This window comes from Sceloporus undulatus, chromosome 6 (assembly GCF_019175285.1).
Source record: "Sceloporus undulatus isolate JIND9_A2432 ecotype Alabama chromosome 6, SceUnd_v1.1, whole genome shotgun sequence".
Lineage (NCBI taxonomy): Eukaryota > Metazoa > Chordata > Lepidosauria > Squamata > Phrynosomatidae > Sceloporus > Sceloporus undulatus.
The window spans coordinates 12,167,498-12,239,586 of record NC_056527.1 but is presented as its reverse complement, the minus strand read 5'-3'; positions in this window follow the sequence as shown (position 1 = coordinate 12,239,586).

The following is a 72,089-nucleotide window of genomic DNA, read 5'->3' as shown; positions in this document are numbered from 1 at the left end:
TATGAGGATTTCTTTAGCTTCTTGTTCCTTATAATTGCTCTAGCTGTTTTGCTTTGTCCCCCCCCCCCCAAGTTAAAAAGAATTGGCCTCAATATTTGGAAGATGCCATTGTTAACAGCCCTTTGTCATGAGAAACATGGTTGATCAGTCAATCAGTCTATCTATCATCTATCTTCTTTTAAATTGTATTTATATTCCATTTTCCCCCTTGTATATATTCCCATTATCTGCTTCCAGTTCTTTAGCTAGTTATATATCTGTAAGGGGATCTGGTCTCTTATCTTATGGGTACTAAGCATAATCACAAGCATTTGATAGCAAAACTGTGTGACCTAGATTAGCCAGGAACAGATTTTACAGAGGGTAGTGGTAATATCTCATGACATTCTGAGAAGTCCGCATATCCAAAAAGCTTTGTCTTTCATAATGGCCATGAATATGCTTGGAAGTTTAAAATTCGACTCTGTGATGCATTTACTTAGTTACACTTCTCCTATCTTTCTGTAGTAAGGACTGCCCAATGGTATGATTTACTCAAATATAAATTGCATCTGGAGATTACCTATAAAGAGCTAGATTAAATCTCATATGAGAATGTACTCCCTACAGATTTCAACTAGTGGCATCTGTTAGCATCTATTGGAGGGAAAGTTGTCTGGGCTTCCATATAGTTCTCACTTCTGTTACCATGGGACCAATCTAATAGAGCTTTTCCCTCACTATTTATTTGCTTCTACAATTGTACCGCAAGTGCAAACATCTGCATGCAACAGACACCCAATGGGTGAGCCAAGTATAGCCCTGGGGGTAACAAATACCCCTTTCAAGTTATTTTTGCAGACAATGAGCCCCTCTTAACTTTCCAGAATGTCCTTTTCCTGGCAACTAAAATCCAACCAGTTCCCCATCCATACATCCTACCAATAGACCACACTGGTTCTCAAAAAGTTAATCATTCCTTCTCCAAGAACTGTATTGTATGAGAGACAGGGATGCTTGCTACTGTATTAACAAAGAGGCAAAAAACAGAAGATCGTGCAAATTAATATGCAGAAAGCCAACAATATAAGGGTTGTTGAAGACCAGAAATCAATTATTTTATTCTGTTAATAACATTTGCAGCAAACACTAATGAGCTCATCATGTCAATTAGCCCAGGAAGCTCCTTCAACATGTTTATTCTGTTGTCAGCACAAATGCACATGTGTATGATAGTAACAGTATTCTGTTCAACTTTTATTTTGTGATGGTCATATGGCTTGTGGTCTAATTGAAATCTCTTAAGGGTCCTGGTTTTAATCTGTGATTTTATTCGGAAGTTATATTTGGCCAAATGTCTTATCTAAGGCATATTGCTCCTATCCCATGTTTCCATTTGTTCTTCACAGTTCTCCCTAAGACAGAGGGGAGGAAATATCAGCCCAGTAACTCATAATTATGTTAGGAGTGGAACAGTCTGAAACAGAAACCTTTGAGCTGTTAGCTTGAGTGTTTAATGTCCTTGTATTCTTACGCTGCAGCTTGTACAAGCTTTTATACATTCTGTCTCATTTAACGGTAGGAATTCTATCCTACAAAATTTAATAGATCATAGAGATATAAGCCCACCATTACCTGTACAGTCCCATCCCCTTTATAATCTGAGCCTGGGTTTTGCTTCTTCTTATGTTAATGGAAAGCTGGGCAAACCCTAGGGTTCTGGGAGCTATTTTTCTGGTCCCAAGACCCTCCAGGGCACCACCAACCCCTGTGTCCCCAACCAGTAATAGCCAAAAGTTTACTTCCTTTTTGAGGCGTCGGAAATCAAAATAATCCACTCCCATTTGGAAAAAAAAGTGTCATAGGTGAAAATTAAAGAAAAAACACCTGGTATTACATATACAAACGTCATATCCGCCAAATTTCACAGATTAAAACCAGGACAAGCAACGTCAGTGTGATTAAGATGGCACATATTGTTATTGAGGAAGAACAGACAATCTGGAAGAGACTACTAGGAAGAGCAAGATTCTGCCACTTCCTCTGCTCCCTCACCTCCACTGAGTTAACTGAGTGCAAACTCGTTTTGAATTTTGAACTCAGTTTGCATGAGTGGAAGCAGGCTGAGGACCAGGGAAATGTGGGAAAAAGAGAGACAAACTGGGGCATTCTAACAGCAGTTGAAAAATGGCACAACAGAGGGTACGTTGGGAATGTCCCTGACAAACTGGCTATGAAATCAGATCAGAGAGCTGACTCACAACAATTTGAAGTAGGGATAATAGTTGCCACCGTGTTAGTAGCCAAGTGGTAACTAGTAATAAAATCCTACATATCTAATTTGAAAAGTTCGCTGGAGCTTCCTTCCAGGTAACAAGAAACAGGATACTTCTTGAACATGGCTCTCTTGCACTAACAAGTTGAAAGACAAAGAGGGTCTGGCACTGAGGATCTACTAGCTGGAGGAGTAATTCCATTTGCCACAATGAAGGGCCATCTTCATAGAAGGGGACTACCAGTTGCCTTGCCCTACCTTGGAGGAATGCTCTGTCTTACCCCATCTGTCCCTCCAATTTTGCCAAGTCGTCTTCTTCATCTTGCTCTTGTTCAAAGAACAACTCATGTTTAATCCTTCCTACACCCCCCTGCTTTAGAAATATTCAGGTCAGAAATGAACATGTTAAATTAATTTTCACTTACAATCTCCTCACTTAAATAGCCCATAATTCTCACCATACTCTGTTGATCTTAATGTTTTCCTGTCTTCTAATGGACAGTAATTGAGAGGGATCCATCATTTAAATTAGGCCCTGATGAAGAACATCACTTAGAGAAATGGCACTATAAACTGGAACCGTGAAGGTAAAAAAATCAATTGGCTAACTGGTTAGATTTCAAGAAAAAATATTCATTATGTGTGCTAATTCTAGCCTCTAAATATAATTTACCTGTGTGATCTTCAGTTTAATCAATTTATGAATGGACTCTAACCACTCATTTTCTCATATTATGTTACAGAGCCCAGGGACTTTTCTCTCTCTCTTGAGATCAACCCATTAGTGTTCTTTAGTCAAGGGCTTCTTAAACTGTCAGTTGTGGAAGACTAGGAGGATTTCCCCCCAAGGTGCCAGAGTCATGCACTGTATTTATACCTTTTGACTGCAACTGTGTTTCTTTCCTGAAAACCAAAGACCAATAGCTTCTAGACTGACACAGGTTCATTGGCCACTGTTTGCGTAACACTGTTTTAGTCTGCTCTAAAACACACTAAATGGTACTGGATGGGACCTTTTCAGGTATACCGCATGAACTGATATGCATGCCTTATGAAATGTTTTTAAAGGGTAGGACAACTAGCTAGCTAGCTGTGTGTGGGATAGTGGCGGGATACAAACCGCCGCTTTGCGGCGCTTCCCCGCCGCCGCCATTTGCTCCGTGCGGGAGCCGCAGCAGCCAAACCGCGCGACTCCCGTGCGGAGCAAAAAAGAAGCTCCATTTCGGAGCTTCTTTCTGCGGCGCATCTATGACGTCGCGAGGTGCCGCAGGCGCATTCGCGACGTCATAAGCGCCGCGACACGTCTGGACGCTATGCGTCCAGTACGTAAAGATGGCAGCGCCCATGTGGAAGGGGCGCCGCCATCTTGTACGTACTGTATACGTACTAGGGTTAGGAAGGGGCGGTGCTTCTGCACCCCCCTAACCCTAGTACGTATACAGTACATACTATATGGCGGTGTGTATCCCGCCATAGTTTGGAGAGCTGGCTCACAGCAATTTAAAATAGGGATAATAGGTGTCAACTTGCTCTGTCTTGATGTTGTTGTGTGCCTGCAGGTTATTTCCAACCCTAAGGTGAACCCTATCACAGGATTTTCTGGGGCTGAGAGTGTGTGACTCACCCAAGATCACCTAGTAGGTTTCAATGGCTGAGCCAGGAATCGAACCCTGATCTCCAGAGTCTTAGTCCAGCATTCAAACCACTATACTACACTCTTCAAGTTTTCAGTGTGCACATACATAGGATTTCTTCACACAGTTGGGAGTGCATGCATTTTGGTGAGATTCTTTACTGTAAAGTTTTGGCAATAGAACTGTAGTCCAAAAAGGAACTTTTCCATGCTCTGAGGATTAAACATCACTTGCAGAATGGTTCTCACCCTCACTTCCCATTCCTTCTATCACTCCATTGTTTTGGCTGTCCCTCCCATTTCTCTCCTTCCTCTGTGCCCCCCCAGTTTCACAGAATAGTCTGTAAGTCACCATTTGGTACCCCTTGTTTACAAAATGGGTGGTATATTTTCACTGATGTCAGTAGTCCTATGAGCACCAGTGAAGTTACACTAGCAACCTCAAAAAATATTGAATGGAATTCAGATGGTATCGTATGCATGTTTAAATTACGCTGCAGAAGTGGATGGGCATTTTTGTCTGACACAGAATCTCTATATTCCATTCAAGATTGCAGAAGTGAAATGGCATGTGGTGCCATTGCATATGCTCTCACGTTGCACATGGACATATATGGCAGATTTGGTTGTGCAGTGCCACAATTCTCTAATGAGGCAGCATGGTCCAACTGCTGTGTAACTGCACAAGGCAGAAAGCGATGTAGGAACTTCGTCAGGGGGTGCTCTTAAAACCTAGTGTTGGATTGAACAAAATGTTTTATGTAAATGGCATCTAAAAGTTACAGAACACATTGAATCAAGAAATAAGCACAATGCTGTACAAGCCCGCCTTATTTCTTTGCCATTTAAGTATGCAGCTGTACAGACTATGATATCACAATTCATTAATCAGCAGCAGGCTGGCTCTCGATGAGATCAGAATGTGGGTTTGTGCCAATGTTTCTATTATCTGATTCATCAGGTGATTTTTATCAGCTAGGTTTAAAAAAAGCAGTTGTAGTTTATAAATAGAAACCAAATTTGATTTCTTTTTTAAAATTGAGCAAATGAAATGTAACCTTCTCACTTCAGATGTGACACTCAAGCAGGTAGGCTTCAGCTGTTCTCTTCTTACTGTGTGGTTTTCCAGAATTAGTGGATTTGAGTAGCGCACCAAGGAAACCCAAGTAAGTAAACTTACATAGGTTTTAATTATTCTGCATTGTTTGTTCTGCTCTCAGGATATCCAGAGCCAAAAAAATTGGACGGTTCTTTGGCAAGATGCTGTAAAACAGACAGATTTGTAGACTGGAGATAGGTGGGCTTGGGAGTAGCTGTTGAATTTTGCCTGAAGTAGAATTCAGGGCATAATTAGAAGAATCTAATCAGATGGATTGGGTGAAAAGGTGAGATAATACTACAGATTATTGCAGTGTCAGTTGTTTCTGGGAGATTCAGTCAAGGCCTCGGTTCACTGCCATTGGTCCTAATATGTGTGTTCCATGGTACTGGCCCCTTTTGCATCATTAGAAAAGAGAAAATGTATCACCCCCAAATAATGAGGATATCAGTTTGCATAAAAATATGCATATGCCAGTTTAAGTATATGGATGCACACCTAGAAATCTTTAATATCACTAAGTAGAAATACTGCCTGTGGAGTTAAGAGGGTAGTAAGTCAAATGGATGAACAAATGCATAAATAGCCAAACCTCTCCATGCATACACTGACCGCTATTGTTTTTGAAAACAACACATATGCCAACATGTACTTAATATCATATGCGGTTTGACCCTTACAGTTATGCTACATTCATATTACTGTGGACTATAGTACCCAGATGCAGCACAAAAGTGAAGGAATGAAATGGAACAATTCAGTCATAAGGCAGGATTATGGCTAGCCCAAGACATTTCACCTCTGCCATTGTTGGAGTTATGGGTTATAATGCCAGAGTTAGACTAAATGTTCCACGTATTATCCATAGGCTTTCTCATATGTCCACTGTGGTGTGTGTGTGTGTGTGTGTGTGTGTGTGTGTGTAAATAAATCAGACTTTAATTCATGGTTTCCCGCTTCAAGCATTAGCATATAAACAACTATGCATCATGTTCTCTCTTTTTTATGCATATTTTTTTTTCCTGCGAGCTTTTTGGCCTCAGTCACAGACTGCCATATGTGCCATTGAGGGAAAAGTGCACAGCTGGAAATGCTGTGGATATCATTTGGTTTTTCATTTCAGAAGTTTAAGCAACTGAAATTTGTTCTGTTGTAGATTCTCTTTTCAACCACCTTCACCTGTTCAGCTATCCAGTGAGCCAGAGTGGTTTGTTTTTTAAAAAAACCAAACTCTTTAAACCATCTATTTCTTGAAGATTTCTCCCATCCACACATACATTCTTTTAAGGATTGTGGCAATTTGACTATTTAAGAAGGCCTCTCAGTTATCATGCACTTGCTTTTGATTTCTTTCATGTCTTCATTAGCAGAGATTTAGAACATTATTGAGGGCTGGTTCTACCATTAGGCAGAATGGGTCAGGCAGTAGATTTGGAGTGCCATGAAAAGGCTGTGAAAATGTTTAACAATTTTGCAATTATTATATTGTTATTGTCAGGGTGAAAGAGGAGAACGATGATGTGTGACTTTCAGCCTCCAATATCCACATACCTATACTGGCTCTGATCCAATCTAATTTGGATCATGGCCAACCTCTATGAAACTTTTCCAAGTTTGTGCTCATGAACAGGGGAGAGCACCCCATTGCATACTGGCCTTTTCTAAAATATCACAGTGAAATCAGTACTCCCAGATGCTTCCTGCTGTGTCTTTATTTGCATGTTAATTGAAGATTAAGACTCTGTGGCCTCCCATGAGAATAAATGTGTGTTTTTATTGATTAGTTTGCCTTCATTTAACATTTAAATGCCTATTATTAAATTGGTGTGAGATTATAACAGGGTGTACGCTCAAGGCATTTTGCTTGGCAAGTATTTTTGCCAAGTCTGCTATTTAGCCAAGGTTTTGTGAAGAACTGACAGCGTGGAGTTGTAACTGGGTGTAATTCCTTTGTAAACTAAACCAAATAAAATTCTATATTCAGTAATAAGTTATTTCATCACAGATGTCATACCAATAGGGAATTGGTAGAAGACTTGGGACAAAAAGATTTGTAATTTAGAGGTACTGTATATGTAAATATTCAAAAATATTGGGGGGGGGGATCCAAAATTCAAACCACTTCTGATCCCATGCATTTCAGATAAGGGAGACTTAATCTGTAGTTCATTTGCACATCAAAATAATTTTGCCAGTGGAAATGCATTGGAAAATTTGGAGATTTTGATAGAAATGCACATTATTTAAAGATTAGGTGCCCTTTAATGGTAAATGTAGCAACAACTAAGCACTGGGAAGTGGACTTGGCATTATAGTTGCAGTAATTATTTTCTAAAAAGGAACTTACTTTCTAAGCAAGAAGACAAGAACAACCCAATAGGAGATCTGTTTGGGGAAAAAATCCATCTACTTATACGTCTTGAGAAGAGTTTTTAAACTAAATTGGTAAATTTTAATATGTATAAAATTTCTCCCCTTTAAGTTATAATATGAATAAGATCAAAGAGGTATCTCATGTGAAGGTATTAAGTAATTATGTGAAAAGAAGGAAGCTAGCTTGAAGTTTCAGAAAAGAATGCAGAAATGTACATAGAACAATGTCATGTCACTTATATAGAGAATATGGAAAGTTTTTCCAGTTTGTGCCAACACCAAGACCAAAGATGTAGTACTAAAATAATAAAATCAAAAAGTGACATTTGATATTATTGGGGAAAAGAAAGATACTGATGGTAGGTAAGTTGTGATGGCATCAAAAGGAAGAGAGATTATTTAATAATACCTTAATAACATAATACTTTAATAAAAATCATATCAGGCTCTACTCAGAAGTGTTCAGTGGGAGTTTCTCCAGGTGCCTGAAAATAAGCCTAAAATAAAACTGGAAGTGAAGGGATGCCAGTTCCGGTCACATTGAACAAGCTAGTGCAATTTCAGGATCGTGTGTGAAAAATGGTCCCTTCCGCCACCCCAGTTGTCCATCTTGAGTTCCATCACCCTCTGATCCTGAATTCTAGATCCTGCATTCCCATCACTTCTGTTTCTACAGTTGACTGGCCTAGAACTGGTTTGACTCCCTGTCAGTCCACACCTCGCTGCTTCTGTGACAATCACAAGAACACAACTAGGGGCAGCAGGAGGTCCTTTTGCTTCAGGGAAAGTAAACCAACTTTGTTTTAATGATCTCCTCTCTCTCACATTGCTTTGGATGTATGGAAGCCACTCAAATGCTAGACTCTAACAAAGATTCAGTACCAGAAGAAATACTGGTACAACCCAGACCAACTGTGGGAGGACTGATCATGAAACCCAAAGTGATTCACTGTTTCTGCCAGATCCACCAGTCCCTCCTGCTCAGCCTGTGAATAGACAGACCACTCTGCCAGCCTCAGAGAATGGGGTAAACCTACAAGCAACCTGCTTGTCTCTAAGGCGCTTACAGACAGCCAAAATAAAGCTGCTTGAGTCACAGTGGAGGTATGGTATTTCAATGATGCATGCGCCTAAGAGTCCAGAAGTCGCACCAAAGCCAGGCTCTAGCCCTAAGGACGGGAGCTGGCTTTGGTGTGGCCTCTGGACTCTTAGGACGCATGCATCATTAAAACACCATACCTCCACTGTGACTCGAAAGCAGCTTTATTTTGGCTGTCTGTAACACCTAAGGAAATTTAGGTCTGATCTGCACTGCAGGACTAAGGTGGTTTCATAACTGCCATGGCTACCAGCTATGGAATTGGGGGATTTGTACTTTATTGTGGCACCAAAGGTCTCGGACACAGAAGGCCTAATATCTCACAAAACTACAAATTCCACAATTCCTCAGCATTGAGCTGTGGCAGTTAAAGTGGTGTCAAACTCAATTATGTGTTGCTGCAGATCAGACCCAAGTTTGTCTCTAATACAGCTAGCACGAAGCAGCCAGTAGGTCCAAGGACTGTTACTCAGAAAGCCAAGTGTCCACTGTTCTTACCATTTTGTTGCTATTAGTCCTAGGACACTAAGCTTTGAGACGGACGGGCAAATTTATAGTGTTGTTTCCACTGTGTTCTGAAATTTCAGCTAAGATACTGTTCGGGAATGGAATTGCTGACAGCTCCAGGCTTCCTTAAGATTCATCTGGTACTGAAAGTATACAGCACTGCTGTGAGAAAATAATAAAATAATAATAATAATAATAATAATAATATATTTACTATACCGCTTTTCCACAGTGATCAAAGCGGTGTACATAGTAAATTATAAACACAACATAAAATTAAAACCACATTACATTAAACAATATACAATTAAAATCCAATTCATAGGTGTATGTAAGTGAGAACATAACTTCAGTGAACATGGGTGAATGCTTGGTTAAAGAGAAAGGTTTTTAAGTCTCTTTTTAACACAGTTTCAAGGGAGGTAAGGAACGGAGCTCCTCGTTAAGATGTATTGGTTGCAAATGGATGTAGCAAGTGGGCTTCAGCAAAGGAAACATCAGATTTTAGCTGATGGGATCCAGCATTATTGTGCAGCAAGTGGTAGAACTGGGCACCTTGGCAGTGGATTCTACACAGATAAACCTTAACAGCAACAATTCTAACCCCAATGGATGGATAAGGGGTTCCCTGATCTGGGGTGCAGTCTCCACTAGTGAGAGAACTGGAAGATGGATCCACAAAATTATATGGGGATTGAGCTGCATATGTGTGACCCATCTCCCATCCTAATAGCAATAAGAACTGTACAAGCATGTTGCTAACAGGAAAGTTACTTTGTGGTCTTTACTCAGCTGTGAACTGCCAGACTCAGCTGTTTAGCAGGGCCTTTTAAACTCAAAACAACTCTTCTCTTCTTTGCTGTAAGAAAGCTGGTAACATTTAGCCAGGATACTGACAAAGACACTAGAACCTAAGGGCACTAGAACCCATCTAGCTGGTGGCAGCAACCACAGCCTATGAATACTTTGTCATACTGTTAGGATGCATCTACACTGTAGAAATAATGCAGTTTGACATCACTGTAGCTCCATCCTATGGAATCCTGGGGTTTGTGGTTTTACATGGTCTTTAGCTTTCCCTACCAGTGGGTGCTAGTACCTCACAAAGCTACAATGGATTCTGTAGGATGGAGGGATGACAGTTGAAGTGGTGTCAAACTGCACCATTTATACAGTGTAAACACACCGCTCATCATCATCATCATTATCATTTTCTTCTTTTTCTTTTTCTTCTTCATTTTGTATTATAGAAATCCACAAATTAATAGGACACAGCACTCCTTTATCCATGTAGCTTAGCTAGTTTGTTTTGTTTTTACCCAGTTGGAGATGAGGCGACTCAAGTAGTTGAGCTGGGATACATTTATTTATTTATACAAGTCAAATGACTGGGCAGTGGAGAGTTCATTTGCATGAATGACACAAAAGGCTAATCTTACTAATGAATGTGCTTTTATGATTGCATGGATAACTACGGTACTTGGCTAAAATCCCATTAGATCAGAGAGACTAATCAGCTCTGATTAGCTGATTACTCTGTAGAAGAGATACATAGAAATCGGAGGCAGCTGCTGAGATATTGGCTACATACATTTATCAACCCATCCTGCTCCACCCTCCATAGCTCTAGCCTTTAAGGGTTAGTCTTTCATTTAATGAATTTTCTCGTTGGCTTTGATGTTGTGAGTTGATTTGGGTCAGAGCAAGGAGTATTAGTTTTAAAAAGCGATAAAGTTGCCCTACACTTGGGTGGGGGGGGATGACGACAATGTGTTACTCTGGCGTCTGGTAAAATGCTACTAAAGTGTTAACTTTGTCATTTTAAAAAACAATAATGTATTTTACCAACATAATCCCCAAATGGCCTAAGCTTTTTACCATTTACAAAAGTTATAATCAGTGGTTGGGTCCTAGAGTAGATCAACTCAAACTCTCCCTGGAAGCAAAGATGAGTAAACTGAAGTTGTCGTATTTTGGCCTTATCATGAGAAGAAAAGACTCACTTGAAAATACTATAATGTTTGGTAAAGATGATGCCAGTAGGGAAAGAGAGAGACCACATGCACATGCATGCCAGCAGTTTAGCCATTCCTAGTCAACTGCCATCTTAAACAAGTTTCCACCTGTGCATAGAAGCTTAAACAAGGATCTTGTTGAGGAGTAAGTACTACAGTGGAGAAGCATCTACTTATTTTCACAGCAGGTACATTTCATCATGGATGTATGTATCTTTGGTGAGTGGGAGCTCTGGCCTAAGTTTAGCATACAGCGAGATGCCTGTAGAACTAGTGTGACATTTCATAATTCTTTATTACGAGCCTTCAGATGACTTTGATGCTTGTCCCAGAAGGGGTGGGGAAAAGGACAAAACTGGCTTCTCCTGAATTGTGTCTGCTAAGTTATATTTCTGAGTGAGATGAATTAGGCCTTGTGGCTAAAATATATATCAATAGGCACAAGGTGTCACTATACTGCTTGCAAAAGAACTCCCATTTGTGTTAAAACATTCAGTGCTCTTGATTGTTAAAGTATCATATCCCAACTGATACCATTTAGCCTAGAACTTGGGAAAGTTACTTTTTTGGACTACAACATCTTCCCACCAGAATCACCTTTGGCCATGCTGGCTAGGAGATTTGGAGGTTGATGTTGTCATTCTCTCCAAAAATGAGAAATGTGCTCTGGTTGTAAAGGACAAATCACTGCAAAATTCCACCAGAATTAGTGACTCTCATCTGTTCTGTTTGCAAGCTGGAGAAAGTTTAAAGTGAAGGAGGACAATCAGCAGTGACATTGCGCCTTAAACAATGGGAGATGATGTTTTGCCTGAAGTATTAATGTTTAAACTGAACTGCAATTCATGAGTCATAAATCTGTGGGAGAAAAAAAGTACTTTGATAATACATGATGCAAGGTATACAGGTTGGGGTGAGAGAGTGGCACATTAAAAGAAAAAAAAGAAAAACTAGTTCCATATTATACTAATAGGTGTTTGTTCATGATTAAATTTACCCACCAGGAAAATGAACTAAATGTGATGGTGGAGACATAGTGTGGCTCTGTGTTTATGCAGAAGAATTTTAAGTGGAACACATAGAGTGGGACAAGACATATTTAGTTAAAAGTACCTAGGTAAAATCTCATTGAGAAGGCCTTTTGCATGTTTCCTTAATTCATATGATCCTATGCTGGCTGAGACATAGGCTACATCTGCACTGCAAAAATAATGCCATAGCTCAATGCTATGCAATTCTGGGATTTGTAGTTTGTTGTGGTTCCAAACCTCTATCACAAGAGTAGGCTAACTATCCCACAAAACTACAAATCCCAGTATTTCATAGCATTGAGCCACGGAAGTTAACGTGGTGTCAAACTGCGTTATTTCTGCAGTGCAAATGCAGCAATAGTCTGGAAGCTGGTCTGAGAGTTATGTTCCTTAGAATTCTTCTCTTCAGAGCTAATCTTCAAGCTATGGCTTTTTACACCTCATTTGGGCAGATGATGGAAAGATCAAAGCAAAACAAGCCAACCAAAAAAGACAGCATCACTATCTTCCCTGGATATACACCTGTGTGATTGATAGGACAACCTCTGGCTTGGAAAGAGCACTGGGACCACCACATCATTGATCCCCAAAACAACTCTCCAAGCAAAGGCCAAAATCACTCCATTCACCCATTTATTTACCACCTTGGGCCTAAAGATAGGACTAAAGGCAGATCACATTTATATTAGATGAAATATACAATATTAAAACAAAGTTGAATTTAAAGTCTGATGTAAAACAACTTTAAAAGGCCCTTAGAAAAGTGCTGGGTTAGCGGAGTGGTTAAGAGCCAGTTGATTCCAATTCTTTTCTCATGAGTTCGAATCCCACCTCATATATTGAAAGACAGTGTTGTGTAGTGGTTTGAGTGTTGGACTACGACTCTGGAGACCACAGTTCAAATCCCAGCCTGGCCATGTAAACCTACTGAGTGACCACTGAGCCTCGGAGGAAGGCAATGGCAAACCTACTCTGATGAAACTTGCCAAGAAAACCTCATGATAAGTTCACCTGAGAGTCGCCATAAGTCAGAAATGACTTGAAGGCATACAACAACAAATAAGAGTAGTGCAATACCTGCTGATAGCAAGAGACATATTTTCACCAGCCAGTCAATTGTCAAATTTTTTATTGCTGATTTTTAAAAAATTGTCCTTGCAGATGGACAGACTACAAGGAGGGGGCCAGCACTGAAGTTCTAGTGCCTCCAGAGTTGCATTCCACTTGCAAAAGCCAACTGGATGGCAGTTGAATCTGTCTTCCAGACTGGTGATGAGAAAGCATCCTCTTACTTGGAGCATGTAGCTCTGTCTTCTGATTAAAGGAAGCAGCCAGGGGGCTAGTGCTATGGTTCCTTCCTCACCATATGACGTCTTCTGCCTGACCATTTTACCCTATGAAATGGTAGGACCAGCCCTGGTAAATCTTGGCAGCTGATGGCTCTTCTGTACATGACATCCAGATTTTAAATGAGGTCTGATCTGCACTGCACAAATAATGTAGTTTGATACCACTTGATTCTATGGAATTCTGGAATCTGTAGTTTTGTGAGATATTTAGTCTTCTCTGTCAGAGAGCTCTGGTGCCACAACAAAATACATATCCCAAGAGGCCAAAGCACCTCTCTTGGTAATTGGTTCCATGGTTGATGGCTCAAAAAATTCCTTTTCATGTTCAGTTGAAATCTACTCTCTTGTAACTTCAAACCATTAGACTGGTCCTGCCCTCTGGGGCAGCAGAGAACCAACTTGCACCCTCCCCTCTGTGACAGTCCTCTAGATATTTAAAGAGAGCATTCATGTCACCTGCCCCCACCCCAGTCTTCCATTCACCAGACTGAACATGCCCGACTCCCTCAACTTGAACCTGCTCCAACTTTTCTATATCCTTCTTAAAATTAGGTGCCCAGAACTGAATGCAGTACTCCAGATACAACCTGAGTAGTGCAGAATATAGTGTGGCAATTATTTCCCTTGTCTTGGAAACCATGGTTCTATGAATGCAGGCTAAAATATTCTTTGCATTCTTTGTTGCAGTATCACACTGCTGGCTCATGTTCAATTTAAGATCAACAATTATAACAAGATTCTTTGTGTGTGTACTGTTTCTAAGCCACATATCCTCCACCCTCTAAGTGTGGCCTAAATGTGGAATTTTGCATTTGTCTCTTCTGAATGTCATTCACTTTCAGTTCAATTTTCTTGTTTATCAAGGTCCTTTCTGAGAGTTGTACTCACGAAAGGTAACCTTCCCAATCTCTGAGATCAGTTGAGTTGAGCTGAGAAAACATGGATCGAGTGCAGCCCACAAGGGCAGGACATAAAGGTGTGCAGGCACTACTGAGAATGAACTTTGGCCAGCTTAGAAATTTTTCAGCTAACAAGGGGGAATTCCAGTCATGTACAGGAAGCATTTTTCAATAACCCACAATTATGTTTGGTCTCATGTAGCGCTATTTGTTTGACTGCCAAAGTGTTTTACTGTATTGTGCCAAGTGTAATGGAGTTAGTGCATGATCCACTCCCCAAAAAAGAGAAGGCAAAGGGGCGGGAGGTGGAGGAAAGAAATGTAGATGCTTTATAAATTCATAGGATGAGAGCCCCAAAACAAAGAGCTTTGAAGAACTGATTGTTGATGGTTTAAAATAAACAGACACACCGTTCCATAATGTGATTAAAGCATCAGTGTCTTCTGGGGCACTACAGTGTTACATAATAATCCTTTTTCTAATCAGTAATCATATCCTTAAGGTTATGGCATGTTGCAAGTTGCCCTTATAAAGAAACCCATGGAAAATGCAATACTCAACTCGTGTTTCAGAATAAGGCATACTGGGGTCATCCATCCATCTATCTGTCAAACCCAGTTCCCAGCATTTCATCACACTGCATTAAGAAGAAAAAAGCAAACAGAACCCAGGAGGAGTCATGCAGTTAACTGGAGGCTTGATGGCCTATAGCTGGAGTTGTCAAAGCCAAAGAGCAAGTACACTTTATGGGGCTCCCAAGTGCACCCTCTAACTCTTTCCTACAAAAGTGTATGGTTGCTATTGGACTTGGGATAGAAAGAATATTAAAAAATAATTTAAGAATGTGTTTCTTGAGTGTTGGGAAACCCTGACAAAGGGAAACCTGGATTGATGAGGGTCTTTGAAAATGGATTTCCCTAGTAGTAGTATATTGTTATGAATGGATGCTGCTGTAATCTAAAGTAATTTGAGTTGGCAAGACCAATTAGCTTTACAAAATACGCCCTTGTAGTGGAGACAGAAATTGCTAGAAATTGTTTGAAATCAATTCATCTGCTTCCATTTCTGGAATTTCCATGGGGTGTTTTATATAGAGACCTAGGCTGCATCTGCACTGCAGAATTAATGTAGTTTGCCACAGCTTTAGTTGTCAAGGGTCAGTGCTATAGAATTCTGAGATGTGTAGTTTTGTGATATACTTAGCTTTCTCTGTCAGAGACTTCTGGTGTCACAACAAGCTACAAAACCCAGGATTTATGTTGGAGTTATGACAGTTAAAGCGGTGTCAAACTACATTATTTTTTGCCATGTGGCAACAGCCCTAATGTAAGCTTACACTTCAAAAGTTATTACCAAAACACTGGATCTGAGTAGTGCACCGTAGACCTCTGGGTGAAATACTTTGCATTGGCTTCCATGTGAAAGTGATAGTAAACAGGCATCATACCACTAAGCGAGAAAGAATGGCAGCATTTCTGCTGTCCAAACTGGTTGGATTCCATGAGGTTTATATGTCAAAGATGGCACCTAACAGTGACTTCAGATATCCATGCATTAGCCATGGCATTCTATCTAGGCCAAGCCTTCTTAGATTCTTCTCCTGTATGTGTGTGTGACTTTGGAGACTGTTGCAATGAAATGTTTACAAATGCTGGCATCCTTCTAAAGTTTCCAGATGAGAAGGAAAGTTTAATCCAAGAGGGGGTTGCCATGATGTTGCAATCATTTTTTTCCCCGTTTCTGTGTGCCGCTGGAGCTCCGTCAATCAAGCCATTCAATGTCTTCATTATTCTGTAGCTGCATGTCATGCTCCAGGGAAGCACCAACAGGCAGAGTGTTACAACATGCCCCATAACTGCAGCAAGGGGGTAGTTCTTCTCACCAGGTTCCAGCACAGGTTTTATCTGTTCTAGAGACCTCTTTTTTTTCATCTTCCAGGAATGTTGAAGTAACACGTTACCTTCAGAAGCCCTCAACAACAACAACAAAAAAGATATATGTTGGATCAAGTTTGTCTTTTGAATATTGCATTGGCGGCTCTTTCTGAAGTTGGCGGTGTTTGGCTTGCACCCGAGAACAGAACCTGGCTTGCTGTGAATTTTTTAAGGAGGTACGTTCAGCTTTTCAAAATACATTTTTCCTTGTTGAAGATGTTCCTTCCTCCTCTTCTACCTTTTAAAAAAAGATCACAGTCATGATTATCATGTATTTATTTACCACCATCACTGTATGTGGACCTTCACAGAATAAAACAATAAAATTGGCAGACCTTCCTGCCAAAAATTGTCAAATCTAACTTTTTAAAAAAGAATAGAATGAATATGGAGAAGGAAAAAGTAATGAAAATATAAAAACAGTACAATATAAGGTGTCCAAACAGAAATATGAAGCCAATGCGGTACAATTACCAAAACAAGTGAACAAATACTTACAATCAAAATTCACAACATTATGAAAGTAAATTAAATTAAAATTCCAAAAGCTTTGGAAGCAATGATTGAAGAAGCACTCTGCAAATGTCCAGGGAGACAAGTCCAAGAATACAGAGTCACACAAGAAAAAGAACAAAGAGCTATTCTCATGTTCAAACAAAACATAATGAAAACATGGTTTCTGAACTCCAGTGTATGACATACCTGCATCTTTCTGTAGACTGAGAAATGAAATCACAGTACTGTATTTTAACCAAACCATTTAATAGTTTTTTGTGAGTTTTTTGGGCTATGTGGCCATGTTCTAGCAGAGTTTCTTCCTGACGTTTTGCCAGCGTCTGTGGCTGGCATCTTCAGAAAATGTTTGCCTGGAAAGGACTTGGCTATATATATTGTGTGACCTGGAAAGGCAGGAGTGATTTGCATGTATATTGTTTATTGCTAATGGCAGACCTCAAGGTGTGAGGGTCTGCACAAGAGGATTAGTGTCTGCTTGATAGTGCTCATTGTCTGTATTGTCAAGCAGACACTAATCCTCTTGTGCAGACCATCACACCCTGAGGACTGCCATTAGCAACAAACAATATACAGTGGGCCCTTGGTATACCCGGGGGATCCATTCTGGACCCCCCGCGTATACCAAAATCCACGTATGCTCAAGTCCCAATTGTTCCCAATGGTGGCGCGTGTGCATACGCGCCACCATTGGGAACAAAAGCTCCCTGGCCTCCCCTCTCCTCCTCCCTTCCCCCCCTCCCTTCCCTCCCCCCTCCCTCCCCTCCCTCTTACTTACCTTCAAGGCCTCTGTTTGCCGCCGCCGCCGCTGCTGCAGGAAAAGCCAGGTGGCGGCGGAGGTGGTGGCAGCAGAGGCCAAGCCCTGGCCTCCTCACCGCCACCAGAGAAGGGCCCAATGGTGGTGCTGGAGGCCTCTTGGCCCCAAACAGCACTGCCACCAGACCTTTCCTGCAGCGGTGGTGAGGAGGCACAGCCGCCGTGCCAGAGGCCTTCAAGGCTCCAGTGCCAGCATCCAGTCTCCGCCACTGCATATGCCCCAGCACTGATACCCGGTCCTTCCGCGAAGGCGGCAGTGACAAGGAGGCCGGGTGACGGTGCGGGAGGCCTTGAAGGCCTCTGCCGCTGCTGCCCTCCACGCCGCCTCTTTGCTTTTCCTTGCGAAGAGGAGGCACGAAGGGCATCAGCGCCAGAGGCCTTCAAGGCCTCCAGCAGCGGTGGAGGCCTCGAGGAGGCAGAGGCGCTGCTGCCCTCCGTGCCTCCTCTTTGCCACCTCCGCACATTTCCTTGCGAAGAGGAGGCACGGAGGGCAGTATCGCCAGAGGCCTTCAAGGCCTCCAGCTCTGGCATCTGGCCTCCTCGAGGCCTCTGCCACTGTGGAAGGGCTGGGTATCTGTGCTGGGGCCTCTTGGCCTCCAACACCAGTAGCCGGCCCTTCCGCGGCGGCGGAGGCCTGGAGGAGGCCGGATGCTGGCGCTGGAGGCCTTGAAGGCCTCCGGCGCGGCAGCTGTGCCTCCTCACCACCACTGCAGGAAAGGTCTGGTGGTGGTGCTGTTCGGGGCCAAGAGGCCTCCAGCACTGCCATCGGGCTCTTCTACGGCGGCGGCGAGGAGCCCGGGGCTTGGCCTCTGCTGCCGCCGCCACCACCCGGCTTTTCCTGTGGCGGTGGTGGTGGTGAACGGGGGCCTTCAAGGTAAGTAAGAGGGAGGGGAGGCAGGGAGGAGGGAAGGGAAGAGGGGAGGGAAGGAAGTTGTCTCTAATGGCGGTGTGCGTGCACACGCGCCACCATTGGGGACAACTTCCCGATTTGCCATCTGCATATGGTCAAGTCCGCGGATGGCAAATCTGCCTATAAGAAGGGCCGACTGTACATGCAAATCACTCCTGCCTTTCCAGGTCACACAATATATATAGCCAAGTCCTTTCCAGGCAAACATTCTCTGAAGATGCCAGCCACAGATGCTGGCAAAACGTCAGGAAGAAACTCTGCTAGATCATGGCCACATAGCCTGAAAAACCCACAAAAACTATGGTTGCCGGCCATGAAAGCCTTTGACTTCACAAACCATTTAATATATCCCAAGGTAACATCTATGAGACAGAATCAGGTAGCTGCTTCAGGGAGCAGATGGTGGGAAATGGAGAATGGTTGGAGGGTCCTGAAGGACAGATCTGTGGAAGACATGGGGTTTCTCCTGTGCACCCTGAGTTCAGCTACTTGTTCCATTCACTAACAGCCCTGTCCTATCATCACTCTTAAAGTAAGATTCCTGGAGCCATCTTGTCATACTCTGTACCTGGAATGGCAAGAGGGTGCCATCTTGTTTTTCCCTCAGTCAATAAAACAGTGGAAAGGGTGTTACAAATGAATGGTATTACTGCTACTACTACTACATGGGAGTTCTGTACTAGTACTACTACTGTATCGGAATAGGGACCAAGATGTGAGATGTGTGATTTTTTAAAAGGTTACACCACTTTCTCATGGGTTTAAATGTTTTCCCCCAGAAACTAACAAAAAGCAGTTAACAGTATCATAACATTCTTTTAAAAAGGAACAAGTAATGGTAACAAATTACTTTTGTACAATGAAACAACAATGAGTGATCGTAACAAATCATTTTTAAAAACTAACTTCCTAACGTTTGATAGACATCTGTGCTCTGTTCTGGAACTGCAGCTCATCTGGTCAAGGATATTTTAGAGCTAAACAGTATAGAAAAGAACCTTCAAAATGTTCAGCAGGAAAGAACATTTCTCCAAGAAGGCTGAGTTATGGAGGGTTAGAAAAGGGACACTTTAAGGCGGTGGAGTGAGAATGTGCCAGCTGTTGAAAGAGTTCAGTACAGCAAGATCCTAAGAGCCAGCTCATTTTCTGAGGGTGGATCCGGGTGTACCTAACACAGCACCAGCCTTGCAGACCTAGGGATGCTCTTGGACTCAGAGCCTTCAATAGAGGCAGAGGCACATGGTGCATAAGTGGACAGCAAGCTTTGCTTCAACTACTCATACCATGCATAAAGGATATAGGCTGGAGTAGTGCACTATGGTGCACAAGGGGCTGTCTTTCAATAACATTGATATGGATGGAGTGAGTGAGGGAGAATGAGAGCATTGCCTTCTCCAACAAGAATTCGTCCCCAAATTTCTAGCATTGTACAGTAACAAAACTTAAACTGAACATTTAGAAAAACCGTCTAGGCATCCCAAGAAAAGGGGCAGGCAAAATTATCAAGGGATGCCTGATCTAGCCATGGTGGTACATGCCTTAATTACCTCCCATTTGGATTTTTGTAACATGACGTACATGGGGCTGTTTTTGAAGATTGTTTGGAAACTTCAATTGGTGCAAAGTGCTACAACCAGAGTGTTAACTGGAACGGGTTACAGGGGCCATACAACTACAGTCAAGGTGCTATAACGCCTTGGTTGCTACAACAGATCCACTGTCTGCCAGTCTGGAGATTACTGTAAGAGGTTTTTATGGAACTGATTCCTTTTGGAAATCCTTTACTTACTAAATGAGAGAGGACTAGGAAGTTTATGGGGAACTCCAAAATTTGCAAAAGTTTAGAAAAATGAGAGGCAGAAGAAAGTGGTAACAACTTCCTACCATGAAGTATTTTCAATGACCATGGAGTATTTGGGCAAGAAAACAGGATGGGGGTAACCTGGAATAGGACACAGCAACCTGACTGGCTGACACCAGGAACAGGAACACTTCACACTGCAGCATTTTGTTGGAGGCCTCACTTGTTATTTTCATTATTCTAATAACAATAGAATTAGATCACCCAGTGAACCTGTATATCCAGGATTAAAAGGATTTCTTCTCATAATGAATAATGGATGTAAACAGAAGCAAGATTGCCGCAATATGTCACAATGGCAATGATTTCAGCATGGGTACAGGCACATTTGGCAAAAAGGCACTTCAGGCAGGCATATAAAGATACTTTAAACATAAGTGCTAGCAGTTGTGCTGAGGATCAAACCCACTGCAAGGGATGCTGCCTTAAGGCTGGTTCTATTGGGTACCTTAATAGCTGTCTTCTATACTAAGTCCTTGTATGCATAATCCCAAAAGGCCATTCTCTCCCCCCCCCTCCAATTCTGGCGTTGAACAACATGTGAGTTAAATCCCAGTTCCAATGTGAGAAGTCCATGTTCAGAACCAGAAACAGGATAACCTTAATATAAATATTAAAAGCATACCTCTTACTCTGGATCTTTCAGGAAGATCTGGAATGCCAGGGTGGCTGTTTTGCACAGGCTTTTTGCTAAACCACCCTACATATCTGCCACTATCACCAATTGCTTGCTCTGAGGTCAGAACGAGGCACCCAACCATATAATAATAATAATAATAATAATAATAATAATAATAATAATAATTGTATTTATACTTTGCTTCTCTAATGAGATCAAGGCAGTTTACAACAATATTAAAAAACATTAAAATACAATAAAATACAGCAAACTGCAAATTGTGATCAGCTTGGGGCGCCTTGGTCTGACCTCAGAAGTGAGTGACACCCATGCAGAAAGCCTCCTAGCACAGAAATGGAGGGCCAGGTGAGGGGGATTAAGACAAGGATATTCTGGTGTGCCCCCAGAATATGTTGGCCAATGCAGACAAGTCCTAAATGAAATTTCCTGGCACCATTCAATTGCACTCTAAAAATTAATTTATTGATTACAATTGATTAATTGATTGATCAATCAACTGAAGAATGACATTTAAACCAAAGGGGCTGGAATAATTTGAAGCTGACTACACAGATTGTTTTTATTTTATTCTTTAAAGAATCTGGCTCTATCTCCCTATCACTTTCTCTAAGGTGAATGTTGGTGTACTACTTGCAGCATGGCCAAATTTGCTCTAACGAGTTAATGTTGTTATTGTTTTAAATGACACAAATACAAGTTCTTGCAAAGACCCAGAGAATGAGAACTAACTACCGTTACCTGCTCAGCAGGTTTAGTATTCCAAAGCCTTGGATGACTGCCATGAGAACACATGAGTGAAGCTGAGGAAATAACTGCTATTAACTGATAGTGAAAAGCATCTGCATCTTCATCATAGGCTTGCAAATTAAAAGCAAATCTGGAACTACTGTATCTAACAAAGGTGAGAGGTGAAATGTATGGATTAAGTCAGCCTCCCACAACCTGGCACCTTTTAGGTGGGTTATAATTTTCACCATGTCCAACTACCATGTCCATTGCTGACTGGGGACAATGGGAGGTGTTCAACTGGCTGGAAGGTGTCAGGTTGGGGAATGCAAAATTAATTGTTCTTAACCAGAGGTTCTTCTGGACCCTGGTGGCTTGAATCGGCTTTGGAGTGAGGATAATAGAACCAATTATTGATTCAAATAATATGTGGAACACTTCTTTGAAAGAGGGCATATGAGGTTTTCACATACAAGGTACATGAGAACTTCATCTCCTACAGTGCTTTATGTTCTGTAGTTATAGACAGGACACTGAAAACCATTTATAAATTAGACATGACATGAAAGGAGAATAAATGAGTATTTTAAAAACACATAAATTCAGATGATAGAACAGAGCAAAAATATGGGAAGCTTATATTCAATATGACGACTGCATCCAGGATATTATATGCATCAAAATGGAAGAGGAAAAAGATTCTAGATATAAAAGAATGCTTCTGCAAATTATATGATTATATAGAGACTGATAAATTGATGCAATTACTGAGGAAGAACTTTTGTCTTAGGGTTAAAATGAGAAGTTATTTATGATCATATAAACATATAAGGTTTGGAAGTATAAACATGGAACCTAATTTTGTAATAGAATTTTCAGGAGATATAAAGTTCTTTTGGCAGAGCAAGGAATCAACAAAAGGTCTTAGTAATATGGAAATCCATAAATTTATTTCCAATTGTCGACAAAGGAAAACATTGAACTCAGTGGAATTCAAGTTCCAGAAAGCTGAGATCCAGAACCAGGCAAGATGGCCTCATTTTATAGTTAATTACACAAAGAAACTGTCCTTCACATCTCATTGGCTAATTACAATTCAAACATACAGAATTCTTGCAGTCAGAACAGAAATATATGCATACATTAAACCTGCATCATCACTCCTTACCCCCTCCTTCAGGAATTTAGTAGCTTTACTTCTAACCTTGCTTCTGAACATCAAAAATGTATCCTTATCTCAGTAGTTTGTGTTATGTCATTTTACTGGTGCCAGGTCAAGATGCACTCTCTATCACTTTGCTCTAGTTTTTTTCTAGTCTCCAAACCTCTATTTTAAAAAACTATTTTTTTCTTAACCCAAGCGACTCCATCTTTCTATGGCTTTTTATTATAACAGGAAAATTTCACCACTACATTTCCCCCTTTCTGATGTTGAGATGAATGTAGGGGAGGGGCTTTGGAATAGCGGTATATAAATAAAACAAATTATTATTATTATTAATATTTATATTGCATGATTCCATCAACTATTAACTATGTTTATATGACACTTTAAACAAACTTGTCTTGCAGTTACCAAAATATTAATCCTCTTACCATTTTCAGGCAGTAACATCTTCCAGTCGGTCCAATTTCAGAAAGACAGTGTATAGCATTAATTAAACACATAAATTCTCATTGCTTTTTAACTCTTTGGCACTTTTGTTGGATCCAATTCTCTGGTGTTTATTCATTCTGGACACCAAGCTAATCTCCTGTAATGATGTATTGTATATTTGTTTTATGCTTTAATAGGATAGCTCCACTATAAAGAATATTGTATCTGCTGTCAGAATCACATCTCTATAAGAAACTATAATTTTTTAAGTCTGATGTTTACAGACTTGCCAAGCAACTATGTTACCATGCTTCTCTGGACTACTCTCATAACAGAATAGGAATAGGAATGCCCAGGGTGTCAGCCACCATGTTTCAGATGTTTTTCCACTCCAGGGGCATCTCTCCCATCTCACGTTTCCTCAGGGAGATCACTATGGTATAGTGGTTCCTTACTTTCACTCGCACCCAAAGATTTGGACCGGTCAACGAGGCTCCCTTTGAGTGCACTCTTACTATATTTTCAAGTGTTGAAAAAATCTGATGTGGGATTGAAGTAAAAGAAGATACCAAGACTACAGGAAGGTGTTTTATCTAGGTGGTGGGGTGTTTGTTGGGGTGAGATGTAATGTGTGGTTTGTTTGTATTATTTTCTTATATGTTACATATATGTGTGATTTTTAATGTTAAAATAAAATCCTAATAAAAATAATAAATTAAATTGTTGTGATTTAAAAGTGTGCAATATCTATTCAATTTATTTTCTTTCTTAGATATCGTAAGACTGCTACATTTAGTGCTCAAGATGGAAATTGTTTGGTGTGGGTTGCATTTTTTTTAAAACAAAAGACAGCAATCCAATATCCAGGGATTCAGCATTGCATACTGGTTTGAGCATTGGACTGTGACTCTGGAAACCAGGGTTTGAATCCCTGCTCTGTCATGGAAGCCTACAGGGTGACCTTGGGCCTGTCACATACTCTCAGCCCTCGGAAAACCCTGTGATCAGAGATGACTTGAAGGCAACACAACAACAACAATCCAATATCCATTTGTTGGAAGTAAAACGATAATCCAATATCCACTTGCTGGGGAACTAAGTGGAGTTCAACTCTGAGAAGGCACACACATGATTGGACATGAAATTTCCCTAAGCACCCCCCCCCTTCAAGCCATGTTCACAGTCTTCAGAATCCTCCAGCTAGACATCTATCTTATGCCCAACCCCTTGTTTCTGACCAAACTTCTTTGATCTGTGCTTTCACTGTGCACACAATAGCACTGTCTTCAGCCTCTTCACTGTACATTAAAGTGGTACATGGATGAACCACTATCTGTGGCAAATGGAGAATGTCAAAGAAATGAGGCAAGCATCCGTCCTGCCTAGCACACTATTATCACAAAGAAAGAACCAGCTGGCAGAAAATAAATTTTAATTGTTTGTTGTTATTGATCTTACAGGAAGCAAAGCAGAAGAAATGCCACTTGATTTCTATAATCCAGGGTGACCTGATAAAAAACACAAAGGACAAAAATGGAATGTGTGCAAGGACTGGTCAATTGGGCTGATGAGAAGCCTCCATTGTCCATCGGCCTAATGCTCTGGTGACGTGTAAGCAATTGAGTTTGGGTGGGGGAGTGTGTCCCATTTATTTCGTATTCCTATATTTTGACTATTGATTTCTTTTCCATGTTGTGTCAGGGAGGCCCTGTGTGCCTTGTTGGCACTGAGTCAGCCCAGAATCAAACTGGGATATATAAGAAATAGAATTCCATTATATTGCCATGCTAGGTAAGCAAGGTTGACATGAACAAGCAGTTGCGGGAGAGATTACTCTATTCACTGGATTCCACCAAAGGATCTTGGGGATCGCAGTTTGGGGAGGTGTGAGAAATCTCTGAGATTCTTCATTGCCTCTCTGCAATCCTCAGAGTTCCTTGGCAATGATTGCTAAACCCAGTTATATTATAAATATTCTCTAAACTCTCAACGTATGGAAATCTAGGTTTTATAGAGGACACTTGCATATACTTAGATGAGACATGTCAGTTTCAGTATGTCTCCTCTTAATATCACACCATGTATTTACTACCACCCTTCCTATGTTATCTTTATTATAAACTGATTTTAAAACTCTTTTAACTGTAATATATTTAATTCTTTTTTAATGGGAGGGGATGTTGTAATTTTATGTATTATATTGTATGTGGATGTTTTAGTGTGAGCCACTCTGATTGGCTTGCTACAGAAGAGTGGGATATAAATAAAATTTGTATATATTATTTATTAATATGATTAATTTTGGAGCAAACACATTTTATGTCTATCATTGCCTTTTTTGAGATTCATAATTTTTTGTAGGAGGGGGCAAGATGACTTCCACATAAAGAGGGGATATGGCCCTTGATTTGCTTGTAGTTTTTCAAATCCCAGCTGTATTTTTTCGTGCCCTTGCCTATGGTGCATTCCAGATGGATAGACTCAACCCAGTCTCTCAGTCGGCAGGATCTGAGCAGGGTTGTTGATGAGAGGAAGACTTGGAGGTCTCTCATTCATAGAGTTGCCAATGCCATATATTGAGGTTGACCTGATGACAGTTAATGGTGATGATCTTAACTCTATTGTACAACTGAATGTGCAGCTGAATGCATATGCATAGTGACATGTGTATGCATGCATACACATGCATCTGACATGCAGAATGACTCCACAGGTGTAGGTCTGTTTCTTCAACCTAGATTTGAATACATTAAGTAGCCAGACATTCAGACAGAAATGTCCAATTGCTTCCACAGGGGAACTTACACATGTGTAAGAAACCAACAGGATTCTGGCCTTTCGTGCACATTTGCTAATGTATGCATTTTCCTCATTTGTGTTTGCAAAAATTGTGTTTGAAAATTGTTCATAATTTAAAAAAAAGGGGAGGGGAGAGAGTTGTAGTTTGTTCCCAGGTAACTGAGAGATAAATGTACCCTTTTGCTAATATTTTAATACAGGTGTGGGAATTGTGCAGTCCTCCAAGTATTGTTGGGTTGCAACTCTCAGCACCCTAGACAACACAACCAATGATAAGGAACGGTAGAAGCTGTGGCCCGGCAACTGTGAAGGGCCACATAATATCCACTCCTGCCTTAACAGATCACAAATTAGATAAATTAATTTTAAAATTGTTAATGCAGCATTCTTTCCCCTCTGTGCTTCCTGCTAGAATATGCCACAGCAACACAAGTGGCATTAATAGTATTTAATGGTTCCAGAAACAGATTCCAGCAATATCCAGGGAATTGGTATTTTAGAGAGGGGATAGGAGTGAACGCTGGTGACTCTTCTTACATCTAATTCCAACATGCAGTGACAATTGGAGTTCCAGAAATCCAGTGACATGGAGATGGCCATGCTGTCTGAAAGATTCTGGGAACTGTAGTCCCAAATAATATATTTTTTCTAATCTCTGCCTATGAGGAACAGTGTTCAACCTTTCCGTAGTCTCGTCTCTTCTCTTCTCTTCCTCTGCCCTCTTCTGTGCAACTGATCTGCTGCCTCTTGTGCAGCAGTTCCTGGCAATTGCACATCATTTCGTGAAAGAATGACAGCAGACACCACAGCCATCCTCAGCAAGCATCCACCTGTTCTGCTGGTGTCTTTTAAAAGTGAGTTCAGCTTACCTCTCCTCCTCTAAGTTTTCCTTTGTTTAATTGCAGGTGATGATTCAAAAGGAGCCTTCACCTGTTTTAGGGAGCTTTCATCTTTGCTCAGACAAAAGCAGGTTTGGGCTTGGTGCTTGATCTGCCGCATAGTCAGACCCTTTGGTATTAAAGAGGTTGGGATGACCCTCAGGCTTTTAAGGCTTTAGGGCTAAATTGATGTGCATGTATAAAATCTATGCTTTGTTGTTTGGCAGAGTTTTCTAGCATTGGTTATCCCCCCTTCTTTCCTTTCCCCCCCTTTCCAATTGGAAAAGCAGGAGGACTCTAGTATATGTTACATTAACTTGCAGTCATGTCGCTAAACAAAAGGCATCACATTGATTCATTTAGATTTTGTGATTTGCTGCATTGCTTTAGGTCTAGTTGTCTTTCTGCTCTGTATTCTCCTAGATTAGGCATTGACTGGATCAATACCATTTAGTTGAGATGAATGTAGGGGAGGGGCTAGAGCTTATTGCCAAAGCACATGCTTTGCATGCAGAAGGACCTAGTATTCCTCTTCCCTTCAAAGGATCTCAGGTAGTGAGGCTTAGAGAGACCTCTGTGCAATCTACAGAGAAGTGTGGTCAGCCACAGTGGATTGTACCAGACCTAGAGCTTGGAACTCTTATTTTTGGGGACTACCAGGAGCTGTAGTGTATATTTCAGAGGAAGGAACTGGAAAAAGCACATCTGTTGTTGTGTGCCTTTAAGTCCTTTCCGAATTATGGCAGCCCTAAGGTGACACTTCACCTGGATTTCCTGGCAAAATTTGTCCAGAGGATATTTGCCTTCAACTCCCGTTTATTGAGAATCATGCTTCCAAGTTGAAGCTACTAATATGACATTATCTAATTGCAGATATGTTTGTACTGCAGGTTTTCTTGTATTTGTAAGTATCTTCTTATTTATCTCTCTATCTTGACTGGTTGGAAAGGAATAGTGAGAAATCACCACCATGACAAGCAGCTCTAATCACAAAGAAAATGGAGAAACCTGATAAATCTAGACTAGCTTATGCTCCTCAATGAAACTGCACCTTTGTGCTAGTAAAAAAACGCATTCCTTCTGGAGATAAAACATGCACACATGCATGAACAAAACATATGATTAAATGGCCATTGGTACAGTGAAATGCAGAGCGTGGAAAAGTTACTTTTTTAGACTACATCTGTCCAGTGGTTTTGCTGGCTGGAGTATTCTGGGAGCTGTAGACCTCAAAACGAATACCCCCAATCTCTGGCCAGCACGTTAATCAGTGCCTTTCCTATTGCTGGTGGTCCTTTTAGTTGTGGTTTTTAATATCGGAGGCCCTTCCTTTTTAAAAATGTACAGAGTTTCTTACAAGGTCCAGATTTGCAACTTAATCAACAAAACAGTTAATCAGCCACAAGGTCCCTAACAATCTTTAGGTAAAACTCCAGGCTACTCATTTGGCCATTTTTAATTGTGTCCATTTGTTTTTGCTATATTGAGAGGTTTTTGTAAAACAGTAACAGCATAATCTGGCCATGGTGAGTCACAATGTACTAGAATAAACATGGTGGAGCAAGTAATGGTACTAACGTTCCACTAATGTGGATGGAAATCTAGGGTTTTGGCTGGGCTGGAGCAAATTCCAGTTCACTTCTGGGATCTATTGAATTCTGGAAAGAATATTGAGTACGGTCAGAGAAAAGGCCTGGAACAACTGGGATATTTTTTCTATGACTATCTATATTGTGTTATCACACATATAGTTCTGGCTGAAACCATCAGGTGTTTCCCCAGGGCTCATGTAGGCAGAATGAAGATTCAACTCTACTGCTAATCTCAGAGTGACTTGCAATAGATCAGAAATTAGAAGTGTTGACCTCCAATTGTCTAACCGTAGGAACAAGTGAAAAGCTCCTTATCTTTAAATTTGATTTTAAAAACTTCAGAGAAAACAGGATCGAATTGTCATGTGAAAAGACTGATTCTATGATTTGATTCAGTAGAAAGTAGGGATGGAAAGAAAATTCAAAAATATTTGGGAAATTGTCAAAAATGTGTTTCTCAAGTGTTAGGAAACCCCAATGAGGACAAAATCTTTACAGTTCAGGACTTACTTTGTGTTAAATTCACAGTGTGTGTGCGCGTGTGTTTGTGTGTAGGAAATAGCTGTTTCTTGCACAGAAAATGTTATTTTCTGTATCAATTTTGTGTAGACAGACCCAAATTCCATACAGTCTCCACAAACTGTGCTGAGATCTTGCTAGGTCAAAAGTGTCTGGAGCTTTACCTAACCTGATGCAAGCTACACTTTCTCCTCCACCCAACATTCTTCTGCAAGATGTGGGAGTTGCTGAGCCAACCATGAATAATCAGCCTGTAGTATATACCAGGTGCAGTAGGCTACTTTTCAAAGGAAGAAACTGGCAAAACCACCTCTGAGTATTCCTTGCCTAAGAAAACCCTATCAAATTCATGAGGTCACCATAAGTCAACAGGTGATTTGAAGGCACAGACACTATATTTCACAGGAAGGAACTGGTTAAACTACCTCTGACTATCCCTTGCCTAAGAAAACCCTATGAAGTTCATGGGGTCATCATAAGTCAACAGGTGACTTGAAGGCACAGATAGACACAAACACACTATAATTCACAGGAAGGAACTGGCAAAAGCACCTCTGAGGTTTCTTTGCCTAACAAGATTCTGTATGTGTATGTATGGGATCACCATACATACACATTTCCAAACCTCACCCTTTCCAGTCAAAGGTATGACTACTTTAGTGTTGCCTCCAATCCAGCTTTCACTCATTGGAAAATACTAGAAAACTCATAAGTATGGTTGTATAAGATCTCTCTCTCTCTCTCTCTCTCTCTCACACACACACCCCTCTGTTACACAATGCAAAGGTGATATAGGATCTTAGCTTAGAAGCTTGGCTGTTTTAAAAAACTAAACGTTGTGAATTCTGCTACAAGTTCTGCACTCTGTACTTCTTTTCTTCCTGGAAAAATATCTATTTTCACAAATTAATGCTTCAAGATATTAAATCATCAAAGGAAGTTTGAGAATCTTCTCTGTCACACAAAAGCAAATGTAATGATAATTTGTTCGGGGACAAAGAAGAGTTGTTGTCCTTAAAGACAACAGAATTTATTTTTAAAAAGACCCAAACTGAACCAGACTAAGATCTAAACACGTTCAACATTTAATTTATATTTACTCTACCATATTGGTTATAGTTCAGATCGAAGCACAAAATAAACAAACGTGAGTTTCAGGAATCAAAAGCATGGATCCTTTGGGTAATATTCAGTTCATTTGTTTATGCAAAAGAGAGTAATCAGAGTCTGGCAAATGATGTATTTTTTTTTCAGGTAAAGAGCACATGAAGGGTAAAACGATTTTAATCTGTAATTGCAAAGATGAGAACCCTCCAGATTAATCAAGAATAAAAGACAAGGATTAACATGAGATTTCAAGGACTTGATGAATACAGACTTCAAGAAGGAGCCACTCTCTTACCCTACTTTAATCATGTTGATTGTGTGACAAGAATGTTTAAATCAGGTTCAAGGTATAAAATGTATTGTAAATGGCTGCAAATCTTTTCACATTTGATTTTCCAGGCATAGTTGCATCACATTATTTTCCAGTATAGTTTCCTTCCACTGAGGAGTAAATCAGTGCTAAACAACAGGAAAATTGTATTCAGTCTTTTGTAAATGCAGAAGAATTTTAATTTTTGTTTCTACGCTATCTTGCAGAGTTAGGTGTCTGTTATAAATGTTGATTGTTGTATTTCAAAGACACATTTCCAGTTCCCTTTAATTCAACTGTCAAAGCAAACGGGAAGCACTTGGGCAGGAAAATGGCATATTGGGATTGCTATGTTATACACTGCCTCAAGCGTTTCCCATGTCTACTGGAAAAGCAGCAATACGGGCTTCAAAATAATGTAGTGACAAGAAACATTGTTAATTTTCAACATAATGATCTGAATAATATTTACATGATTTACATCTATCTGAACCCTGTTACATTCTATCTCACTCCAGAAAGGCTTCTCCTGCGCCCTGGAAGAAACAATGGGACGTTCCGGGTGCACGCCATGGGAATGAGCCCCATTAATTCTAATGGGGCTTAAATTTACACGCTTTTTCCCTTATGCGACGGGGTCCAGAACAGATCCCCCGTGTAAGGGAAGGGCCAACTGTATTTTAATGCTGAACAGTCTCACATCTGAACCTTTGGCGTGGGATAGACCACCCTAAAAGGGCAGGCTGTTGGTGGCCATTTTCCTTCTGGAGGGACACTGCTACCGCCAGACCGTGCGGCATCCAATCAGAGTAAAAAGAACCCGGAAAAATGGGTTCTTTTTATGCTGCCGGATGGACGTAATGCTTACGTCAAATTGGTGGCACCTGTATGGACGGGATGCTGCCCTTACTACACCACTGGCACGTAATAGAGTTAGGGACCGTGCAGTTGGTGCACGGTCCCTAACCCTAAAATTGACAGCAGCACGGCGCATTTGGCTAGTCTGTTCTGGGCCCTATTTTCATCTGAATATTTTCCCAAAATATAGACAGTAGAACTGATCTACCTCTAACCCTATCATGTTTTAAATGGGTACTGTGAGAACCTGTAAGCTAACAAGCACTTTGTTTATTTGTTGTTTTGTGCCTTCAAGTCATTTCTGACTTATGGCGAACATGTCATGAGGTTTTCTTCACAAGATTTGTTCAGAGGAGGCTTGCCATTGCTTTCCCGTGAGGCTGATAGCATGCAACTTGCCCAAGGTCACCCACTGGGTTTCATGGCCAAGTGGGGAATCAAACCCTAGTCTCCAGAATCATAATCCAACACTCAAACTGCTATGCCATGTTGACTGTCATTACACATAAGTCTAGGGAGAGTATCCAGAACTCAATGATAAAGTGTATGCTTTGTATGCATGAATCTGGTATGATTCCTAGCATTTTGAATTAAAGGATTAGATACCAGGAAGTGGGCAGGGCAAGCCCTGCCATTAGGCAGAGTGAAGCAGTGGCCCCAGACTGCGGGTTTGGGGTAGCATATAATGCTAACTAACATATATCAACAGATTGCAAATAATCAATATACATCTCCATCCACAAAAAAGGAAACACAAAAGACTGCAGCAACTATAGAACCATAGCATTAATCGCCCATGCAAGCAAAACCATGCTCAAAGTTCTACAACATAGATTCCAACCACACATGGAGAGAGAAATCCCAGAAGTCCAAGTGGGGTTCAGAAAATGAAGAGGCACTAGGAACCACATTGCAAACATATGTCTAATGGAGTGCAACAGGGAGTTCCAAAAGAAAATCAGCATGTGCGTTAAGATTATAGCAAAGCTTTTGACTGCATAGATCATGAAAAGCTATGGAACACACTTAAAGACATGGGGGTGCCAACACATCTGATAGTCCTGATGAGGAATCTGTACTAGGGACCAGAGGCTACTGTCAGAACAGAACATGGAGAAATGGAATGGTTTGCAATTGGCAAAGGGGTCAGGCAAGGCTGCATCACCTGCCTGTTCAACCTATGTGCAGAACATTTTGTAAGAAAAGCAGGCTTGGACATAGAAGGAGGAGGAGGGAAAATAGGAGGAAGGAATATCAACAATTTAAGGAGTATATCACATGGAGATTTTCCAGCTCAGTTCCGAAGTGACTGCACTTCCAACAATGCGCATTCACATCGTAACGTGAATGTGTTATCAGACACCATTCCTTTTTATGGGAGCTCCTTGCGAGGTGCTACTGCAGTGATTCCAAAGTGACCCCTCATTTTGGTAAAACCAGAAAAAAAGTGACTTCACAAAATTCGCTTCCAGGCTCACTTCGATTGCACTGCAAATTGGTCTGGTGTGGAAAACCACTCCGATATCACCCCCCTGCATCCTGCTCCGTCATCCTCCCTCCTTCATGCCATCTCGCCCCGTCTGCCACCCTGCAACTCATCCCATCATTCCCATCATCCCCTGCCTTCTCCTGCATCTTGATTCTCGCCCCAGCGAACCCCAGTGAGCTATCCCATCATCCTCTGCCTTCTCCTTCATCCCAATCCTGGCCCCAGCAAACCCCAGCAAGCTATCCCATCATCCCCTGCCTTCTCCTGCATCTTGATCCTGGCGCCAGCGAACCCCAGTGAGCTATCCCATCATCCCTTGTCTTCTCCTGCATCACAATCCTGGCCCCAGCGAACCCCAGAGAACTATCCCATCATCCTCTGCCTTCTCCTGCATCCTGATCCTGGCCCCAGCGAACCCCAGAGAGCTATCCCATCATCCCCTGCCTTCTCCTGCATCCTAATCCTGGCCCCAGCGAACCCCAGTGAGCTATCCCATCATCTCTACCTTCTCCTGCATCCTGATCCTGGCCCCAGCGACCCCCAGCGAGCTATCCCACCATCCTCTGCCTTCTCCTGCATCCTGATCCTGGCTCCAGCGACCCCAAGCGAGCTATCCCATCATCCCCTCACTGCTTCTTCACCCCATGAAGGATGACAGCTAAGGAGGGGGCAGGGAAGCAGGACAGCGTCCAGAGCCCCACTGAGCATGTGCAAGGGTGCCAATTCGAATTGTTGAACTCTCTGGTGTGGTAATACAATGTGCACTCACTCCACTTTGCTTGAATCCGCATCACGTGACTTGCTTGGAATAGAACTGACTTCGCTTCCCCCTCAATTTGGAAGGGCAACAGAAAGGCAACCAGGTGTGGTAAAACATCACATTTCAACCTTAATTCGCATTGCTAGACAGGAGTGACTCTGGATCTGGTGTGAAAAAACATCATGCTTTGCATTGCTAGAACAGGAGTGACTGCGGATCTGAGCTGCAAACCCCCCCACGTGTGATAAGATCCTAAGATACACAGATGATGCCATAATGTTAGAAGAAAACTTCCCAGACCTGTATCAACTACTAAGAAAGATCAAGGAAGAAAGTGCAAAGGCAGACTTACTGTTAAACATAAAGAAAACAAAAATAATGACCATGATGAATCTACACAAATGCAGCCTAGATAATGAAAAAATAGAAATAGTAAAAGAGTTCTCATACCTGAGACCAAACATTGAAAGAAATGGGGATTGCAGTCAGGAAATCAGAAGAAGATTGAGAATGGGGAGAACGGCTATGAAAGAATGAGAAAAGATCCTAAAATGTAAGTATATACAATTGGGCACAAAGGCTAGAATTGTACAAGCCATTGTATTCTACATTAACATGTATGGATGTGAGAGTTGGACAGTGAAGAAAGAAGATAGGAAGAAAATCAATTCATTTGAGATGTTGGGCTGGAGAAGAGTGCTGAGCATACCATGGACAGTCAAAAAGACAAACAAATGGATCCTAGAATAGATCAAGCCTGAAATCTCACTGGAAGCCAAGATGACAAAACTGAGGCTGTCTTGCTTTGGACACATCATGAGAAGGCATGACATACTGGAAAAAAACAATAATTTTAGAAGAGATGGAGGGATGCAGAAAGAGAGGAAGAGCTGCATGCTAGATGGATGGACTCTATTAAGGAGGCCATGGGTGTGAATTTTCAGGAACTAAGCACAGCAATGCAGGACAGAGAGTCTTGGAGATTTCTCATCTATAGGGTCGCCATGGGTTGAGATTAACTTGAGGGCAGTTAACAACAACAATAACAAAATGGACTAAGATAATTTGGGTGGTTTTAGCTAGGTGGGTGATGAGATGGAGACATTGGCTGCTTTGCCTCTGGCAGGAAGATGTCTTGGGCTGTCCTTGATGATAGAAAAGCCCTCTCTTAGGCTGCATCTACACTGTAGAATTAATGCAGTTCGACACTGCTTTAACTGCCATGATTCAATGCTGTAGAATTCTGGAATTTATAGTTTTGTGAGCTATTGAGTCTTCTCTGTCAGAGAGCTCTGGTGCCAAAACAAACTATTAAATTCCAGAATTCCATAGGATGGAGCCCTGACAGTTAAAAACAGTGTCAAACTGCATTAATTATCCAGCTTGACAGCACCCCAGAGATCTGTCTGGAGAGCCACTGCTAGTCAGAGTAGATAGTATATGTTTTATATCGATATCTTTCTTCTTACTTCAGGCTGTTGGCATGGCTTTTTGCCATCTCTGTTCCTCTCGTAAGCCTGTATAACAGTCAGATGTCCATTATGGGAGCAATAAGCACAGATGAGCGAGTAACCATTACTTCTCAGAACTTTCTTCCTAATTCTTTTTCTAGTTCTGCTCAGTTTGGTATCTTCTTTCAAAGAAATATTGTCAATTAAATGTCTGATAGTGGTTGGTTAATTTAAAAGTGTTCATGTTAGCAAATCATGTTGAAGTTGTATGCTGTATCATAACAGTCAAGGATCATTTCCTTCACCATTTTTATTTATTGCACACTCTTATTGCATATAACATACAAAAAGATTGGTATTGCATGTTCAGTTTTCTTACACCAGATGGTGCTATATTGCTGGCTCAGTTATAGCAGGCATTATGTCTCCCTTTGTAAGTGTATAGTCTAGTATTTGTATTGGCTCTTTTATTCCACACAGAAGCTTTGGACTGTACAAAAATAATTTAGGAAAAAGAACTCAACTCTGCCAGGAGCCTTAATCTCTCTCTTTCTGCTCTTCTAACAGATGTTTCATTCAACACATCTCAGTTTACCCAAATAATGGCTGATTTTCCATACAGAACAAGATGCTCTTCCTCTCTCTAACTGTGAATTTGATAAATGTGTCTTAAGAAATGATAGTTCTATTTGTTCTTGTGATTCAGCCCCCAAACATATTTGGTATAACTATGAAAATCCTAGACCTGCCTTCTTTAGGAATGGGCATTTCATTGGCTGTGCAAAGAACAGTTGTGGGAATAGCGTATCAGGCAGATGAGTATGTTGTATGTATGCATGTGTAGGTTGCAGACTAGAAGGAGAGAAGAGTCTCACATCTTTTCTATAGCCAGTACAGGGCCCCACTGCCTTTGAACGTATCTCAGCTATCACTTCGTGGCAGCCATTCCACCAGGACTAGAACCTAGTTCTTAAATGCATCTGAGGAAATAGACTATAAAATAGTCTATGAAATAGTCTATGAAAGCTCATGCTGCCAACTTCTTTCTTTCAGTTAGTCTCGAAGGTGCTATAAGATCTTTTGACATACTGCTTTCATCCAGATGATCATCATAAGAACGGCAACTGAAACTTCTTTCTTTCTTATTGCTCCCCATTGCTTTTTCTTTGCCCTTCATGTCTTGACCTGTAAATTGTAAGTCTGATGGCAGGGACTGCCATGCTACTTCTTTCTTCAGATTGTTCTGGGAAACTTTTTGAATGAAGAGCAAGGCATAGATGCTCCAAATATGGCAAAAATAACTTCAAAGAACCACTCTGCACCTAAACATGACACCAAGGGGGTCATTCACACGTCGTTTTTTTTAGCGTTCTGTATTTGTTATTCACACTATGGAACCACATTGATGGTCATCTCTACTAGTTTGGTTGCTCACACATGCAAGCATTCAAATAAAGAAGGAGTTGATGATGAAGATGCATTTGGAGCATGTTGAAGGCATGCAGTATTTTATCCTGGGTCTATTCAGGTCTATTTGCATCAGTTATTCACACTAGCAACTATGCAGATCTTTTTTTAAAAATTTGGGGAAAACCTGATATCAATTATCCTGGATTAAGTGGGTGTTTGGCATCTCCACCCCCCCAAACTTAATTGGGTGCATTCAGGATGCATGTGAACAATGGAGATTTAACCCAGATTCATCCTGAATTATAGATGTCTTGATCACAGTCAGAGATACCTTTACCAGTCGAGAGGGGAAAGTCACATTGTAGGATACAATTTTGTTGTTGTGTGCCTTCAAATACAGTGCACCCTTTGTTTACGTGGGGGATTCGTTCCGGACTCCCTGCATAAAACAAATAATGTGTATGCTTGAGCCCCATTTAAATGAATGGGGCTTGTGCAAGCGGTGGCATGGTGGCGCAGCACAGACACGTGCCCCATTCATCCCTATGGGCCGCGCCGCCCCTTCCTCCCCGCACAGCTTTCAGCGTATGCTGAAAGCCACGTAAAGCATGCCTGCATTGTAGTTTCTGACTTATGACAACCCTAAGATAAACCTATCATGGGGTTATCTGGGTTGAGAGTGGGTTACTTTCCTGGTTACCCAGTGGGGTTTTATGGTGAGTGGAGAATTGAACTCTGACCTTCAGAGTTGTAGTCCTACGCTCAAAGCACTACACTAGGCTGGTTTTCAGGATATAATCAAATGCCACTAAACTAAAGTAAAGGGATGCAGTGGTTCAGTGGTAAAGATGCTGACTGTGACAATTGCCAGATCAGCAGGTTGGCAGTTCAAGGCCCAAGTGCCACAGGACTGAGTGAGCTCCTGCCACTAGTCCTAGCTTCTGTCAACCTAGAAGTTCAAAAGCATGTAACACTGCAAGTAGATAAATAGGTACCACTTTGGTGGGAAGGTAACAGTGTTCCATGCAGTCATGTGGCCACATGATCACAGAGTCATCTTTGACAATGCTGGCTCTTTGGCTTAGTAATGGAGATCAGGGACTTAGCCAAGGGGGGGGGGGCTCTGTGGGGTCCGGACCCCCCTTCCGTTAGAAAAATGAATGGTGTGTGCTGCTGTGCCACCGAGCCCAAGCCCCATGATAATGGTGGCACTTAGTCTGGACCCCCCCCCTTCTAAAATCCTGGCTACGTCCCTGTGGAGATGGAGCACCACCTCCTACAGTCAGACCTGACTTGACAACCTTGTCAAAGGGGAAACCTTTACCTTTACTTTTTAAAGTATAGCAACTTTTGTTTTGATTTTGTTCATGGTGATATTTTTATTGGGAAGAAACTTTTTAGATTTGCATTGATTTTTCAGTTTTTTTTGGGGGGGGCATATAGCACCATATATCTGAGGAGAACATTGGAACACATCTCAGGGAACTAAAAACTTGGTCTCTATTTGCTAATGTGTTTCAGCCAGAGAAAGTCACATAAGGATGACTCAAACGTGTTAGGCCACCTCTGATTGCAGCCACGGTAGACTAGAGCCATAGGATGTATGGAACATGAATGTTTCACCAAACCCTATGTCTGAAAAATTCATGATAAAGGAAATCAGAATGGATGGTTCAACATTGCAATTCACATGGACAACAGAAAGAACGTTAAGATTTATCATCAGAATAAAAGCAAATATCAGGATTATATATACAAATGAATGGGCAATCTGAAATTTGTCAGTGTTCTTCAGATTCAAACAGAGTTGACATCATGTCATTCCATGAACAGAGTATTCTCTAAATTACTTCAAAGTCCCTCTCTTTAACAGGGTTGGCCATTGGGCAAACTGAGGTAGTGTCCTTGAGTGACTCATGCTTGATGGTATGCAGGGGCAGTAGCAGTTTCTCATAGTTGGAGGACAGAGTTGTGTATTTGAGGCAACTTGCCCTGCATGTCCTAAGTTAGCCTGTTGCTCTCAGGTGAAACAGAAAATGGTGTCCCATCACCAGTTTAAGAAAGGCTGAAGAACTGGAGTAGGAATCGGGATCTTTTCCTAGTCTCAAGAAGCAAACGTTTTGGGTTATCTTTTTCATCCATTTTTTTTTGTGATGCTCTTGGAGTGATATAGGTAGTCTTTGTTATCACTGGTGGCCCATATATGCAAGCCCATCATTGATGTTGTGGTCATCCATTAATGAACATGCATTTTTAAACCAGCCTCCTGTAAGTAACATTTTATATCCTTCAGAGTAAAGTGCTACATATATTATTTAGGTACTCTATTTAAACACACACCTTTATTTCTAAGGCTCTGAGCTGGATGCAATGCAGTAATGTCTTGTTTATATTGTGATCCATTCAGTGTTGCTCCAGAAACACATGTTATACTTCTGTAGGGAAAAATCTTAGTAGTTATATCTCTAAGGCCCTGTACAGACAGGCCAAAATAAAGCTGCTTTGGGTCACTTTAGAGGTATGCTCTTTAAATGATGCATGTCCTAAGAGTCCAGAAGCCATTGTTGAATGGTGAATCAATACATAGCAAAAAATTAATTCAGTGGCTGACGTCTAGATACAACTAACAATAATTTAGACCATTGCTTTTGTTATGTAAACTTCACAGTTGCAAATACTTTGCTCCACTAATTATCGATTCTTTATTTGCAAAACTGAACAGCATGGGTGTATCTTGGCTTGAATTGTAATGAATCATTCCATCAGGAGTAGATCCTTTCAATCAATTGTTGAATGGTGAATCCACATGTGGGTAAAGCTAATCGATTCAATTGATCTACTCTAGTGAAGACTAACCAGTAGCATTGAAGCCACAGCCTCCTGCATATTTAATAGAGGCACAGCAAGAGGATAGATGTTTTAATTTCTCCCTCATTCAGATTTTATAAAAACCTCACACTCTTTCCATCCTGAACCAGAAGCAATTTGTAAATTTTGGCAAATTCTTATAAAAAATGAACAAAAATTGAATTTTTGTCTATCCCTGGTTAAAGAATTTATAGGAAGATGTCTATATTGAAATAGTTTAATGTGCTGTATTTATCAGATGGTGGTTCTTCTGCATCTCAAACAGAGGTCTTTGCAAGCCCTGCTGTTACCCTTTAGCATCATATAGCATGCTTCACTTATGTATTCCTTTTTTGTGTGATATCTATTGGACAAAACATATACTGTAGACTCGATCCCAGGCACTTAAGAAGACACACACTGAATTCAGTGGGAGTTTATTAATTTAATAATATACATGCTGTTAATTGCAATGAGCCTACTAGGGCAACAAAGTCTGGATTTAACTTAGTATTTCTGAATATCTAAGGTAATTGACTGTAACCATGCTTTAAATTTACATTCTGTTTAAAATAAGAGAACCCTTTTACAAATATATTTGTGAAGAAGATGTGTAATGTTATTAATTTAAATACCCAATTTTTATAGTGGGCAGATTTTCAGTATAATAAGATGATGTTTGTTGTACTGGACATTAGTTCTCTTACTATTTATGGTGGGATCCATCTAATAAAATGCTGTTTTCCTTTAAGGCAGTTCTGGTTGTGTGTGTGAGTTAAACTAAAATTAAAGACTCATGTTGTTGGTTTCTCTTCTGGACCATCATAATCTGCCAGCTAGTTTCCTGTTTGCCTTTGAGGTATGCCTCCAGAGTAACTGCTGCAATAAATAGTCCCAAATTGAAAGAGGAAAGAATGAGGATTAGCATTATAGATTTGCTAGTTCATTATTAACTTCAGTGAGAACTGGTGAAGAAATGAGAGTGATCTTGTCCTGTAGGTTCAGGATATTTTTTTTTGCAGTTTGATCTCCTGGTTGCTAATTTTAAGCAAATGATAGGATGCCTCAATTCCCAACTGGAATAGACTACTTGACTTGTTGGTTGGTAAGTCAATGCATAAGAAAATCCCATGGATTCAATAAGTCTACTTCAGTAGGGGTTATCTATAGCATTCAGGTGTCACATATTGTTTCTGAAGAAGTGGTAAACTAATGTGAGGGATACCTTGTGACCTTGATCATTCAGGCCACTGGGACTTGCAGATGATTTATTTTCTATTGTATTATTTCAAGGCGATCATGATGGTTATCAAGACAAGAGCCTTATGAAGTAGGCCAGCTTGACATGATGACTTGCCCACATTACTGAATGACTTTCATAGCTGTCTGGAGTTTGAACTTTTGTCTTCCTCACCCTAGTCTGACTCTAACCATGACACAGAAGTATCCCTCCATAAAAGCAACTACAGATCTCTTTGTGTTTGTTTTAAATGAAATATTTCAATCCAGTTTTACCAGACTTGTTCAAGGCAGCTTGCAGCATCAATCTAAATATTTTAGAGAGAAAAACAAGCAAAAAGGAACTGCTAGAACAATGACCTCAATGCTAAAACATGGATACCATTAGATCCAAACTACTCAATGGCTTCCTGGAACCAATGATTCTCAGTAGCATCAGGGAAGGAGGAATAATTAAAATCCTTTGTGTGGAATGCAAAGCCCTATTCATCACTGTTGACAGTTTAACCTTAGGAAAGGATACTACTCAGAGTATGAATCATAATGCAGATTTTGAAAGGAGAACAGGGGTGCTTTGAAAAATAAATATGTGTTGCAACCTACAAAGATCTGTAAAGGTGAGAGCCCACACTCCCAGGGCCTGGAAAGTCATTGTCAGCCCATAACGCTGAGGCAGAACCAGTTGAATACATTTTCACTTTCCAGGCTGTCTTTAGCAGTCTGCATTAGCTGCAGCCATTGAACCATCCTCAGAGGTAGACCCACGTAGAGCGCTATGCAGTAATCCATCATTGAGTATTCTCTGCAGGAGATAACCCTTCAGTAACCAAAGTGATTGAAGATGTTTTATCTCCATCTGAATTGCAACATGCCACTATGTTTGTTGCCTCTTTGATTGTTTCCATAACAGAAAGTGACATATAAATAAAAGTTGTATTCATCATCATCATCATCATCAGTAACATGAATCTGGACTTGATTAAACTGCTCAGTTGGATCTTATGATTTGCTTAGCAACATATTTTCTCATCAGGGCCACCTGGTGGTTAACACCCATCTGGTTTCCTATGGCTAGAACTGAATTGTGCCCAAGATAGATAAGGATATTTCTATTTCAAAATATTAGGCGTTTATGCGAGCTGTGTTATTTTCTTTCTTAAAATATACCACCTTATTTCAAAAAGACAAATGCTCCACACTAGCCCCTGAATCACTTAGGAGGCTAATTGCTTAGGAAGTTATGATTCCACTAGGATAATTCAAGTTAAAATATCAGCAAGTTCACAGAATTCTTGGAGAAAGAGGGAGGGCAGGTGGCAAGCCCATTACTCACTCTTCTGCCAGCTGTCAAAGGTTGTTTGTAAGTGAGGTCATAAGATGTTGACTGTATGGTTGAATGGCTTATTTGAAGTAAAGATGTGTGATCTCTGAAAAAAGATATTAATGATGTGACAAAAAAAATCTTAGGGGAAAAATGCTTATATCAGTACAGACTATAGTGGTAGTCCTGTACTAACAAGTTAAATGCCTAAAGAAGCTGTATAAAATGAGATTTTTGCTTGCAGGTATTTGTTTCAAAATGCACACACACAACAAGAAGAAAAACTCATGAATTTATCAAGTCAGTTGCATCTTTGACCCAGATTTAGATCATTAACCAAATTTTGTAGTATTACTAGTCATTGTCTTGTAGTAATGAAATAAATCAGGCTACAATTCTCTATACACTTACTTTGGAGTAAATCCCAATGAACTCATTGAGACTTACTTTTGAATAAATTTAGCATATTTGTACCTGCTGATGCTCTTAATTAAAAGTTAATTTGTTTCCTAAATTGTTTTCATTGCAATTATTTATTTATTTAGCATATTTATATGTTAAAGGCTCCGTCCTATAAACACACCTCTCCACCAATCCACTGCAAATCATTTATAAAAAGCATCCTACAGAGAATGGCATGAAATCATGGCTTTTAAAGGTTACAAAATGAAGCCAAAATTTTAAAAGGAACTGATAGACAATTATTGCCCCAGCAAAGATCATGAGATAGAACAGGACAAGGGTGTTCCATCCCTTCTGTAAAACTCAGATTCTCCCCTTGCTCCTGAGACTTTTGAGCAACATTTTATACATAGAAGTGGAGAATGAAAGAAAAGATAGTCTCTCAGTTGAACACCCAAACTGAAGAGAGTCATATGTTTGCTTTGAGTATCCTGTAGAACGAATAATTCAAATAAAGTTGGCCCCAGCCCAGCAAGAGTATACTAGAAGTCCTACAGACATCAATAGAGATTTCAATTGTTGAGTTTAGTGGCATTACTCCTAGGGAGATAAGGATACAGAGAATGGCAACTTTAATTTAACATTGCATTTCATTTGGGATCCAGGGTTCATTTCATCTGCACTGCATCATATTGGCTTGAATCCTGTTGGTAAATTCCCACTAGAGTAGATCTAGTGAATTAACTGTTAAAAGATGAGTCAACCCACTTGAGATTATTAAGATAGGATTCAGGCCATAGTCTTGTCCTTTTGTGGAGGGCAACCCGTGGCCCAGATGTTATTCCTTCCTGAAGGCTTTCCATGTGGCCCATGGCAGATGCCCAAGTATTCCTCTGAATTCCTTCACTTCTGCAAGCCTATTCCTCAGTTCCCACCTTCTTCCCACAAGTTTACTAGTCAGCTGTTTAGTGGGCAGGGGAAAGTAGTACTGGTGAGGATGTGCACAGAAATGATCATTTCCTTTTTCTGTACCATAATATTCCCATCACTGACCTCCCAGTCAATTTATACCTCAAAGGATGCATCTCTCTGCCTACATGCTTGCAGCGCTCCCTGGCTATGTCCTGTGGATATCTAGAAGGGCCCACTTTTTCGCCCTGGGAAGCATCTTGAAGCTACAAGACTGGGAGGCCTTTTAATATGGAAGTTTAATATCAAGGATTGATTAAGGGACAGGCAGGGACATTATCCCCATACAAACATCTTAATAGGTTGCAGAGAGTACAGTTGCAATGAGAGAATGACTCACAAGGGGGTCACCCCTTTTCTCTGTTTCATTTGACAGATTATGTACCCCTATAGTGCATATCTAGTATATTCTAATATTTTCTGCAGTCACTGGGTGTCTCTCCTTTTAACCTTGCACTGTGATCCTGCAGATTTATTGATGCTGGTGAGCTGGGAAACACTTTTTCTAGATGGACATGAAATGATGAGAGAGGTGCAAACATCCCACCGGAGTGGAAGCCATTGCTTAAGGCTGTGAAGTATCTGCTAGGCCTGGAAAGTCTCTTGCAAAGCATCTCAGTTCCTTTAGCTCCGGTAATGCAACATGGAATTAATTGTCGGTGTTCTTGTCTTCCTAGACCCTGCCAAGATGCACCTCCCCTTAAGATATACTGAAACAATTGAAGAGGTTGGTTGGCTTGTTTGCCACGCTCTGTTTCAGACTGTTAACATTCTAGAAACAACAGACTTCATTTGAAGACAGCCACTATCTGATCTTCGACCAATTAGATGGAAAGCCAAAAGCATTTTAAGTAGACGGAGGGTGATGGGAAATTTGGGGCATCCATGACATCTGATAGGGTGGGGATATTGCCCAGTGATGACAGGTGAGATTTAAAGGAAAATTCTGCAGAGTATAAAGAATGTTTTTCTCCACAAAAACATCCAGCTGTGTGTTTCAAGGTGATCTCTCTTGCCCAGTTCCCCTCCCTTTGAAACATAGGCAAGCTTTCAATTATATCGCCTCCAAGAGTCAGTCCAACTCTCAAAGCCAAGGAAAGCTTATTGTGGTAATCAGCTATTTATTTACTGAATAAATTACTTGAAAGGTAAGATAAATGTAAATGCCAGGTGTTGGCTTTTGCTACTCCTTCCAACTTGGCCGCCTTCATTAGAAGCTAATCTCAATGTCACGCTGCCTTTGGATGAAAATTTCCTCTAGGCATTAAGAGATGAATTCAAGATCTTTTTTTAAAAAGTGTTTGGAGATTATTAAGGTTATGTAGAGAACATCTCTTCTCTTTCTCCTTCATGGCTGTCAGCACACTGTTTTTGTCTGCTCAGATTTCTTCCCACTCATGTTAGTGTTTCTGTGACTCCTCCCAAATGTGTTGAGTAATTGCATCTTTTCTTTGCATTCCCCTTTGTCTAGATGCCCACACTTTTCTCAAAATTCACTGTTTGCTTTGACCCACCAGAAAATGAACCTGGGTTAATTCACACATGCGTATTTATCATCTGGTGATAAATGCTATTGTGAATGACTTACTACAGAAGATCAAATTCTGTAACTCAAATTCTCATATTGAGTGGTTCAGAGGTCATCGTAGCCATGCCTCAAAACAAGACAGCCGAAAAGTGTATTTTGCTGCATTAACCCATATGAACAGACCAGTTCTAGCAATTTTTATCTCTACCAGGAGCCAGTCTTTCATTAAGCTGTTATTGTTGTGTGCCTTCAAGTCGTTTGTGACTTACTGTGACCCTAAGGTGACCCTATGATGGGTTTTTTTTTTTTTGCAAGATTGTTCAGAGGAGATTTGCCATTGCCTTCCTCATAGGCTGACAGTGTGCAACTTGTCCAAGTGGGTTTCATGTCCAAGTGGGCAACTGAATCCTGGTTTCCAGAGTTCTAGTACAACACTCAAAGAACTAAATAGATCTTAATTCCCCATTAAAGTTTGAGTTGCCCCCTTATATGCTCTATTGCATCAAAGGCTATATCTGCACAGGCTAAATACTACTTTCTCACCTCTGTCTTCACAATGATCAGTTTATGATGCAGGGCCCAATCCCTGTTTCTGGTGCAAACTGTCCAGATGATGTCTGACCGGCTCCCCTTGTAGCTTGTCAATGGAGCTGGTTTACACATTCAAGCGATGGGTCACTGAATGTTGAGCAATCAGGTGAGTCAAATACATAGATGAACCAATCCAAATAAATCCGCAACAGTTAGAGGGCAAATGGGTGCATTGCTCCCCAAATAAGAATTCTGCTCCCCACAGGGAATTTTTTTTAGTCCCCACATTTCTAACACTGCAATAACATAAAACTTCAGTCAACCATTTAAAAATACTGTTTAGGCTTGCAGTGCAAAGGATATGGTGGCATCCTACAAAAGTTCAAGACTAACACTTTCCAAACTTACACAGAACATTTTATATATACTTTGTACACAGCAAGACTCATCTAATGCATCTACCACTGTGTGTGAAGCCTCATTCTCAACTTTGACACAAGTGGTGACTCTATATAGGCTCTTGGTGCTACTACAGAGTAAAGCAAATTTGTGGTAATAATCTTGGCTTTTAAAAGTAAATAGTTGAAGTAATTTCAAGTGGATAGTTGCTCTGCAAGTCTGCAGAGAAATCACACTGTAGCAGACTTTATTAATTGTTCAAATCATTATATAAGTAGAATGACTTCCAAAATAAGCATTTATTTCATGATGTTTGTTATTTGTTTCACACTTCTGTTTTGAATTTTGAAGTGTATTTTAAACTGATTTGCTTTGTTTTGGGAAGCTTTGCAATATATTTTCTAATTAATATATGATAACTGAAGATTATTTTTGTTATTACCTGTTGAAAAGTTACTTTCTTTGGACTACAGCTTCTAGAATCACCCAACCCAGTTGTAGTACCTCCAAAAGTAACTTTCCCCAACACTCCTTCACACACCATGTTATGCTGGTTGTTGTTTTAGACCATCTTGAGCTTTGTTCAGTGCCCTCAAAAGGTAAGCATAGAGCTCAGCCTCTGGCAAACTGGGGGGGAAATGTCAATTAAATTCAGATTAACAAGAAGGATCATTCAGTGATTTGACTAAATAGTCTGAGCAACACGTAGCCTGGGAAACATACTGCAATGTTGGATTAAAACCTAGATCTGCAGATCTGAATGAAGGGGCTAGAACAGTGAGGTTGACTAGGATATGGCCACTGGCCAAGAGGCTCAATGGCTGACAAAGTATATTGCTGCTGCTCCAGCTAAACATTTGTGTGTTTCTATGTGAAGGGTGAAAATGAATCCAGACTTTTTGTATACATATGCACAATTCAAAGTGCTGGTTATGAGCTATAAAGCCCTCTGATGGTCTCCCCTTCTCTTGGTCCCATCACCTTCTAGGCATGTCTTGTGGTAACAAAGAACAGAGCCTTTATGGTTGCACCCAGGCTTTTGAAATCTGTCCCTGGGGAGGCTAGGATGGCTCCCTCCTTCTTGTGCTTCTGACAGCAATTTTAGGAACTGAATGTAAGAGTTTTAATAGTATGCTGTTTTCACAGAGTTCATAGAATCATAGAGTTGGAAGAGACCACAAGGGCCATGAAGGAATACACAGTCAAAGCATTCCTGATAGATGGCCATCTAGCTTTTGTTTAAAGACCTCCAAAGAAGGAAACTCCACCACACTCCAAGGGAGTGTGTTCCACTATCAAACAGCTCTTACTGTCAAGAAGTTCTTCCTAATATTGAGGAAGAATCTCTTTTCTTGTAGTTTGACTCCATTGTTCTGGGTCCTGTTCTCTGGAGCAGCAGAAAACAAGCTTGTTCCCTCCTCACTATGACATCTCTTCAAATATTTAAACAGGACTATCATTTCACCTTTTAACCGTTTTTTTCTTAGGCCTAGGTCTCTCCTCATAGGACATGGTTTCCAGACCCTTCACCATTTTGGTGGCCCTCCTCTGGACACTCTCCAGCTTGTTTTGTTGACTTTTTTTGTCTTTCAAAATCTATTTGTTACATTATTTACACATAGGTGAATGGCATGTCAACGGTAACATTATGCCATATTGCAGGAGAAAAACCAAAATGCAGTGAGAAAGTAGCAGCTATCTCCATACCTCTCCACATGCTGTTGCAGCACTCCTGTTCTTTTCCCGAGGGAGACAGTCATAAAAGTGTGTCTTTTGTCATGCTGGAAAAACCTGTTTGACAAAAGGCATGCTTTTATGGCCCTCTCCCTCTGGAACAGAATGGAAGTGCCATGACAGCATACAGAGAGGCATGGAGAAACCACTACTCTCTTACTCCATTTCTTATAGCTCCATGTTTCTGTTCCTGCAGTTTTTCAGCTACAAGTACACATACATGAAAAGTAAAGTTACAGCTTTTTTGGGACTTAATGAAATAGCTTTGAATTATGCCACAATCTGTTCATCACTTAGGTGAAACAAGATGAATTGCAGAGTCCTATAGGACCATAAAGACAAACAAATATATTATGAAGTAACCTTTTGTAGACTATAATTATCTTCATCAGATATATGAAGAGTTATCTAGCATGTGAGGTATTGGGGGTGGGGAAGAAAGAATGGATTGGCATCATGGACAGTGACAGCAGAGGGGAAATTACACCAGGTACAGACCATGACAATTGCATTAGTAACACTGGCCACAAAATTGTTGTTACTGTTAACACAAACCTGGCACTAGGTAAGTCAATTAATATATAGGAGTCGATGTCCTAAAAAGCAACTTTCCCAACATCTACGCTTTTCCAGGCTCTCTGCACTTTTGTACATCAAGTTAAAAAGAAAGCTGCTGCTGCTAATAAGAATGAGATTAAGAATAAGACTAGATCCAGTGTAGCATAGTGGTTTGAGTGTTGGACTATGACTCTAGAGACTAGGCTTTGATTCTGTGCTTGGCCATGGGACCCTCTGGATGGGCTTGGACAAGTCACATGCTCTCAGCCTCAGGGAAAACCTCCTCTAAGTAAACATCACCAAGAAAACCCCATGATAGGTTTGCCATAAGTCTGGAATGACTTGAATACATACACCTACTAATAAGAATAAGAACAATTCCTTCTCAAATTGCTGAGCTGCATACCATCCCAGAAAACACTAATTCCTTTTTGGTTTTTGTGGTTGTTTTGCTGCTGCAGTTATGCGCCTTCAAGTTGATGCCAACTTATGATGAACCTATCCTAGGAGTTTCTTAGCAAGATTTATTCTGAGGATTGCTTTAGGATGAGAAACTTGCCCAAGGTCAGCTATTGGGTTTCCATGGCTGAGCAAGGATTGAAATGCAGTCTTTCCGACACTCAAACTACTATGCCACACTCGCTCTACTGCACTGATACACCAATACAATTCAGATCAATCTAAGCTTCATTCTATGAAGCCGTAGTAGCTTCATTCTTCTATCATTATAGTGATCATCACAGAAACTCCATCTTAATGTATGTTTATAGAATATATACAGAACTCGTCAGTCATTGCGTCATCCTACTTCTGGCTATGGGAAAGTACCTGAAGATGCAATTAAAAAAAATTGGATACTGATTGTATTAGAACGCAGGGTCATGAAATGAATCATAAATAACAAGAGGTTTCACAAGGCCAAGAATAATTCACCCACTTCTTTATAGGAGCTGACATGCCTCTGCTGGGGTAGCCTAACACAGAACAACTTCAACAAACCTCTGATGATTGCAAAGAGCTCTTTGCAATTCAATTCAGCTCATTTTGCACATCACTCTCTGGTTGAATTTCTCGAGTGTGAGGAAGACGGGTGGCTGCTGTTGCCTCTTTAATTTAAATAAACTCTGCATGAATTAATTTTCATTTTGAGCTGCAAATCCAATTTCAGCTAAACAGCGTTAGCAAGGATACTTAACAATCAGCAGCTACAATGAAGTTAAATTGGGCAATTAGGATGGTTTAGCATAGAGGCTGGTTTCCCCCCTACCACCCACAAGGGAAGGACACAACAAGCTAAATCCAGCCTGGATGTCTGTTCCATATGAAACACTCTTTAGGGGAAGCTGATGGCTTCCGTGTGTGTGTGTGTGTGTGTGTGTGTGTGAGAGAGAGAGAGAGAATTGGCACCAGCTTTTACAAAGCTCTCCAACATAGTCTCTCTTTGGACTGCTCCTTTAACATTGGACTTGGAGCCAATAGTGGTTGATGGTTCTCTTTCCAGTTAACACTTATTCTCCATCTTGCAAAGAGACTGAGATAGGAACATGTTGACCACCCTATGGTGACAAGGCAGTCTCTTCCAATATTTACCTAGCTGAACCCTAAGGTTCCCTCAGAGGTCTCCACCCGTGTGCCCCTGCCAAGAGATGAGATGCAAGTAGCTCTAAGGAAGATGACCTTTTCAGTGGTGGCACCCCATCTTAGCAATGCTTTCCCCAGAGAAGCCTGCCCACTGTCTATGTTCATGATCTTTTCAGTGTCAAATTGTTGTGTGCTTTCAAGTTATTTCTGACTTTCAACAACCCTAAGGTGAATGTATAATGGGGCTTCCTTTGCAAGATCTGTTCAGAGGGGTATCCCCTTACCTTCCTCTGAGATTGAAGGAGTACGACATGCCTAAGGTCACTCCATGAGTTTCCATGGCTGAGTGGGGATTTGAAACCTGATCTCCAGAATCATAGTTCTATGTTCAAACCAGTACACTACACAGGTTCTCCTGGTGCCAAATGAAGACCCTTTCATTATCCTCCAAGCATTGCAAGAGATGTTTTGAGTGCTTTTAGATCTCAGCAATCTTCAGTTTTGCTGCTGGTTTTACTTTTTTTTTTAACCATCTGTAGTGTTTTTTATTCTTTGCTTCTGGTTTTATCTTGGTTTTATGATGTGTGCTCATTAGTTATTGTTTTCGTAATTGCATGATATATATGATAATGTATATTACACCACTTAGAGAAAATTGGCTATTGGGTGGCCCAAGAATGTCTTAAAACCAGTCGTTAACATATAATGCAACTCGCTAATAAAATCTAGTAGTGTAGATGATAAAATGTTTCAGTGTTTCTTTTGCATTCAACCTGAAGTTCTTTTTCATCTGAATATGAAGGAAATGGTGTATTTTTGTGAAGTTTTCAAAAATAAATTTAAAAAATTCTCCCCATGTGCCTTGGTGAAATTCAGTACATAGAGCTATTCTCAGCCTGGAGAAGACTTCAGTCTACTTTCTTTGTAGACTGGGGGTTGTAATGCTAAATTCAGCAAGAAGATGGCCGAATGCTTAGGAATTCAAACACAGACTTTTTCAAGTCAAGTTGTCAAAGCCTTCTGGTTGGATAAGTGCATGTGTTAAATTTGTTTTCATTTAGATCTCAGTTTTTAATATCTTAAGCTTTTTTCCATTCTGAGTATGAATGAATTTTCAAATTTTGATCAATTATCTTCATAAAGAACTGAAATAAAAATTCTCAGGCATCCTTACCTGTCGTGTATTATGTAGCTATATAATCCCTTATCCTGCCAAAGTCTGATCATTGAAACTTAACACATTGAGTTTGAAAGCAAAATCTACAATACACCACTTTCAATTTGTGTAGACACCACTCTTGATGTTTCAAGAGTTTTATAACATAGCTGACTACTGTGTCCCTCTTGGATAGTGAAAAGTATACGATGGGTAATACCTGACTATAGAATGGTGAAAAGGATCTCGGCATCTTGGAAGATCCTAAATTTGATATGAGTCAAGAATGTGATGCAGATGCAAAAAGGCCAATGCAATCCTAGCCTTCATCAACAGAACTATATTGTCCTCAGCAAGGGACAAAAGAGGACGACTTTATCAGATTTCTTCTGGAGTCCTGTATCCAAATCTGAGCTCTACCAGTTCAGTCATGAAACTCACAGGGTGACCTTTGGCAAGTCACTTCCCTCAGGGGAAGGCAATGGCAAATCTCTGAACAAATTTTGCCAAGAAAACCCCATGGATTTTACCCCTTAGGATCACCATAAGTTGGTGAAGGCACACAACACACACACATATAAGAAGGATATAGAAAAGATGGAATGTGTCCAGGGAAGGGCATTCCAGTTGGTAAAAAATGTCTCTAAACCAGACCCTATGAGGAATGGTTGAGGGAGTTAGTTATGTTTAGCCTCGGAAGAGAAGAGTGAGAGGTGATATAACATTCAAAGACATAGCTGTGTTAGTTTGGAAAATCAATATGCAAAGGGATCTTGGAGCACAGTGAGACTAACAGTGCAAAAGCAGCTGATAGCAGGGAACTGTCTATTATCCCCTCTGTTGTAAACTGCTCAGATTCCCAGTGATTGGGCGGTATATAAATAAATCCTATTATTATTATTATTATTATTATTAATCTTTCCTATGCATCTGAAGTATACTTGAATCGTTTTCATGCATTTGAGAAGCATATTCAAATCTATGAAAGCTCATGCTACCAGCTTTTTTTTTTTTTTGCACATTTAGTCTCAAAGGTGCTACAAGACTCCCCTTGCAGGTGATATAACAGGCATCTTCAAATATTTCATATCGTGAGGAAAACAGAGTGAACTTGTTTACTGCTGTTTCAGAGGGTAGGACTTGAACCAAGGAGTTTAGGTTAATAAGAGTTTGTGACTAAATATTTGGAAGAACTTCCTGACAACAGCAGTCCAAAAGACTGCTCTAGAAGGTGATGGGCAATTGTCCACTGGAAATTTTAAAACAGAATTTGGATGAGCCCTCTCTGGGTTCCTTTAGTACAGGGATATAGCCATGAGGGACAATGTTTTTCCTCTGCTTTAGTGGTAGACTCCAGCACTGGGAGGGAGTTGGATTACATAGCCCTTGGGAGCATTGTGACTCTATGCCCAGGATAGGATATTTAGCAGATTCCTTAGGCCTAAAAGTAGCTCTTATCACAGGGCTCTCGTTGAACCTCCCAAAGAGAAATTACCTTAGCATTGTGGGAAATACATACATACATTTAAAAAGTAAATGATTAAAAAATACATTGTTGTTGGTGCACGCCTTCAAGTTGTTTCTGACTTATGGTGACCCAGCCATGGGGTTTTCTTGGCAAGTTTCTTCAGAGGAGGTTTGCCATCACCTTTCCCTGAGGCTGAGAGAGTGTGACTTGCCCAAGGTCAACCAGTTGGTTTACATGGCCAAGCTGGCGTTTAATTTTGGTCTCCAGAGTCAGAGTAGAACAATCCATCTTGACTTCCATTGCAGTAATCTTTGATGTCTCATAGGATGGAATTCTCTCTGGAATCTCTCTTCATGCAAAGATTATAACACATTTGTACAATCATAATTATCACTTTCTAAGAATCAAATCTTAATGAGTTTCTTTTCTCCCATAATAGTTCCAGGAAAACAATTACAAAATACCTTTGCTCTCAGGGTTAGAAAACCTACCTGGATTTCAATGAGCTAAATCAAATGTTCAAAAGTAGCACATGGTATAGACCTTCCTGGAGTGGATTGTAAGTGGAGTTTTGCATTCCAGTTTGTATTGATTGGTACAAGCTTGCTTTATCTTTTTTCATTTTGGTCACAATATTAAGAATTCTGTAATTCTTTAGGATTAATGGATTTATAGAGTGGAAGACTGATATATTAAACACAACTCTAGTTCTTGATCCAGATTAATATAGAAAAAAGGTTTCTTCCTTTCTCCTCTGGCATTTTTACCACTATAAATTGCCCAGATGCTTCCCTGGAGAAAATATTTGCATCTTCCACATACTTCCTGCCATTTTTGTGGCCAGTTGAGATGGATGGAAATCCCCAGAAATGAGCAATCATATTTGGCCTGATGGCATCTCCCTCAGCTTAAAAGGGAATTTTTTTTTTGGAAGGAGGCAAATTGCTGGAATGCAAGTGGATTGGGATCTGTGGGACTATTTAAAACTAGTTAACACCTTGGGCGTTCTGGAAGGGCTTTGTTACATTCGGTGCATTTTGGAGATTTGTACATGCGCGAGAACGCGTCCTGCTCCATTGCCTTCTAGCTTTGGGAATGTGAAGCGGGTAATTAAGAAGTCATAAGGCCCAGGTGTGCCAGGTGAAGTTTGGTAGCTTGCTTTTGATCTAAATTGAGATGCTCTGGGGATTTAACTTCTTAAACAGAACAGGCATAAATAAATAATAAGGATATATCCCCCCTCCCCTTCCTTAAGGCTGAAACATGCAGGCTGCATTATAAAATTTTGTCTCGGTGTGCTGTGTAAGAAGATACTTTAGGGCTTGGTCTTTTACTGAAATTGTTACCTGTGTTTTGATCCAAGGAGTGCAAATTCTGCTTGCATCTCAAATTAGGCTATCATTTGAGGATTGGCTCTTGCTTTTACTTGAGAGAGAATGATAGGCTAAAACTGCATGTTAGAATTTTTAAAAAGGTTGCCTTGTTTAGAGAATCAGAACTCCATATATACTCCAATAGAAAACAGGTTGACCAATTAGTAATAGAGGGGTTATGTGACCAACAGTGATGTCTTATATGTGGCAGTCCCGGGGAAGTGAACACAATACAGTTGTGTAACAGCAAGCAACAACCTGATTGCTTCATCAGGGCTACATTCATGAACTGTAGTGGATTAAATGAATACTTCCCACTCTGTACACAAGAAGAGCACAGTCTGGTGTGTATCCACATTGTATAATTATAACACTTTAATTGCCACGGCCCCATTGTATTAATTCCTGGGATTTGTAGTTCTGGGAATTACTTAGCATTCTCTGACATACCTCTAGTGTTGTGTTACTAAAGAACTTGAAGTACCAAATAGCAATTCTCAGAATTCCATAGCATAGAGCCCATGACACTTAAAATGGTGTGACAGTATGTGATATTGATCTCACATGTAGCCATATTGCACAGTTATACCACTGTGGTCTCATTTGGATTGCCATGGTTCCTTCCCATGGAATCCTGAGATTTGTCGCTACCTCTTGATTAGACTACTGTGTTGTGCTCTATGTGGAGCTGCCCTTGAAAAATGTTCAGAAACTGCACCTAATGCAAAATGCGTTGCCAGAGTGGTGTCAGGTATGCATTTTGGAGACCATATAATGCTGGTCCTGCAAGAACTACACCGGTTTCCAATTTGCTTCCAAGCTCAGTTCAAGGTATTGGTGTTGACCTTTATTGTTAACCACCATCACATTGACTTCAACTTGTGGCAATCCTATGAATGAGAGCTGCTGGGTGATTGTTTGCATGTGTGTGTCTCACTGTGCTGTGCAGTGTTTATATCACTGTCCAAAATCCAGATCTGTCCAGTCCTGGGGATATGAAAACCTCTTCATAATAAGATCAGGTAAAGCAGTTTCTTGCTTGGAATGCTAGGTCACCAGTGGAAGAAGCTCAACGGTTTGTTGTTTCTGGCTGGACAAGGTGCTGCCCATGTCTGCATGTACTTAAAAACGGAATCCTAATCAGAACCCATCTTATCTCGAAAGCTAAGCAGGGTCAGGCCTAGTGAATACTTGGATGGGAGACCACCCAAGTATTCTTTATCTTGACAAATAGTCTCTATCTATGTTCAGTGGTCACTGTGACTTCTTGTCATGCCTCAGCAAGATGCATTAAAAGAAGCAATGATGTAAAACAGAATTCTCAGTCAAGAACCATTTGAAGGAACTGGGGTGCACATTAAGAAGGTTTGCTGACACAACCTGCTGTGATGTATAAATGCTTCAGCCAATTTTCAAGATGTTAATTGCTTTGCCACTTTGCTCCCAAAATAGTAAAAAGCCTCACCCACATTATGGACTGAAGCTGAACCTTTAATGAGTGTGTGTGTGTTTTAAAAAATGTGATAATATGCTTGATTTAAGCATACACTGTAATAAGTATAGTGCTCTATAGTCTAAACAGCTTTAATCATTTGAATTCAGGTTTACCTAAACGGAGCTCCTGATCTCCTAGAGCAACTTTCTTCAGTGTGTCCTCTGGATGTGTCGTACTGTGACTCTCAGAATCTCCCAGGATTATATATAGTAGTACTGAGAATTACAAGAGAGAGCTAAGTGGTTGCTAGAAAAATCTCTCACTCCATTGATGCTGAAGTGTACAAAGAAGGCCGACAGGTAGTGGTGGAAGACGACCCCATTATCCCTGCTAATGAAAACATATGGGATCAACCAATCCTGGTTGGACCAAACCATTGGAGAAGGGATGGGGCAGCAGATGCGATCTCTTGCTGTAATTACTTGGAATCTCAAAGTAGAAGGGCTTGAAATTTGCTCTGCACATAGATCCCTGGCCAGACATTTGAGGCTAGATTGGATTATGGAGTGACCAAAGAATAAGAAAGCTTCATATGTACATGTGGCATCTAGGAGGACTCACCAAATACCCTGATCCTGATTTATTTAGCTGTTCGAACACACTTGGGAGGGGATAAGCTGGAGTTACTTTTAAGTAAAAATGTTTTTAAAAGTCCTTAAATCTGAATAATTTAGGCTTAATTGGTTTGCAGATAGTTTCATACAGAGTTCATAGAAGCACAGTAGGGTTACCAGATCTCAGAGCCTGGAATCTCTTGCCAGTCAGCAAGGGCAAGAATACTATTTTGGAATGTGTATATGATTGTGTGTATGTTTGTTTATATTTATCTCATTTGTTTTTTTAACATTGAATGTCATACTTTGTGCAACTATGGTCAATGCTTAAGATAGCAATATAGCCAGGGTCCCATCCCAGGAGAAAATCAGGAAATAAATTAAATAAACAAAATAGTACTACCAGGAACAGCTTGTTGTTAACATCGTCCTTCCAGCATCACCAGGGCCTTCCCCTATGACACTATAAGGGGGTCATTGCTAGATTTTAAGTTTTGGCTCTGGGAGAATCCTGACCTGGCAACCCTAATATTAGTCAATGTAGCAGAAAATGAGAAGACAAAAGGCAGCAGGAAGAAACAATGCAACCTATTGTTTGGGGGAAAATCCATGAGCTGACCTGGAAGTATTTAAATGGCCACAGGGTCAGCAAAGTCTTTGTGTTGATACAGTTAGTTGGGAAGCTTCTCTCTAAATGCATTTTCTCCTGCAAGAAATGCCTCTGCCCTTGTGTCATTTATAAAGTTCTAGGTTCAAGATCACATTGCAGTAACTCTCAACTGAAACACAACTGCATTTACTGGCAGAGAATGGAATGTACAAAATGTAATCCCAGTATATTTTTAAAAAACAGTGTAAGCAAATTCAGTATCAACTTTCACAACAGAATGGGTAGAGCATTAAGTTTTGAGGGAACTCTCTTTAAGGCATAGATGGGGACTTCAGATGCTTTATACTTCAAATACCAGGAGTCCCAACCTAAAGTGTCAAGGTAAGGAGTTTTGGGAATTTAAGTCCAAAATAAAACAATGTCTATTCATTCTTCATCCTTGTTTTCAAGCCTTTCAACTCATAACAGGCAAGTAGATGAAACATCATGTTCCATCTTCCTACCAAGTCTACTATTTGGACTGCTATTTTTTAAAAGTAAAATAAAATATACAAGTGTAATAATTCCCTCCCGAAAGCATTGATACAATTTTGTGGTAAATGAATTTGATATGCCAAAAGAAGTTTCATCAGTTGGGTGAAAATTCACACTCATTCTGAATTCTGATGAAGGAACCATCAGGAAGGAAAGTGGTATAATCCACAACACCTGATCTTAGGGAAAGGAGACATTAGTCTTTGTGTTGATACAGTTAGTTGGGAAGCTTCTCTCTAAATGCATTTTCTCCTGCAAGAATGTGTAGTTCCTTCTGGCACAATTTTATGTTGGTTCTCCTTGATGCAGCATCTCAGCCATTATCTTGATGATGATGATTTCTAGAGCACCTGCTATGTATTGCCTCTAGTTATTGTATGTGCTCTAGAAACATTAACAACAAGCGGAGGAGGAGGAGGAGCAGGAGGAGGAGGAAATGGGCTTAACTCAATACACATCCAAATTAGATATACTTGTGTACAATCCCACTGCAGCTGGATTAACTACATAGCTGTTCCTGCACTCTGTTTTGGGGTGATAAGGATGTAGTGACATTTGCAAGTGATTTGCTTATCTACTGTTTTCCCAGCTAAATTGAGCAGGATGGAGTGGTGCACGTGCCTTGGTAAACATCCATGTTTTTGTAAAGATAGAGACTATTTCTCAAGGAGCAGCCAGCTTGGTATAGTGGTTTGAGTGGAGACCAGGCTTTGAATCCCCACTTGGTTATGCAAACCTCCTAGATGATCTTGGGTAAGTCACACTCTCTCAGCCTCAGAAGATGAAAATAGCAAACCCCCTCTGAACAAACCTTGCCAAGAAAACATGTGAGGGTCACCATAGTCAGAAATGACTTGAAGGCACACAACAACAACAACAACAATTTCAAAAGGACTAATTCATTTATATTTTTGTAAAAAAAATAATGGACTAAGCCAATCCATTGTATGGCAATAGACTGATCTTTCACTGGTATCTCTTGTGGTTACTGATTTAATGACGGCATTCATGGGTGCATGGGATGGTGCATGGGATGTGTGTTCAACATACAAGAAACTAATGTTTGGCAGCCCAACATACTGTTGCATCCTAAGCCACTTATATTTCATCAACTATTTTCAAAAGCTACAGTTGGCATCCTTTTTGGCATGCATGCGTGTGAATGAGAAATGAAAATAATAATCTGTATAACTACAAAGTAGACTTCAACGTATTGGTTGAGAAGATCAAGGAAACAGCAATAGGTAGATAAGTTGTCTGCAAACATCTATACTTGCTCCCAGAAGGGGACACCCCCCCCCCCTTTAAGTAAAGTGAACTTATCTCAAAGGGAAGTACAATGGAGGTTAAGGTGTGTGCAAAGATACACAGGTACCTTCAAAGGTACACAGGGTAGAGCATTGCCCTTTGCCCAATGGACTTTTTAAAAAGGTGTGTTTGTATGCACTAAATGTGATCCAATGTGAATTTCCACAGCAACTGCTGTATAAGAAGCAGATAGGTTAGCTCCCCTGATAGATTAGGCCATCCTAATCTTATCCTAAGATCCATGGTTTAGTTCAAAACATCAAGAGGTCAGGGAAGGTTAATGTAGACTAAAGGGTCATCTAGTCCAACAATGTATTTCTCATAGTGGCCAACAAAGTGTTTTGTGAGAAGCTACAAATATACTGTAATATGAAGGCAAAAGTGTTCTGCTGGATGCCCATCAGGTCTTTGGTGATGGGGCAGACTCTGAACATTGAGGTGTCATTTAGTCCTGATGACCTATAATTGTGGACAGACCTCTCTTCTCTCCATGAATATGCTTAATCCTTCTATAAATTTGTGCATACTGATGGTCTTCATTATAGATCAGAATTTGACCCCCCTCCCCAATTATAACTCCCACAGTCAAACAGTCAACATGGTCCATTAGCTATGCAGGTGAGAGGTTTCTGGGAGTTGTAGTCTGTAAATACACTGGCCAGCATCTTGCTGGTGACATACAGAGGTATAATATTGACCTAACAGTTGTGTGTGCTTAAAGCATCCCATTATACTATCAAAAATGTGTATTATTTTGCCAGCTTTTGAAAAAGAGTGAGGGTGCATCTACACTGTAGGAATAATGCAGTTTGGCACAACTTTAAGTACTCTAATCCTGGGATACTGTAATCCAGTATTTTAAGTACTGGAATCCTGGGATTTATAGTTTTACAAGTTCTTTAGCCTTCTTTGCCAAAGAGTGCTGGTGCTTTACAAAACTACGAAACCCTGGATCCTGTACAGTACAGATGTACTCTTAGAGTCCCAAGTGTGAGCATAAATCAAGCATTGCCCATTGTGCGGAGGTATGCAAAACCCAATGAAGTTGAGTTCTAGTTGTCTTCCAATATCATAGGGAAGTTACTCCCTGTGCCTTGATCTTTTCTTCTCCATTTTGCACCTTTCCCCAAATCTATCTTTCTCTTCAATGGGTACTATTTATGCCCCATTTTTCCTTTCACAGTCAACATGTTCTTAATTTCTTTCTGACAGGACTAAATTGTTTGAATGGTTTACTGTGATTCATAGTTTAACAGTCTCCTAACTTTTCACCATGTTGTTATTATTGTTGTGTGCCTTCAAGTCATTGCTGACTTATAGTGACCCTCCCATGGGGTTTTCTTGGCAGGATTTGTTCAGAGGAGGTTTGCCGTTGCCCTCCCTTGAGGCTGAGAGAGTGTGACTTACCCAAGGTCACCCAGTGGGTTTCCATGGCCAAGTGTGGAATCGAACCCCAATCTCCATAGTCCTAGTCATATACTCAAACTACTGGAATTAAAATAATTCATATATTTATATATTTGGCTTCCTATAATTTACCATAACTTTATTACACTAAACAGATCTAATACTAAAAAGTGTGTTTTCAAAAAACAAAAACAAAACTGACCTGATAATCTAAAAATTATAATTGGTAAATTTAATTTGCAGGGCAAATTATATCTAAACTACTTGTCTTGGATTCCCCTTTTAGTATTCTGGGAGGGACTGGTAGTTCTCTGAGAATACTGGGGATTTCTTAAAACATTCCTAGCAGCCTTGGGCTGTTTTGGGTGTACTATTTAGAAGGCGTGGAGTATATAAGCACTATTTTCTGCCTCTCCATAATACTTACAAAACCTCAAATTTAATGCCCAGCTCTCTTAACAGAGGAAGCTCCAGTAAGATCATGCTTACAAATGAACTTTGCTATGCACAGATCTGACTACATCTGAGAAATGTGTATTGCTGAACATACAGACTTTTTGCAGTAATGAACTGTCTGATTAAAATTTGCTTCTTTGAAGGAGCAAATTTTAGTGTAACACTACTTGTCATCTCAAGGGGAAAAAATAAAGCTGTAAAAATGTTGGCATTCAGTTTCAGATCACTGATGTTTCAGAACAACTTCTGTTGCTGCTACCATGTTATACCTTAGGGTCTTCCACAATACAGTGGGTCCTTGGTATCCTCTGGGGTTTGGTTCCAGGTATGCCTGTGGATGCCAAGATCCATGGATGCTCAAGCCCTATCCATTTTATACATGGATATGGTTTCTAGAACCTAACTAGAATGGCTTTCTTCAAGTCGGGATTAACTTAATGGGTGCCACTCCTGCAATTATGCATTCTTGGCTATTGCATAATTATGTATCAGTCCCTTCAATGTACCATTTGATTCACCAAGATTGCAGGGAAAAGCCACTATGCATTCTGCATTTTACAATAGGATGATAAGTAGCAGCATTGACAGATACATAATTGGCCACATAATATTTAGTGAGCAACCATGGAAGACTAGGGGGTTGCATTAGCTCTCTATGAAAACTTGGAAGGATGCACCCCTCTCATAACCCCCACAAACAAACAAACAAACAAACAGATTTTTAGCCCCAAATGCCCTCTGGGAGGAGATGGGGGAATTTCACCCCATGTTTTTGAGTCACCTAGCTGTTTTAGGCCTAGAAGAGGTCTTTTTTAGCAACAGAAAGTGACCAGAAGTATTAGCTTCCTGTTTTAAAACTTATTCTTACAATTTTTTTATGGATGCACCACATGAAGCCAGTGTGGCGTAGTGGTTTGAGCATTGGACTATGACTTTGCAGGCCAAGGTTCAAATCTGCATTTGACCATGGAAACCCAGTGGGTGAGCTTGGACAAGTCATATTCTGCCAACTTCAGAGGATGACAGTGGCAACTCCCTCTGAAGAAACTTGCCAGCAAAACCCCATGATAGGTTCGGTTTTAGGTCACCATAAGTCCAAAAGGATTTGGAGGCACACAGAAACAGCAACAACAACATGAAAAGCTGGGATTCCTGGAATCTCCAGATTCCTGTGATGGCATAGAACAATAGAGTTACATGGTGTAAAGTACATTACTTATGTTGTGATGCAGTGTAGCCTCCCTCCCCCATAAACAGTCTTTTTGTGATTAGTAGTCAATACTTCATCCCCCCCTTAGAAAGCCTGCGTCTTATGTACACAACATACAATACTTGTCACCTGCTATTCACTCTATCTCTCAGATGGCAGACTAAACCCGATGCCAAGAAAAACACTTATTCCTGATACTAATCATGCTCCTCGATTACCCTCCAGCGTATATTCTTTCAGGATTGCTCTGCGTCAACCAGATATACATGAGAGAACTGGAAATAAATGTAATGACATCTCATACTGCTCTGCCCTGTTCTAAGAGCTGGAATCCAAGGCAGGGACTGTGCATACAACTTGCAGGGAAATGGCAAAAGGGAAGGGCAGTGCAGGCGGAGGGGGCAGGAGGAACGTTTTAGCGTTTCCTTCGATTGACCTTCTCTGTCTCGCTGAAGGAGTTTAATTGTTAGACTCCCATGGGAGTCATGGAAAGGCCTCCAATCCAGAAGACAGGCTGCCATATAGACTCACTGGAAATAGCAGGGAGGGGAGGGAATAGAGTGAACATACTTAAGCGTTGGTGAACAGATGCCAGAAAGTTGACGCACACCTTTTTGGCTGCAAGGGAGAAAGGACTGTAAAATAAGCAAGCACCTCTTGATCACTTTGGGAACACCTTGAAATAATGGAGTACACTTTGCAGGGGTGCCAGGAAGAGAATGGCATTTTTTAAGAGGTTATTATTTTTCCATCCTGTGAATTGCATAAGATATTGAGTGCAAGCCAGGAAAAGAAAAATAGGTGTATCCCCAAATGTCACATAAGTGAAGGAGCCTTAGACGTGAAGTAGATGCTTTTGCTAAATGTGGGGTCACCTCCAAAGATTGCAAGTGCTCCTCCCATCCTCCTCCTTTGTCCTCAGCTTACCTCAATTACTGTAAACTGAATTCAGAGAGCAAAAGCAGTTTGTACTCAGTGGAGAGAGAGGAGAAAAGGGGGAAGCATTATGCTCTTCCCAGTAGGCTCAGGACAAAGCAAACTGCTGCAACCTTTCCTAGCTTGTGTTTTGTACCTCATTTGCCATCTTGACCATATACTAATGTTGCTTAGCCACATGTATCCCACTTTTCACCTATGATATATTGGAGAATATGCTGTCTCATGTTCTCATTTTCAGATAACCAACGCAAGAAAGGAGCTGGCAGGTGAGATGGAATATGCAGCTTTAGGTAAAGAAAATTTCCAGTCTTTATGCTGGAGGTGAATTTCAAATGAAGCAGTCTAGGCATCTGCATAGTATAAAAAGCCTCATTTGGACTTTTTCCAGAGCAAGCTGCTCACTGGGAGCCCTCTGAGGTTCTGTAGCCTGCCTTAATTCCTAGAATCTAGAATCATAGAGCTGGAAGAGATCGCAAGGGCCATTCAATCCCCTTCTGTTCAGGAATATGCAGTCAAAACACTCCTGACAGATAACCATCCAGCCTCTGTTTAAAAACCTCCAAAGAAGGAGACTCCACCACATCCCAAGGGAATGTTTTCCATTGTCAAACCCCTCTTACTGTCTGGAAATTCTTCCTAATGTTGAAGTGGAATCCTGTCCTGTACTTTGAATCCATTGCTTTGCGTCCTAATCTCTAGAGCAGCAGAAAGCAAGCTTGTTCCATCTTCAGTATGTCATGCCTTCAGATATATAAACCGGGCTATCAACTCGCCTCTTAACCTTCTGTTCTCCAGGCTAAACATAACCAGCTCCCTAAGCCACTCCTCACTGGGTATGGATGCCAGATCTTTCACCATTTTGGTCACCCTCCTCTGGACACACTCTAGCTTGTCACTATCTCTCTTGAATTATGGTGCCCAAAACTGGACACAGCATTCCTCCTGCTTCAGGTCAGGACTTTCTGGGTTTAGTGCAATGGGGCTTATTTCCTGCAAAGTGTACTATCAGGACAAGCCCCGTTGCTGAGCATCATGAAGCCACAGCCTTGGAGCTCATGTAGACTGACAGGAAAAATCCAGTTTACCTTTGGGTTACCCCAATCCTCAGCGACCATGTGCTTACCTGCACACACAGAAGTGAGTTCAGGAGAACTGTCCACACAGTTATAGTTGATAGATTATAGAGTTATAGATTCATAACTCTGTATTATGAATCCGTAATTGCAATTCTGAAAACCACACACACACACACACACACACACACACTCTGTATATTACATTTAAAAATATAAATTTATATTTTTGTAATTTAAATATTTTTGAATAATAAGGGCACTGGCAAGACTGTCTTGATGCATATGGGCTTTACCAATGCTCCTCAGCACACTCTAGCCAGCATCACTTCGTTGGCTTTTGCATGTACAGTAAAGTCTCGATCATCCGACCTTCATTAATCTGACATTCCGGATTATCCGATGTCGGATTGGTCAGTAGGCATGGCTTGTAGCCCTTACCACGCCCCCAGCTGGAAAGGGCTCCTAGCAAGGAGGCAAGCAGCACCAGGCTGCAAGCGCAGAGGCGGTGGCAGCACAAGTGCCAGCACCACCACCAGGCCTATAGTGTGGTGGAGGCCCAAGCGCCAGCACCAGTACCACCATCAGGCCGCAAGCGGTAAGCAGCGCCAGCACTGCCACCAGGCCCATATGACCCTCTGGATTATCCGACTTTTTCGACTATCCGACCTATAGGACCGCCACTTTACGTCGGATAATCGAGACTCTACTGTAGTAACATTACAGCATATGTTGCTGAATACAAAAGTTGTGAAACTGCTGAATTCTATTTTCTGCATATGTAAATCCACTTATATAGCCATATATCCCAGACTGAATTCCAGTCTATAATTCAGTTAATCTTTATTATGGTTCAGTTTATCTTTATTATGGCACATTCCAGTCGACAAAACAAAACAAAACAAAACAAAACAAAAAGAAAAATAATTTTTTGTTTTAAAAGAATAATTTCATTTTTGATAGGAAGAAAACCCCACCTCATGAAACCTGAATGATATTTTTTGAACTGGAAGCACTGGTAGGAAAGCATCTACTTTATGAGATGCACAGAATGTCATATGCAATTTTGCAAGTGGGACTGGATTTTTTTTTTAGTCCAAAGTATGTTAATCCAGAACCACCACAGCAGTTAAAACGTTTTCTATTTCAAAAGCTGGCGCAATTTATTAGGTCGCTTTACCTATTTTGATAATTAAGAAAAGACATAAGCTAGATCAATATTATTCAAATATGTTTTTGATATAATTAGAAACACCTTGAACAGTCATAAATAATTTTTAATTGAAATCATTTGTCTTTTTTTATCCTCCACCTTTTCAAATATGGAAAAAAAGCAGTGATGAACACTTGAAGTCTGTGGTTGTGGTGTATTTGTGTGTCAGGGGTGAAGGTGAAAAAGTGAAAATCTTAAGAAGTTCTGACCAAGTTTCAAAAAAAGCCATTTTCAAGGCCAGCAACTTCAAATGAACATGAAAAGATCCAGGGTTCATATTTACATCATGTGCCCCATTATCTTAGAACTTGACAAAAATTCAGAGTTGAAGATCCAATTGGTTTCTGACTGGCACAGAGTCATGTTTTTTTTTAAAATTAAACCTTTTACTATTTTCCAAATGTGCATATATGTGACTTCAACTGCTTTAACCTTTCAAGCTGTTTTAACTTGTTGAATATGTTTCTTGTCTGTTTTATACTGTACCTGGAATTGCTTTAAATTGTTTACTTTGTTTTTACTGTCTGCTGTCCTGAGATCCCAAAGTACTGAGTGGGGGTATATAGCTATTACAATAAAATAAATAAAAAGATGGACATCATTATGGAAAGTATCAGCTGCGAAATGACGTTCTCATGGGCACATTGAGCCTACCGTGTCAAGGAGGAGGTGTTTCCTCTTGAAAAGGGAGAAAGGAGGGATAAGAATTCTGAAGTTTATTACATGGGATGAAGCCTGTCCTTTAAACAAGCTAGTCACAGCTGTGCCCAGATGGTGATAGATTCATCACATAAAATGAGAGGGATTAGTAAACAATGTGTACCTTTTCTTAAAGGGCAAAACAAGTCCTTGCTCATCGCTCAGGCTTAATTGCCGTGGTTATATCAAAGCTATATAAAAATTTAATCATCAACCACAAGTAAGGCTTTGTTTTTACGTGTGTTTCTGCTTCCCTGTTTTTCCACCTGTTCAAATGAAAGATTCTTGGAGTATCACAATATGCAAATCTCGTTTATGATGCACAAATATGCCCTTTCATCTCTTGGTTGCTTTGATGTCGTGACATAGAAAGCTTTTAGTGCCACCACCTACCAGACGCACAACTCTTATCTGATTCATAAACATGTGTGCCCAGGTTAAATAGGTTGTACCTGGCGGATTTCTCTCTCTCGCTCTCTGTCACTCATAAAATGCATTTTAAAAACAAAATAATGGAGGGAGCAAGAGGGGAGCAGGACAATAGGGCTGGAAGCCTATGTGGCACAAAAGATCTCTTAAGTTTGTGTTAGAACATTGCCCTGATAACAGTAAAGATCATGAAGACTGCTAGTGGGCAAGATCAACTGGTGTTCATTCAAAGACATAGCTGTGTTAGTCAGGAATATCAGTAAGCAAAGGGATCTTGTAGCACCTTTGACATTAACTGTGTAAAAGATGTTGTAGCATAAGCTTTTGTAGACTTGTGCTTTACTCCCTCAGACTGCAGAAATAATCTAGTTTGAGACCACTTTAACTGACCTGGCTCAGTACCAGGGGATCCTAGGAATTGTAGTTTATTGTGCCACCAGAGCTTTCAGACAGAGAATGCTAAATGTTTCACAAAACTACAGTTCCCAAAATCCCTTTGCATTGAACCAGGGCAGTTAAAGAGGTTTCAAACTGGATTATTTCTGCAGTGTGTTTTGAACCCCAGTCTAACAAAACTTATGCTACAATGTATTTCACACAGTCTCAAAGGTGCTACAAGTTCCCTTTGCATACTGGTGTTCATTCAACACTGAAATCTTAACAGAATGGTGATCCTAAAAATGAGTTTTTGTGAAACTAAGGTTTGCAGTATTGGTGTGTCAGGACTTTTTGACCAGTGCAGAAAATGATGATGATCATGTGCTACTCCCGTCACAGTTCCTTGTTCCCTCTAAGCTTATGTGCTGCCCTGCTCAGAATAGCTGGAGATAAAATGGATTTCCTCATCAACAATGTCTTGTGAGCTGTACACCAGAACCAACACACCAGAATCCATTTTTGGTCTACGGGAATCATCACGATAAGTGTCTTAACACCAAGATTTACCACTACTCCACCACTGTATTCTGAAATACATTCTTTAATTGCCTTTTTTGATTCTTTCTCTTTGAGGATGATGTTATATTGTTTCAGAGACTTATAGCAAAAGAGTTTTGTTGTGGACTGCTTCTTTTCAAGATTCACCTATGCCCTCTCCCGGTATGCTCCAGAAATGAAGTAGTCGTTGGCATGCTCAGTCCTCCTTCGGTGGCTTGGACTTCCCTCTCTTCAGGTCTCTCTGTCTCTAAGTACTTCTGAAAACTTTGAGATTCTTCAAACTACAGTTGGCCCTTCTTATACATGGATTTTTTATACACGGATTTAAGCATACACGGTTTGAAAATGTTCCAAAAAAGTATAAATTTCAAATATCAAACCTTGATTTTCCATTTTTTATAAGGGACACCATTTTGCTATGTCATTACATTTAATGGTACTTAAGCATCCACATATTTTGTTGTCCATGGAGAATCTTGGAATCAAACCCCAGCATATAACAAGGGTCCACTGTATGCTGATGCCTCCCTCCTCTTGTTTCTCCAATTGTCAGCACTAATTGGTTTAATTTACTATTGGAGAGAGTGATGAGTTTTTGGATTACAACCTATCCTAAGACTCTATGGAAGGCAATCGCTTCCTAGAAGTTGCTGGGATTGGTGGAAATGGCAGCCAGGTGTTGGCCATGTGGTCCTATGCCTATGCTGCTATGCCATTATCAGTGTCAAATGAAAAAAAGAAAAGAAAATGAATCTTAGAGTTAGAAGGGATCACAAGGGCCACCTAGCCCAACTTCCCCTACCATGCAGTAATGCACTATTAAAACACCCCCAAAAGATAGCCACCCAACCTTTGTTTAAAGACCTCCAGAGAAGGAGACTCCACCACCCTCCACTGTCTATTCCATTGTTGAAGAGCACTTACAGTAAGTAAGCTCTTCCAAATGTTTAGCCAAATATCTTTTCTTGCCCGTTGAATCCATTTTCTTGTCATTTGAATCCAGCGTCTGTACAAGGGTGTGTACATGTGTGAGCATCTTCTTGCCCTTTGCCAGTCACCACGTTGGCTGGGGGGGGGGAGTTGGGAATTGTAGTCAAAAAGTAACTCTTCCAAACTCTGTCTCTTCTGTTTGCAGGCATCCCCAAGGCAGCTGGTTGGCCACTGTGAGAAACAGGATGCTAGATTGGTTAAATCTTCCATTTGACCCAGGAGGCCTCTTTTCATGTAGTTCTGACAGGTAACTAATAGCACAAGATTGAAAACATGACATGACGGGGGGGGGGCCCTCTACTAACAAGACGGAACCTGCCTCATTAAATGAGTCTTAAAGGAATCTTGCAGCACATTCCTAATACATATCTATTCAGAAGTAAGCCCCATTGAATTCTATGGGGTTTATGTCAATCTGAATGATGATACAGGTCAGTCAATTATACTTATGGGCTTTTATAACTTATGAAGACTATATATACATATTAAACTATCTTGTCTTCCAGAACATCTCTCCCACAATACCATCCAAGTTTTCTGTACATACTGGTGGTAGAATAGTTACCAATTAAAAAAAAAACTGCTCCCCAGTAATTTGTGGATACATTTTAATCAGTTGAAAGGTTTTAAACTGAATAATCTAACCTAGTCAATGGCAACACATGGCAGCCCTAAAAAAAATCTATAACTCACCAAGAATTTCTGGGTGCAAGTTACTTTGAGGTCAGAATGAGGCATCCAGCATTGATAGCATTGCTGGGCATCTTGTTCTGACCTAAGCAGTGGTGCTGGGCAATGAACGGCTTTCATGAACCCATGAAATCCAAAAACCCATAGCAAAAGAGAGCAGGTACAGGGTAATTTCACAGCAGGTAAAATCAAAACAAAAGTTACTGGAAACTCTCAATACTTCCTGAGACTTTTCCTCTTTCTGGACAAACTGTTATGCAAAGCTTGTGCATGTCTGGTGACTCTCATATCAGTTTAAAGTTTAAATCCCAAGTTTAAAGGAGCTGTCCAAGCTGCTGAATGCAATTTGGGGACAGCATTCAGCACCTTGGATAGCTCTCTGATAATCTGGGCTGAAACCTGGAGTGGATTTACCACCACACGGACCTGGGAACCACCTGATCCCACTGGATACAAGTCACTTAATAAAATAAATAAAATGCATTCCAGTGGGAGTGAGAAAAACGAGGAGAAAGTAACAGTGGCCTCAACAAACAGATCATTTAGAAGTAAGCATTTGTTGTAGAATTTTGTGAAGAGAGGCTAACTAAACATAGCCAATGTTTGTCTTTTAACAAATTACATGGGACGGCAAAATGTGGGGGCAGGAGGTTGTTAAAAACTTTTTAAATATAAAAGTATGCTGATTTTATAGAAATTTGGTGTTCTAAATCCCAAAATGACCTCAGATTTGCTCCATCATGCTGAAGATTCCCTCCATGTGCATTTATGGTCCTGATGAGAATGAGACCCCATCCCATTCCTGCTATTATTTAATAACAATTGCCAGAGACATGGTTGCAAATGATATCATATTTAATTTAGCCATAAGTGTGTGTGTGTGTGTGTGTGTGTGCATTGTTAAGTATGATTTCATTTCATATAACATGTTGCATGTTGTTTATTGATTACCATAGGTTTCTATGACCATTTTTAAAATAACATATAAGGTGTTTAGACTTAGTACACTGGGTGCTCCATGTACTGTTTATTTAACAAAAGATAGCATTATCAATTTAGCTAGCAGCCATTCCTAGGAAGTGACTATATTTCTAAGTAAATGGAAGAGATTGCAAGTTACTGTATCTAACCTGCTAAAAGCACCAAATTATGTAGCTCTCCAGCAGCTCTCTTGGGTGTGGCCATTATAAACTAGCAATGTAAAAGCTGTGCGTGATAACCCTACTGCTTTAATACATAACTTAGGATAACCGCACCCCGTTCAGCTACATTGCTTCAATAACAAGCACCGTGTTAGCAGTAGTCAAGGAATCACATTGATGTGAAGGGCAGATTCAAGTTTTGGAAACAGGTAGATGAATTTGGGATATTTAACTTTCTAGTGCTTGTAGAATCATCAGGGACACCTGGGTTGGCATTCTTTAGGTGACATATAAGGCATAAATTGAGCTATGCATGCATATATACTTTTGTACAATGCACAACAGTTGTATCTCATTGACAACAGTGTAAGTGGAGTTTCACATGTTGGACCATTGTGCATGCCGTAGCACATTAAACTACACAGAATAATGTGTAGTGCATATTGTCTTCATGCACTGCCTTTGTGCATTAAATATTGAAGTTCCATGGGTTCTCAGCCATGCACATTGACCATTGACCTTTGTAGTACATTATTCATTGTTGAGGTTGTGTAACACATAACCTTACCAGGTGATATGTACACTGTGCTGAAGCAATGTAGGATCTTAACTTCATACTACAAAACTGTGTTGTGAACTATTATGCTTTTCCTCAAAGATTCCTGGGAATTAGGGTTTGGTTGTGCACACAACCTTTTCTTTGTTGGAATTACTTACTCATTATGAACAAACTCTGAACTGTAGGGACCAAATATTCTTGGTGGTGGAGGAATGACATATCTACATCAAAGTTTTAATGAATTAAAATCAAAGATATAATTCTACAGTGTAATTTTGCCCATGAGAGCCAGTGTGGTGTACTGGTTTGAGCACTGGACTGTGACTGGAAATCAGTGTTTGAATCTCTTCTCAGCCACAAAAACCCACTGAGTGGCCTTGGTCAAGTCACAGTCTCTCAGCCTCAAAGTATGGCAATGGCAATCCTCCTCTGAAAAAACTTGCCATAAAAACCCTGTGATAGCTTTGCCTGAGGGTTGCAATAAGTCAGAAATGACTTGAAGGCAAATAACACCTACACAGTTTTGTCCATAGAATTAAAAAGGGACACATATTTCAGTTAGTCTAACCTTCTGCTCCAATGCAGAATGTGTTATATATTAAGGCTAGGGTAGCAAACGTGTGGTGCTCCAAATGTTGTTGGATTGCAACTTCTGTCATTAATGGCAATGCAAATGGGAGTTGCGGTGTCTGCTATATGACTGTAATAACAATTATGCATGTATAATGGGATGTACAGTGCAACAACATTTAAGGGGTCACATCTTCTCTTAGGCCAGATTCACTTCAAGACCTAATTTTAAAAGTTGTGTGACAAATATAGCTAAGGAACAAAAGAAAGAGAAGCCTGGCTTCAGGAATAAGCAAAACCAGCTAGTTCTACCTCGTACATTAATAATAATAATAATAATAATCATCATCATCATCATCCAGAGGCCAAATTAGAGGCCAGACTTCCTTGTGTCCTCTACAAAGTCTTCTCTGCTGCCACATTGTGGTACAGAAGTGATCAGGAGTTCTTTAAGGCTATGGCAGAAGGTTGTCCACCAGATGACAAACTGTTGACACCATCTATGAAATACAAGGTGATTCAAAAAGAATGGTGCAAACTGAGTAATAACAGCTTTACTTTTGCACCATCCTTTTTGAATCACCTGGTAGTTGTCATCAGTGTTGATGGAGAGGCAATTTGCACCAAGGAAATCATGACTCCCCAAGATATTAAAGGTAAGGTTCTTATGTTCTGCACGTTCACTTATCCTCCAACTGTTCCTTTTTGGCAAGAGCAATCCCAATGAATCCTTTTCCAAGTTTTACAGTTGCCTTTAAAATCACTTTAGCTTGTTCTCATTTAACTCAGCAGGGGAGAAAAGAGGAGGATTGAACCTTTCCCTTCCCAGTAGGCTCAGGCAAAAGCAAACTGTTGAAGCCTCTCCTAGCTTGTTTGTTCATCATTAATATTTTCAGCATCTTGATCACACTCTGATGTTGGTTGGCTGGATGTGTTCCAGTTTTCCTCTGTGAAATGTTGTGAATATGCATTCTAGGACCATATTGGACTTTCTTCCCATCTTTCCTTTCCTGCTTTCAAAATTTTTAATTCCAAATGGCTTTGAGAGGCCTACAACAGGAGAGATCCCACATGGGAAAAGTCTCCTGAGTAGCTGTGAGAATTTTGCACCCCCAATTCTTTCCCGAAACCAGCTCTCCATCAGCACAGGAGTTCAACTTCATTCCTACCCTTTCTTTCCTTCCTTCCTTCCTTCCTTCCTTCCTTCCTTTCTGTAGTACACATGGCATAATTACCCATCTATCTTTCTTTGCTTTTAGGAGCTGGAGGAGCTGGACTTGAAGACACCCTCCCCACATCTCCAAGCAATGTTGTAACCACCTTCACTCCTGGTCTCAAACTTGTACCATTTGCCGAGGGACAGGCTGTGTCAGGCCTAAGACGTCTGGCCCCAGAAAGTCAATACAAATAAAAATCTTAGACTGCGAGGTAGCCGCTGAAGAATGCCATCACCCTTTCAATTCTTCTAGCTATTTGTGTTAACTTGAAAGCTGCCTGTAAGGTTGCTGCCAGTCCATTCTATCTGCACAGGTCAAATACCTGTCATAGCAGACACCCTGGTTAATATGCAACTAAAAATTAATAGATTAGATAACTATTACCTGCTTTTAGTGCCAATTAATTTAGTGACTTGGGTTTGCTGAATCTCCCTCTCTCTCTCTTTTTCAGCTTTTATCAAGATAGGAAAATACAGGCTCCAGTGTGCGTGGCTGTGTTAGCTCAGCCTCTCCGATAGCTCCT